Source organism: Pelobates fuscus, chromosome 3, assembly GCF_036172605.1.
Source record: "Pelobates fuscus isolate aPelFus1 chromosome 3, aPelFus1.pri, whole genome shotgun sequence".
In the NCBI taxonomy this organism is placed as follows: Eukaryota; Metazoa; Chordata; class Amphibia; order Anura; family Pelobatidae; genus Pelobates; species Pelobates fuscus.
The window spans coordinates 382,012,304-382,084,392 of NC_086319.1; the positions used below are offsets into that span (position 1 = coordinate 382,012,304).

Sequence of the window (72,089 nt, forward strand, 5' to 3'; positions counted from 1 at the left end):
GTCTGTGAGTGACAGCGTCTGTGAGTGACTGAGTGTGTGTATGTGAGTGAGTGCGTCTGTGTGTGTCTGCGAGTGATTGTATGAGTGTGTGTGCATGTGAGTCTATGAGTGTGTCTGTCAGTGTATGATGAGTGTGTGTCTGTCAAATCAGTGAGAGTATGTTTGTCATTGAGTCTGTGTGTGATTATCAGTGTGTCTGTCAATGAGTGTCAATCAGTGTGGGTCTGTCAGTGTCAATGAATGAGTGTGTGTCAGATCAATGAGTCTGTGTCTGTCAGTGACGTCTGTGTGTTGGTCATTGTAGTGTATTTTGAGTGTAGCGGAGGGGAGCGCGGTACAGGAGATTCTGTTTCCTGTACCTGGCCAGACTGACAGGAGGTGCTCACAGAGAGCACTCCCTGTCAGTCCGGCCGGGTACAGAAAACTGAAGCTCCTTTAGGGGATCTGCTCCGCTCGGCAATGCAACAATAGAGGTAGGAGGCACACCAGGAAGGGGAGTGTGACCACTAAAGGGGTGTGGGGTGCACCAAGGGACAGGGAGGGAATGGGAGAGAAACCAAGAGACAGGGAAAAGAGGGGGGAGGGGAGAAGAACACTAAGGGACAGGGAAGGGACCACTAATGGTCGGGGAGGGGAGAGGGGCTGGTTAAGAGGCACATAGGTGAAGATTTTATTTTGGGGGGGGGGAATGCAGAAACATATTAGTAATATATGTATTTCGGGTTTATGCAAAGAGGGTGAAAAGGTATTAAAGAAAAACACACTTATTGCATCAAATTTACAAAGCCAAACTTTTAAAAGCTTTCCTCATTTCTTTCTCGGGATGAGGAATATATCGGTTGTAGACTGAGGATTTCCATCTGCCCAATCTTTTAATAATATGCAGTGGAGTGTCAGTGTTGAAGGAGACCGAAGCTGCCCCTATTCTAAATGAAAGACCCGAGACATGGATACAACCCAATCTTAGGAGTAGTGTTCTGATGTAGAAGATTAATTTAGCCGTAGTCAGAGGGATTCAGTGAGAGTAGTGGTGAAATGTGTGTGGCATGACTGAGTGTGGGTAAGTAAGAGTCAAGTATTTTAACTGGGCACTAGTTCTAGGTGGGATAAAGTGGTATAGCGGATGGATGAGTAGTTTGGTTCATTTTAGAGGTTTGTAGAGAAAGTATATAGTGATCATGATTTTTAGCGATATCCAATATTTTTAAGGTGGTCCCAGTGCCACCACTCATATCTGGTGTCACAATAGCTTGCATTTAAAAAAAAAAAAAAAAAAAACTTTTTTGACTTTAATATAATAGCAGTCAGTTTCCTTCACACGTGTGCGTTTCAGGGCCTGCCAGGGCACAGTGTCACACCAGTGCAACTCATATCTGGTGTAACAGTAGTGTACATTTAAAAATAAAATACAGGGGGCTTGTTGTCACCTTTCGGGGACCCTTGGTATTGTACGTGGCTGGGTGGAGGAAGAGACCTTCAATGACATCAGTGAGGACAAGGAATGGGACATGGCTAGCTTGGTATCCAACCTTGTGCAAATGGGGAGTTTGCGGTTCTGCAAATGGACTGTTTTGCCTCGTTTCCACTGAGCGGATCGGTTCGGTTCAGTTCGGTACGGTTCGCTATTTTGGGTGTTTCCATTATGAAAGTAGTCCATACAAGCGAACCGTACCGCACCATTCAGGGTCCTGCTTCAGATGTGGGCCATAGAAAATGGAACGGTTCGGTTAGGGCGGAACTACTATACAATCCATTGATTGGTGGACAGGAAGAGCATTTTTTCTAAACCCTGCATGGTCCTGAAGGTCTGACTTGCAGTGGAAACGCTCACCAGAATGGGCTGGCCCATTCTAAACCTTCCAAACTGTACCAACCCGAACCGATCCGCTCAGTGGAAACGAGGCATAAGTGGTGCGTTAAACGGGGAGTTTGGTCTGTCACTGTGAAGCGGGTGTAACCCTTACACTACCTGATCGATACAACATCATATCTGATGTTTTAAAGCACGTTATTCAAAACAATTTAGGAATGTTAGGTGATTTATGCCCTTTATGGATTAAAACCAGACTCTGCATAAACTATGTAATTTTCCATGGGAGTTTTGCCATGGATCCGCCTCCGGCATGCCACAGTCCAGGTGTTAGTCCCCTTGAAACAACTTTTCCTTCACTCTTGTGGCCAGAAAGAGTCCCTGTGGGTTTTAAAATTTGCCTGCCTATTGAAGTCTATGGTGGTTCGCGAACATTTGCGGAAATTCGCGTTCGCTGTCCGCGAACGGAAAATTTTATGTTCGCGACATCACTATTTATCACCAGTCGTTAATCCCCGCAGTCTGTTGCTGCTCGAATAGCATCTTTAAGTGGTAGATCTTAAATTTCCTTATCTATGAGACTAGCGCTGTCCCTTCACCAACCGAGAATGTAGGGGAAATTTGTGTAGGGGAAATTTGTGTAGCGAAGGGGAGATAAATTCTATTCTACAACTGCAGTCTGAAGGATCCAGGTATTTGTTGAGACTTCTTCCCATTTCTTGAAAAAAATGGAAAATACAGATGGCAGTATGATATGGCATATTGGATATCGCGCAGATGACTTACATAGGGAACTTTGCTAGTCTGTGACTATGGGATCCTCTGCCTATGTCAGCTCCCCACTAATACTGGAAGCCCAACATGTCCCGACACCTCCGGGTAGAACGTTTGAAAGGAGATGCAAGGGCCCATGGGCCAGAAACAGCTAGTGGCATGGCCCCTCTGCCAACAACACCCTTCATAGGGGTATGTTTGAACACTTTCTTTACTGAGGTCTTTGTTTTATTTAGGGACATAAAAATATTCACATGTGCTTGTAGCTCCATGATAAACTGGTCACCAAAAAGCATGGCTTGAGCATAAGGGCCTAGCTCTTTAGATATTTCACACAGGACAAGTTTGTTAATCCGCACTCATAGGGAATCCCCAAAAATACACCAGGAAGAAATCATAGGAAAAAATGCACATTTATTGAAGTAAAAAAGAAAATACATATGGCAAGATACTAGACCAGCAGTCCTCATGTATGCTGTATTGGTCCAAGCATGTGATAAAACGAAAAGGTTATGAGTGAACAAGGTATAAAAAAAAGACCAAAACCTGAGCATAGGACCACCCGCAGCTGCTGTACAGGGGGGGGAGACCACCAAGGAAGCCGACCATTTGTATTCCTGGCACTTATAGTATCCCTTTAAGAGATCCCTGTCAACATATCTCAGTACAGAATGCAGATGCAATCATAGTTGATTATATTTTACTTGTTCTGTTTTAAAGGACCACTATAGTGCCAGGAAAACATACTCGTTTTCCTGGCACTATAGTGCCCCGAGGGTGCCCCCACCCTCAGGGACACCCTCCCGCCCGACTCTGGGGAGAGGAAAGGGTTAAAAATTACCTTTATTCCAGTGCCGGGTGGGGAGCTCTCCTCCTCCTCTCCGCCCTTTCGGCTGAATGCGCATGCGCGGCAAGAGCTGCACGCGCATTCAGCCGGTCGCATAGGAAAGTATTTACAATGCTTTCCTATGGACGCTTGAGTGCTCTCACTGTGATTTTCACAGTGAAAATCACGCAAGCGCCTCTAGCGGCTGTCAATGAGACAGCCACTAGAGGCTGGCTTAACCCTTATATAAACATAGCAGTTTCTCTGAAACTGCTATGTTTATATAAAAAAGGGTTAAACCTAGCTGGACCAGGCACCCAGACCACTTCATTAAGCTGAAGTGGTCTGGGTGCCTAGAGTGGTCCTTTAAATTATATGTATATGTGAAGATTACTTTTTTACTTTTAACATTATACTGTGCCTTATTGTAACATTATTTGTCGGCCCAGGACATACTTGAATACACTCTCAATGTTTCCTTCCTGGTAAAATATTTTATAAATAAATAAATAATTAACACTCATGCCACCGCAACACAATAGGAGTAGTTATACTCTGACCTGTATCCTGCTGGAGCAGAAAAGAAACAAAATTGGTTTTCTGTATCCTAACCTTATATACAGTACCCTTTTATCTGTTCTGATTGGTTACTTGTTTTCTATATTTGTCTTTGCTGCTGTTGATGCTAGTAAAGGAATATAAGGAAATATTCACCTCCTGACATGTAATACAATGAAGTAATTTTGGTGCTTATGTGGTGGAATCTCGGTAAAAATAAATTTAGTAGGCCGAGATTACCACGTGGCATGTGTACGTGCATATGCTGACGTATCGATCAGTTGGTTGCACGAGGCAAGATACGATCAGTAGTGTACGGAGCATGTGCAAGAATACAGGATATAGTATTCCCCCTCCTCCATTGTGCTGGACAAGCCATGCGGTCAAACAGGAAGTTAATTCTTATTTGTATTGATTGGTTAAGAGAATGTGCGGGTGGAGCTTAATATGGGAGGAGTTATATGCCTATATAAGGAGCCTGCACTATTGTCCGGGGCTCAGAATTTGCTGTATTTTGGTGACGCTAGTCCCTCTGAGTCCCGATCGGTGATCCAATAAAGAATCTCTTCCTTCCTGAAGAAACCTGTGTCCATCTCTCTGTGCTTGGCTTCCGTCAGTTTCTCCGGTATCATTTGGTGCATTGGCCGGGAAGCTCATCGTTCAACGGTAGCTGAGAGGCAGAGGCGTGAGACGGTCTATCTTTGCCCACGTTCTCTACGGCTGCACCCCTGAACTTCTGCGTGGACCTCCCTTCGTCTCGGCGCCACTGGTCTGTTGTCCAGGAGATCATCGGCCTCTACGTGAGAAGTGCTGGGGTGTCCCCGTCGATGAGTGTGAACTCAGGTTCAGGAACGAGGAGGTAAGACAACTGCTGTTTTAGACGGCAGGACCCGCTAGGGGTATACCGATTGTGCGGTAGGCCCAAAGGGGTTTTTGAATCTGTATCTGCCCCCTCTGTCGGAGGGAAGGAGCGAAGGCGCACCGCTCGATCGAACGCTCTTTAGTCAGACCGTTTGATTCTGTTAGTCAGGCAGGGCGCTCTGGTGTAAAATAAGCCCTAGCCGGACACCGGTGTCTTGTCTAGACTAGCGTTCTAGGGTGTATATTTTGTTCGCTAGGTCGGAGGGACCGGGAGACTAAGCGGCGTCTGTGTAAATTCGGTTCGCTAGTTCTCATCCTATCTGGGCTAAGTGGGAAGGCGTGTAAATTTGGAACCCACTAGACTTTTGATAGTACGACTAAGAGGCGTCTGTGTAAATTCGGTCCTCTAGCTCGTTGTATAGTGCGACTAAGAGGCGTCTGTGTAAATTCGGTCCTCTAGCTCGCTATATATGTGGTGATTGGGCAGTGTGGCTAACCAAAACGTATGTAGATTGTTTTTAGGTAGTCCATTCAAGGTACTGGCCAATAGTTTAGTTGGGAATTGTAAATGTGTTAACGATTGTTTTAGTAAAGTGTATATCTTGTTAGATAGCGCAAGCTCAGCCGTCTAGCGAGAGTGTTAATAGTGTGTTGCTGTATCATAGTGCACGGTACCATAACCCTGTATATTTACTGACATTGCATAATAAGTACTAATCATTGTCGTCCATTGCATGTTTAACACCATAACCACTAATAATTGTATTGTGACCTTAACTTGTGCTTTGACCTATGCTAACCGTACTGTAACCGCTATTTGTAAAAGACGATGTTACTGGGGTGTGTTATAGACGGGTAATTCGTATATAGAGAATTATAGCGTGGGTGACTGTATAGTTACGCCAAAGGGCATAATATTGATTATATAGTGACTGGTGTAGCAGCTGTGTGTGTACGGGAATTCCCTGAGTGTTTATTGTGTTATTGTGTACGTTTCACTTGGTAACCGTACCACGTGGTGCTGTTGCCAAAGGAAACGGGTGTGACTGTTGAATAGTACGCGTGTATAGTAATCGTTGTCGACGACGTTCCATTGTTAAAAATGGGTGCGTCGCAGTCAACGATTCCGGATCCCTTAGGATGTATGGTTAAGAATTTTAAAAAGGGATTCAAAACCTGTGATTTTGGGGTTAAGATGTCTTCTGTGCGTTTAGTTACTTTGTGCACTAGGGAGTGGCCTACTTTGGTTGCGGCATGGCCGCCACGTGGCAGTTTGGATCTAACTCTGGTACAGCGCTTACACGTGGCTGTATCAGGTAGGCCTGAACTTTACGGCCAGTTTCCTTATATTGACTGTTGGAGACAGGCCGTAAATGACTCGCCAAAATGGCTCCAGACATGCCACGAGGAGCAGTGTCGCCTCATGGTAGCTAGGACTTGTTCGTCCACTAGGACTGGTGTTAGGCCCATTTTGGACACGCCCCCTGAGTCCGAGATCCCTTTGCCGCCCCCTTACTTTCCGTTAAGAGGAAGTGACGCAAACGCAGGAAGTCCTGCACCCCTCCCCTCATTACCCTCATCCACTTCCGCTTCCTCCTCCAGTACAGGATCCACCCCCCCTCGTACTAAATCTCCCCTTCCGGAACCAGAACCCACCCCCATTAGAAACGAATATCCTGATTTGGCGCCACTTCAGACTTCCGGTCAAGCTTCATCTAGCTCGGCTCGAAGTGTTCTATTTACGACCTTTTCCCAAAACCAACCTCCCACATCCCCATACCCTATCTCTCCCCGACCGGAAACCATGACTGACGCTTCCCTACGTAGCCCCATCCAAACCCGACAGTTGACTGGTGCCCAACAATTAAAGCATTATCAGATGCCTCTTCGCCTAAATCCCGGGTCAGCTTATATCGATGCCGCAGGTCAAATGGCACACGCTGACCCAGTCTTCGTATATGTCCCATTTACCACTACCGACCTTTTAAACTGGAAGACCCATAATTCCTCGTATACTGAGAAACCACAAGCCATGACTGATCTGTTCACCTCAATAGTACAGACGCATAATCCGACATGGGCTGATTGCCAGCAGTTACTAATGACTTTATTTAACAATGAGGAAAGGACAAGAATAAATCAAGCAGCCATTAAAGCATTAGAAGATAGAGCCCGTGCTTTGAACCAAGCTAATCCAGCAGCATGGGCCGCAACACACTATCCCAATACCGATCCCGATTGGAACGTAAATGGTGCTGATATGGTTCAACTCAGAGCCTATAGAGACGCTATAATTGCTGGCATGAAAGCAGGAGGAAAGAAAGCCATTAACATGTCGAAGACAGTTGAGGTGATTCAGAAAAGCGATGAAGCACCCAGTGTCTTTTATGACCGATTATTGGAGGCATACCGCTTGTATACCCCCTTTAATCCGGAAGACGCAGACAATTCCCGAATGGTTAACTCCGCCTTTGTCAGCCAAGCATACGGAGATATTAAGCGCAAGCTACAAAAGTTAGAAGGGTTTGCAGGTATGTCCATCACCCAACTAATGGAGGTAGCAAATAAGGTCTATATGAACAGGGATACAGAAAGTAAGAAAGAGGAGGAGCGCAAGATGCGTAAAAAGGCTGATATGCTAGCGGTAGCGATCGCAGGCGTAGATAGACGGGGCCCAGATAGAGGCGATAGTAAGTGGAATGAGGAACCTCTAAGTAGAAATCAGTGCGCTTACTGTAGGGAAGAAGGGCATTGGAGAAATGAGTGTCCGCGAAGAGAACAGTCTGAGAAAGACAGACCTAGGACAGGTTATGGAAATTTTAGAGGCAGAGCGAGAGGTAGAGGAGGCCCCGGAGGGAGTAATGGTTATAGAGGGAGTAATGGGAACAGAGGAAGTGTTAGGGAAGATAGATATATTCCAGCAGCGCAAAGGTCCCGCGATAGAGAAGGTAGGGACTTCGTAGGATTGGCTGACACGGTCATGGAGGACTATTGATACCGACCGGGCTCCATCCCCCTTGGTCGAGCGGAGCCTATGGTCGATGTATCAATAGGGGGGAAAAGGAGTGCGTTCATGATCGACACTGGTGCCGAACATTCAGTGGTGACTAATCTAGTTGCTCCTCCATCTGGAAGGACTATTACTGTGATAGGAGCAACTGGAAGAAGTGCTGAAAAACCGGTTCTTAAAAGTCGACTCTGTACATTGGGAGGCCACGTAGTAAAACACCAATTCCTTTATATGCCTGAATGTCCAGTCCAATTGCTGGGACGTGATATGCTATCAAAATTACAAGCGCAGATTACGTTCCTACCAAATGGAACAACATCTTTAAAGTTTAATGGACCTTCAGGTATTATGACTTTATCCGTACCAAAGGAAGAAGAGTGGCGACTTTATACAGTGTTGACTAGCCAAAACCCTAGGAGTGATGAGACATTGTTTAACATACCAGGAGTTTGGGCAGAGAACAACCCACCAGGACTGGCCCGCAATATTCCACCTATAAAAATTGAACTGAAACTTGGGGTTTATCCAGTAAGCCTAAGACAATACCACATCCCACAGAAGGCTAAGAAGAACATCCAATCCTATCTGGATAAGTTCATACGGTATGGTATCCTAAAATTCTGTACTTCCCCCTGGAACACCCCATTGCTGCCTGTTCAAAAGCCCGGTACAGATGAGTATCGACCTGTACAGGACTTAAGAGCAGTCAATGATGCGGTTGTTAGTATACATCCAGTTGTACCCAATCCATATAACCTGCTTGCTTTAATTCCGGGCGGGGCTACTTACTTCACAGTCTTAGATCTCAAAGATGCCTTCTTTTGCCTCCGAATTGCCGCAGAAAGTCAATGTATTTTCGCTTTCCAATGGGAGAACGCTGTAACGGGCTCAAAACGCCAAATGACTTGGACAAGACTGCCCCAAGGGTTTAAAAATTCACCTACCCTATTTGGTTCAGCCCTAAGTCAAGATTTATTGGATTTCGAGTCTATCCCAGGAGAATGTGTATTGTTACAATATGTAGATGACTTGTTGATAGCAGCAGTTACAAAAGAAAAATGTCAGCAAGCAACGCACGATCTACTACATATTCTCTGGAAGGCAGGATACAAGGTGTCTAGAAAGAAGGCTCAGTTGTGTTTGCCAACTGTCAAGTATCTGGGATTCCATATCTCTGAAGGTCAAAGGATTATGGGGCCAGAGAGAAAAGAAGCTGTCTGCCAAATACCAATACCCAAGAATAGAAGACAAGTGCGAGAATTCTTGGGGGCAGCGGGCTTCTGTAGGATATGGATTCCCAGCTATGCGATACTAGCAAAACCTCTGTACGCAGCCATCAAAGGTACAGAGCACGACCCCTTCTTATGGACCCAAGAACAGCAAACGGCATTTGAAGATGTGAAGAAGGCTTTGATGAGTGCCCCAGCATTAGGTCTACCTGATCACACACGACCATTCTACTTATATGTACACGAGCAAAGAAGAATGGCTGTGGGAGTATTGACACAGTACTTGGGATCATGGCAAAGACCTGTTGCCTACATGTCTAAGCAATTGGATGCAGTGGCCAGCGGACTTCCACCTTGTCTAAGAGCCGTAGCTGCAGCCGCCCTGCTAGTAGCTGAAGCCGATAAACTCACTCTGGGTCAAGAACTTTATGTACGAGTTCCACATGCAGTACAGACGTTGTTGGATTACAAAGGAAATCATTGGTTTAGTAACAGCCGTATGACCAAGTATCAAGCAATGTTGTGTGAAAACCCAAGAGTGCATTTAGAGACTGTAAACACCTTAAATCCAGCTACCCTTTTGCCACAACCTACTGAAAGTCAACATGATTGTTTGGAAGTAATGGATGAAGTATTCTCAAGTAGACCAGATCTTCGTGATTTTCCCATCCAGAACCCCGATGTTCAATATTATACCGACGGCAGTAGTTATGTGAAAGAAGGGATCCGCTATGCAGGATATGCAGTAACAACAATAGACAAGGTGATAGAAGCCCGGCCACTGGCGAAAGGAACATCAGCACAAAAGGCAGAATTAATAGCACTAACACGAGCGTTACAATTGGCTGAAGGTTTAAGAGTAAATATCTATACGGACTCTAAGTATGCGTTTTTAACCACTCATGCCCACGGAGCTCTGTATAAAGAAAGAGGACTACTGAATTCAGAAGGCAAAGAAATCAAGTACGCAGCTGAAATCGTACAACTATTGGAAGCAGTGTGGGAGCCGAAAGAAGTCGGTATTATACATTGTCGAGCGCATCTGAGAGGAGATGGTGATGTAACTAAGGGAAATCGGATGGCAGATAGTGCAGCTAAGCGTGCTGCTGAATCAGGAAGACAGGAGTATGTGGGGCATATAGCTGCTCTAATACCAACCCCACTGTCTCAATGGACTCCAGTTTATACAACTCAAGAAGAGGAGTGGTTAAAGACTGAACCGGGAAAGTATTTGGAGAACAAGTGGTATCAGCTAGAAGATGGGAGAATAGTTATACCAGCATCGCTAGCGGTAGAAATTGTCCAAAATTATCATAACGGGACACATTCTGGGAGAGACAGTACTGAAGAATCTCTCCGGAAACATTTCTACATACCAAGATTGTCCAACTTGACTCAGGCCATTGTACGCAGATGTGTAACGTGTGCTAAGAATAATGCAAGACAAGGACCAGTAAAGCCACCAGGAGTCCAGTTTATGGGGGGACTCCCCATGTCCGATCTACAAATAGACTTTACAGTGATGCCTAAATCGGGTGGACATCGTTACCTGCTGGTAATTGTGTGCACCTATTCAGGCTGGGTAGAAGCATGTCCTACTCGTACAGAGAAAGCAGGAGAAGTTGTGAGATTCCTGCTACGAGAAATAATACCCCGATATGGACTACCCTGTTCTATAGGATCGGACAATGGTCCAGCTTTTGTTCACCAGTGCCTACAACAACTGACTCATATGCTTGGTATAAAGTGGAGGCTTCATACTGCATATAGACCCCAGAGTTCTGGTAAGGTAGAGAGAATGAATAGAACTATTAAGAACCAGTTGGCTAAAATGTGTCAGGAAACCCAACTTAAGTGGAACGTTCTCTTACCTATAGCTCTATTGCGAATCCGCAGTACCCCTACCAGAAGGATGGGCCTCTCTCCTTTTGAAATTATGTATGGGCGACCACCTCCCGTACTTGGTAACTTAAGGGGGGATTTGAGTCAGTTGGGAGAAGGAATTACCCGGCAGCAGGTTGTAGAGTTGGGTAAGACTATGGAGGAGGTACAGAAATGGGTACAAGATAGATTACCTGTGAATATTTATCCCCCTGTTCATAATTATCATCCAGGAGACCAAGTGTGGATTAAAGAGTGGAATAATGTACCGTTAGGGCCCAAGTGGAGAGGTCCTTATGTTGTTCTTTTGTCTACCCCTACAGCGATAAAAGTAGCAGAAGTGACTCCGTGGATACATCACTCCAGGGTTAAACCAGCAGCAGTCGATTCTTGGCAAGTTACAGCAGATCCAGAGAATCCCTGCAAGATCCGGTTGAAACGCACTACTCAGTCGGAGTAACGAGGAATTATTGTGGATTACAAATTTTATTGTTACAGGTGTAAGTGAGAAGGCCATAATAAAGCCTGTCCTCTTACCATCACATAGTGTATAAGCCAGGAAAGTCCCGAAGGGACACCTGTGAAGACGAGCAGAACTCCATTCCCTGCAGCCCTCACATCCTGGAAGCTGAGGTTCCATCGCACGGACGGAGACTGAGGATGACGGCGAAAGATGTGCTTTTGATTGTGTTTATTTACATGTGTTTTTATATTCAGGAAGGTAGAGGTACCGACACTCCTAGCTGTGAGGTATGCATTAAGACTACGAGAACAGGTAACCATATTTCCCAAACCCTAATTTGGCATTCACAATACGAATGTAAAGGAGATGTATCAAGATGTAGATACTTAAATATAGACTATAGTGTATGCCATTTAGGAGTAGGAGAACCTAAGTGCTTCAGTCCGGAGTATCAGCCTCGTACAATTTGGTTGACTCTCAGGAATGGAGATCCTCAGGGGACCCTAATTAATAAGACGGTGTTAGAATCCGTATATTCTTCGGGTGTTCTGCTATTTGATGCATGTAAGGCGATATCAAGTGGTAGAAAGCCGTGGAATGTATGTGGGGATCTTAGATGGGAGAGGACGTATGGATCTAACGATAAATATATTTGTCCCAGTAGTAAAAATAAATATGTGAGTCCTAGATGCCCAAATAAAGACTATAACTTTTGCCCATATTGGTCTTGTGTGGGGTGGGCGACTTGGGGACAGACAGTAGATAAAGACATGATAGTGACTAAGTTGCCGACTAGCCCATATTGTAAGTCTATGGAATGCAACCCAGTCCATATACTTATTAATAACCCCGACAAGTTCCTAGATAAGTATGGCAATTTATTTGGGTTTCAGATATACGGGACGGGTTTAGATCCTGGGACATTATTGTTTATAGGGATAGAGACTGATACGGTATCCTCCCAGACTCATCAAGTATACCACTCCTTTTATGAAGAGATGAGTATAGATAATAAGATCCCCCATAGCGCTAAGAACCTGTTCATTGACCTAGCTGAAAGTATTGCCGGTAGTCTTAATGTTACCAACTGCTATGTGTGTGGAGGTACTAACATGGGAGACCAATGGCCTTGGGAAGCAAAGGAGGTAATGTCCGGTTCTGAGGCAGTTGACCAACTAATATCTGCACCAGCCGATTATCATTTGAGTGTTAGAGGTAAATCTGAGTGGAGATTAAAGACCTCCATCATAGGTTATGTTTGCATAGCAAGGAAAGGAATAATGTATAATACTTCTGTAGGAGAATTAACTTGTCTAGGGCAAAAAGCTTATGATGATGATACAAAGAATACAACTTGGTGGTCGGCTTCAAATGTCTCAGAACCATCTAACCCGTTTGCTAGATACGCCAATTTAAAGGATGTGTGGTTTGATTTATCCATCACATCTACCTGGAGAGCCCCAGCAAATTTGTACTGGATCTGTGGTAAGAAAGCCTATTCGGAGCTGCCACAGGACTGGGAAGGGGCATGTGTGTTGGGTATGCTCAAACCATCCTTCTTCTTGTTACCGATTGAAACAGGTGAGACTTTAGGTGTTAAAGTGTATGATGTGAATCATAGGAAGAAAAGGGGGCCCTTAGAGATAGGTACCTGGGAAGATAATGAATGGCCTCCCCAGCGTATCATAGATTATTATGGGCCAGCCACGTGGGCTGAGGATGGTACCTTTGGTTATAGAACCCCTATTTATATGCTCAACCGTATTATAAGATTACAGGCGGTGGTTGAGATTATCACAAATGAGACATCACAAGCGCTCAATCTTCTAGTGAAACATAATACCAGGATGAGGACAGCAGTATACCAGAATAGATTAGCCTTGGATTACCTTTTGGCAGTAGAGGGAGGTGTATGTGGGAAGTTTAACCTAAGCAATTGCTGTCTTCAAATAGATGATGAAGGGCAAGCAATAGCTGAGCTTACTAGCCATATGGTTAAACTAGCGCATGTGCCTACTCAGGTATGGAAAGGGTACAATCCAAGTAGTTGGTTTGGTAGCTGGTATGAGTGGTTTGGAGGGCTTAAGGCAGTGGTAGGTGGAGTCCTACTGATTTTACTGTTGTGTCTACTCCTGCCGTGTCTTATACCCTTAGTAGTTAGGTCTGTGCAAAGCCTGATAGGAAGTATAGCAGAGAGGAAGGCTGCTGCACAGATAATGGCGATATATAAATATAAGGCTCTAGATCAGGGAGAACCAATGCAAGAAGATGAATGTTGAAGATTCACATCATAAGATAAGTCTGGTCTGGTTCAAGGTAACTTGCGGTGTAAGCAAACTAAGGTTATGTGATGCCTCAAGTAATTGTAAAATATCAAGAGGCATCAAAGGGGGGAATGTGGTGGAATCTCGGTAAAAATAAATTTAGTAGGCCGAGATTACCACGTGGCATGTGTACGTGCATATGCTGACGTATCGATCAGTTGGTTGCACGAGGCAAGATACGATCAGTAGTGTACGGAGCATGTGCAAGAATACAGGATATAGTATTCCCCCTCCTCCATTGTGCTGGACAAGCCATGCGGTCAAACAGGAAGTTAATTCTTATTTGTATTGATTGGTTAAGAGAATGTGCGGGTGGAGCTTAATATGGGAGGAGTTATATGCCTATATAAGGAGCCTGCACTATTGTCCGGGGCTCAGAATTTGCTGTATTTTGGTGACGCTAGTCCCTCTGAGTCCCGATCGGTGATCCAATAAAGAATCTCTTCCTTCCTGAAGAAACCTGTGTCCATCTCTCTGTGCTTGGCTTCCGTCAGTTTCTCCGGTATCACTTAGAGTGTCCCTTTAATTGCAGAGACTAATTTCAAATCAGCTTTCATGTAGTGCCCATCAGTATGCACAAGTGATATGTGTCCCGGAAAAAATGGTGGATCTGGTAAACTAATTATTTATTTGTTTTTTAGGAAGAATTATTTTTTTAATTAGATTTTACATTGTTTATCCTGTATTCTAACACCTATGTTCGATAATTATATAAACAGTCGTGCTTTCTGTATATAAAATTTCCCTGTCTCACATTTATACGTATAAACCCCCAGCGTCTGCGTATACAGCCCATCCCCCCATTAATAATAATAATAAGCCCCCAGCGTCTGCGTATACAGCCCATCCCCCCATTAATAATAATAATAAGCCCCCAGTGTCTGAGTATACAGCCCATTCTCCCCATTTATAATTATAATAAAAGCCCCCAGTGTCTGAGTATACAGCCCATTCTCCCCATTTATAATAAAAGCCCCCAGTGTCTGAGTATACAGCCCATTCTCCCCATTTATAATAATAATAATAATAAAAAAGCCCAGTGTCTGTATATACAGTCTATTCTCCCCATTTATAATAATAAGCCCCCAGTGTCTGTATATACAGCCCATTCTCCCCATTTATAATAATAATAAAAGCCCCCAGTGTCTGAGTATACAGCCCATTCTCCCCATTTATAATAATAATATAATAATTATGAAAGCTCAGTGTCTCTGGCTCCCATTTATAAGAATAATATGTTAATAATAATAATAATAATAAAAGCCCAGTGTCTGAGTATACAGCCCATTCTCCCCATTTATAATAATAAGCCCCCAGTGTCTGTATATACAGCCCATTCTCCCCATTTATAATAATAAGCCCCCAGTGTCTGTATATACAGCCCATTCTCCCCATTTATAATAATAATAATAAGCCCCCAGTGTCTGTATATACAGCCCATTCTCCCCATTTATAATAATAAGCCCCCAGTGTCTGTATATACAGCCCATTCTCCCCAGTTATAATAATAATAATAAGCCCTCAGTGTCTGTATATACAGCCCATTCTCCCCATTTATAATAATAATAATAAGCCCTCAGTGTCTGTATATACAGCCCATTCTCCCCAGTTAGAATAATAATAATAAGCCCCCAGTGTCTGTATATACAGCCCATTCTCCCCAGTTATGATAATAATAATAATAAGCCCCCAGTGTCTGTATATACAGCCCATTCTCCCCAGTTATGATAATAATAATAATAATAAGCCCCCAGTGTCTGTATATACAGCCCATTCTCCCCATTTATAATAATAATAAAAGCCCCCAGTGTCTGTATATACAGCCCATTCTCCCCAGTTATAATAATAATAAGCCCCCAGTGTCTGTATATACAGCCCATTCTCCCCAGTTATAATAATAATAATAATAATAATAATAAGCCCCAGTGTCTGTATATACAGCCCATTCTCCCCAGTTATAATAATAATAAAAGCCCCCAGTGTCTGTATATACAGCCCATTCTCCCCATTTATAATAATAAGCCCTCAGTGTCTGTATATACAGCCCATTCTCCCCAGTTATAATAATAATAATAAGCCCTCAGTGTCTGTATATACAGCCCATTCTCCCCATTTATAATAATAATAATAAGCCCTCAGTGTCTGTATATACAGCCCATTCTCCCCAGTTAGAATAATAATAATAAGCCCCCAGTGTCTGTATATACAGCCCATTCTCCCCAGTTATGATAATAATAATAATAAGCCCCCAGTGTCTGTATATACAGCCCATTCTCCCCAGTTATGATAATAATAATAATAATAAGCCCCCAGTGTCTGTATATACAGCCCATTCTCCCCATTTATAATAATAATAAAAGCCCCCAGTGTCTGTATATACAGCCCATTCTCCCCAGTTATAATAATAATAAGCCCCCAGTGTCTGTATATACAGCCCATTCTCCCCAGTTATAATAATAATAATAATAATAATCCCCAGTGTCTGTATATACAGCCCATTCTCCCCAGTTATAATAATAATAAAAGCCCCCAGTGTCTGTATATACAGCCCATTCTCCCCATTTATAATAATAATAAAAGCCCCCAGTGTCTGTATATACAGCCCATTCTCCCCAGTTATAATAATAATAATAAGCCCCCAGTGTCTGTATATACAGCCCATTCTCCCCATTTATAATAATAAGCCCCCAGTGTCTGTATATACAGCCCATTCTCCCCATTTATAATAATATAATAATAATAAAAGCTCAGTGTCTCTGGTTATAAACATAGAATGTGAGAACTTATCGGCGATCCGTTGCTCATGCCTCTGTTTGGTTTTCTCGCCCCTCCTCCACCCGTCTCCTTTCTGTCTATTCTTGGCCGCTCGATGCTCTACTCGTCCCCCCTGAGTGTCTGCTCCATCGCTCGGCGGTGCTCCCCCTCCCCTGCCTATCTCTGTCATCGTCTGCTCCATCGCTCGGCGAGCGACTGCTGCGCCTAATGCGTGGTGTCTGCTCCATTGTCTCGGCGCTCGATTATGTTCCAGGGAGCCCAAGTCCTGATCTGACTCGCAGCTCGGGGCTCGAGTCGTTGAGTCTGGCCGTCTGTCTGCTCGGTTGTATCGGCGCTGGATCGCTCTCCCCTGGGTATCTCAGCCCATGGTCTGGGTTCGGTGCGCTCGGTGCTCGGCTCGTGTCGCCTGGCTACCTGCTCCGCTGGCTGGCTCGGTGTGAGCGGCTCGTGACTGGGATTTACCGGCTCGGTAGGTGGCTCTCCTTCACCCCCCGCTCCCCTGCCGGTATACGCTGCCCCGGCCCGGCTCGCTCTCTTATTTACCATCCCCCCTCCCCCAGTCATGGCGGTCTCCCCCCCATTCCCCGCCAGCCCCCCCCCGCTCCCCTCCGGCCCCGCTCGGTGCTCGATTAACCGCTCCTGTGTGCCGCAGCCCGTCGCCGCCCGCGCTCGGCGCTCCATTAATCATGTCTGCCTCTCTCCCCCCACAGTCTGGCTCGGCTGGCTCCGGACTCCGTGCTATCGGCGCTCGCTTGCTCTCCCCTGCCTGGGCGATGAATGGCCGCCGCTGCTCCCGGAGCCGCTGAGAGCCGAGGACCGGAAACGGCAGCCGGGGGGAGCGGACCGCGGTGAGAGCAGGAGGACCGACCACCGGGTGAGTTCACAGCCTACCCGGCCCCGCCGCCATGGGACACCCCCCGGGCTGGGGCCTTCCCTGGGACCCCGGGGGGGGGGATGGGGGCTGGCTGAGCGTGGGTTACCCTATATCACACATCACTGAGCGAGGGGGGAGACCTCCATAGTGATGCAGGACTACAACTCCCATCATCCTCTGCCAGGCTGAATGCTGGCTAAGCATTGTGGGGGTTGCAGTCTCCCCAGGGATCTTGATTAGTCCACTCACTCCCCCAGTAATACGCTGTAGGACTGCGCTGTCTCCTTTGGCAGACTGAGAGAGCATCATGGGAAATGTAGTCTGGGGTGCCTAATGGCTTCCCATACATGCAGATATGCTGGGGTGTTAATATTACATGGGTCAGTCCCCCAACACTGGGTGTTAATATTACATGGGTCAGCCCTCCCCACCATCACTGGGCATACTATGTGTTTAGTCCACCTTCCCCAGAAGCTCCCTCTATCTGTGCTACCTGAACATGCTCTGTATAGAATATATATATATTTTTATGTTGTCTAGACTGGGCAGGCCAAAAGGTAGATTCAGGTTGTGTTTATCTTCAGGGTATATAGATCTTTGCTGTAGACCAGGGCTCTCCAAATTCTGCACTCCCCAGATGTTGCTCCCATGACTGAAATAGCCAGGGAATCATGGGAGTTATAGTTCAGCAACATCTGGAGTGCCAGTGATTGGTGAACCCTGGTGTAGTCTATAGACAGGCATTCAGAGCTTGTGGTAGCAGTTTGTGTTTAGTAACTTATTGCAATAGTTATGTTGAAATCCCAGACTTGTGTGAATGCAGCTGTGGATGGCTGGGCAATTATACACACTATGAAAATACAGTGGACCTTTGAAAACAATGTATATTTGTATAGATAACTTTGTCTGTACTAGTTATTTCCTCCTTTCTGATAAGACACATTGTTAAGGTTTTTGATCTGTTTATTTTTGTTTTTTTAACCCGTTTTAAGAAACAAATATCTGTGATATTTACTAAAGTGAGACTTCAAATTGATCAATGATCTGAAGTAGTCATGGTGCCTGTAGTCTGTATGTGCAGAGTTTAACCTCTATACTGTTGGAGATGTAACTCCACCTTCTGCAGCCTCATTTGGGTGTCATCAGCCAGCCTGGAATAGAGTTGCGGACTGGTAAATGTCAATTCTGTGCAAATTTTATTTGACAGAATGTCATTCATGAGGCTGAGAGCAGTCAGATGACTCAATCAGCCAGTGAATAGCGATGGCGTCAGTTTCCGCCTTCTGCAGAATCTGGAAGCGCATCGCCAAACCAGCAGGGAGCCTCAGAGCTCGGCAGAGACCCAGGTAAGAGGGCAAACCAAGGCTTAACAGAACTGGACCAGGTTACTCCTCAGATTATAACCACTACAGCAGGCTGTAGTGGTTATGATTCCTGGAGTATCCCTTTAAGGCCACAGTAGCCGATATGGAAACATAGCTGACTTAGAGAATTTTTCGAGGTCAGCTACATTGACCTGAAATTTAATGTTCACTTTGAATTCTTATTTTAGTAAATACATTCTTATATATTGGGGTTTATTAATTAAACTAAATTGTGTGTAATTGGCAATTTCATTTTAAGCAACATTGCTGAGTTGGAGAATTGTAAATTAACATTTTTTGTCTTAAATATGCCACTTGCTGAATTTTTTACATAATTGAACGATCTTTACATTAACATTGAAGTGTTGGAATGATGGGGGATAGAAGGTGTTAACACCGCAAATACTTTTGCTTGCTATATATTGAGACTCAAATAGGTCTCTGGAAGGTGCCTTAAGTCAGAGTATTAAGGACATTTATATCAAGATTGATATAGAAATGCCATAGATTGACATGGGGCATTTGTTGTGCATCTTAAAAACCAATGACAGTAGTGTAAACCCGTGTGATTGATGTTTGAAGCCAATGGGTTGGGGATTATTAGCGGTTATTCGTGGCTGTATTTTTCTATAACAAACTCATCCTGCATTTTCTTCATTACTATCATAAATGTAAATTTGAAAACACACTTTTATTGCAGAATTAAAGGGACTATCTAAAACTCTCCAAGCACCATGACTACTCCAACACAGTGTAGCAGTTATGTGTGCCCTTGTACCGACCGACTCATTGTGGGTAGCTAGACCATTTTAGAACAGTTTGACTTCTTACATAGGGTCCTATGGCAGCTGCTTCCTGCCACCACTACTTCAGGCAGTGCAGGGCTAAGCTCGTCGGTGCAGGGTTTAGCTCATTGGCTAAGAGTGATCAGCTTCTCTCTATCGTAGTGGAATTCGGGAGTAGCACCCATTGGATATCTGGTTAGAAGTCAAACCATTCTAAAACGGTTTGACTACAATGGGGATTGTCAAAGCACGTCTGGTACCATAACCACAACAGTGTGCTGTAGTGGTTCTGGTACCTAAAGTTTTCCTTTAGTTGACATTACAATCAGTCATAAGTCCCTTCCACATTGTAATTAAGTGAGAATATAAACCGTGGCATTCTAAGGGGGGGGGGGGGGAGGAGGGGGAGGGAACTATCCCACTGAAGAGTCCTCTTATCAGTGTGCAATATGAACCTGCCTACAATTACTGTGAGTTTGTTTTGGAATTGCTTCACGAATAGGCTTAATTTGAGCCAGAGGATTAGCACATCAATTCAGCGATTGGAGTAAAACCCAATAAGAAATGAGCAGCATTGGTTTAAAGAGACATGCATCACTTTGAGACAACTCAATCATTCAAAAGCTTTCACTTTGAATGAGACAGTTACCTCACTCTGCAGGCTGTAAACAGCAGGTAAATATGACTTGTTTTTTCATATTTGCCAGCTTGTCCTTTCTCATGCTTTGCACACCCACTCCAGGGTTCAGTGATCTAACCAATCAGTGTCCTATTCCTAGGAATCCTGAAAACGTGCATTAGGCATGCGCGACAGACTTAGACGTGTTAGAGAAGAGAGCGAGTCTGATCAATGTGATTCATGCAGTGCAGGCGCTGTGGTTGAGTTTCTCTCCCTTCTCTGTTGCTTTTGCACAATGATATCTTGTTTCTGTCCTTAGTGAACTGGTCTGAAACTGAGATAGGTAGGTAAGGGTTGGGGGAAGTTGAGAGGTGTGATCAAGCTTACTGTAAGTTTATAAATGTTTATTACATACCGTTTTACTTGCTTTATTATTATTATTATTATTATTATCATTATTTATAAAGTGCCAACAAATTCTGCGCTACAATAGGTGGAGACAAGTATTTATAACTAGACTAGTTGGACGCACAGGAACTGAGGGTATAGAGGACCCTGCTCAAACAAGGCTATATTCTAGAGGCAGTGGGATAAAGTGGCACAAGAGGTAAGAGTAGCATGTATTTCATGTAGGCCACATAGAAGGGTGGTGTGGCTAGGGCTGCATAAATGTGATTTTACTTCTAAACAACAGAGAATTTAGCAATGAGACTGCAGGCCATGATCTATACACCAAAACTGCTTTATTAAGCTAAAATTGTTTCGGTGCTTATAGAATCCCTATAAACCTTCCCAGCACTCATCGCTGCCGAAATCTATATAATATGTAGGTGAGAGACTGTTATTACAGAGGCAGCAAACAAGCTGAACTTTGGGTCCTGCTAGAGCCCAGTTTTAATTTATTATTTAACTATTTGATATAATCTAGCTAGGTGGATTTCTATTAAATGTTGGGCAGACAGGAAGATCTGTAATCTGTCTATTCATCATAGTGAGAACTCACTCAAGTCTGTGCTGGAGCTGTGATTTGGTATTCACAATCTCCCCATGCTTTGCTCTGCTTAGAAAGGCAAATCTAAATAAACGTGTGGTGTTGGAATGCTGGGGGCTGTATGCTTTGGGGGAAGAGTTCCTTTTGTATAAAGACAGGAGGAATACAAATAAGGTAGATAAGCATGCGTGTCATATTTTGCATTATAGGGTCTGTATTGATACATGAACCCTCTGTCATTGACTGCAAAGTGAAATGTGATACTAACAGGCTCCAATTAAAGGACCACTCTAGTGCCAGGAAAGCATACTCGTTTTCCTGGCACTAGAGTGCCCTGAGGGTGCCCCCACCCTCAGGGACCCCCTCCCGCCCGGCTCTGGAAAGGGGAAAGGGGTTAAATCTTACCTTTTTCCAGCGCTGGGCGGAGAGATCTCCTTCTGCTCTCCTCCTCCGATCCTCCTCTTCTCCTCCCCGTCGGCTGAATGCGCACGCGCAGCAAGAGCTGCGCGCGCATTCAGCCGGTCACATAGGAAAGCATTCATAATGCTTTCCTATGGACGCTGGCATGCTCTCACTGTGAAAATCACAGTGAGAAGCACGCAAGCGCCTCTAGCGGCTGTCAATGAGACAGCCACTAGAGGACATAGGGGGAAGGCTTAACCCATTCATAAACATAGCAGTTTCTCTGAAACTGCTATGTTTATGAAAAAAATGGGTTAACCCTAGAAGGACCTGGCACACAGACCACCTCATTAAGCTGAAGTGGTCTGGGTGCCTAGAGTGGTCCTTTAAACAATGCACACTATGAAATTAAATAAATGAAGTTGGAAACAGACACCAGTCCAACAATGGAGGTCTGTTGCTTGCCTGATTTTTACTGTTCTGCATGCTTACCCCTATATTTAACATATGTGTTAGTGAATTATGAGAGATGAAGGGATATTTGTAAATCCACATTGCTTTATTTACCTCTATTCTAGAACTGAAACTCCACAACCTCAAGCACTAAAGGTTTCTTTTTCATTTTACAATAAGTGCAGATTTCAGTAGAATCTGGCTTTTTTTTTTTTATAAATTAACCTTGTCACACTCCCCTGGCTGTCACATAAACGTTCCTGTTACTTCCTGGTTTCGTTAGCTCAGCGGAGCTAAACACAAGAGGCAGCAATTGCTCAGAGCACCTGCCTTGAAAAGACTTCTCAATGAGCTGCATTGGGAAGTCTGTGATTGGACAGCCACAGAATGTCTGGGCGGGGTTAGAAGTGGAGGGCTTACAAAGGCTGCAGACAAGAGATCTGTAGCTTTTGTAAGCTATTTTTAGGTATACTCCAATTATAAGACGTCAGTGATTTGAAGTGGTCATGGTGCCTGGAGTCTATGTGAAGCGTTCCGCCTCCACTTGACTTTTCTTTACATAAGGCAGGGCCTGTGTGTCAATCTCTGCAGCCATCACCATCTATCTGCAGGGAATTGGCTGTGTCTATGGAGGGTCTCGCGGGATTCCCCATGGACTTCAATGCTGTACTCCTGCGCATGCACACTTACAGTAGTGGCGTCGGCTCCTGGCAATGTTGAATAGGAGTAGTAATCTCACACTTACCTGCCACCGCACTATCAGTGGCAATGTCACAGTCAGGGAACTTTCCAGACGGTGGCAGTGCCGCTTTAATGTCCATTCTGTGCAAATTCCAATTCAGAGACACTATTTATTTATATCATTTGTTGAGCGAATAAAGCTGCCGCTTCCAGCCAGTGAATGAGTCGCTGTATCGACAGGCTCTGCTGGAGCCATATGTTGTAAACATACCGACAGGACCAGGTAAGAGTAGAACAAATACCCCCATTACTGGGGACAGCTCCAGAGTACTCCTACTATCATAACCACTACAGCGGGCTGTCTTGGTTATGATGGTGTATAACTGTGTTCAATGTTGAATGTTTAATACTGTACGTTTTTATAGTCTTCACCTGGAAGTGCTCCTAATGGCTGTTTAACAGTAACTCGAGGCACACTGACTGAAATATAAACATTGCCGGTAATACACAAACTGCAATTCTTACATTTGTCACAGTGCAAGGTTAGCACTACATTAAGCTGTAGTGGCTTTGGTGCTTAGTGACCTTTTAAAGTCATATTGGCCATCTAGTGTATTCACAATCTCGTATAGCACAGAATATTGACAACCAGCAATGAAAGTCACAGTACATGAAATGCGGAATCCTTGAATATATGCAGGCATTTAATAGTGCATGTTTACAATCAGAATACACACAATTCTCTTCTTTTTTTTTTTTTTCTTCGTTTGCTAACCAGGGTGCCACTTTATTCTTCTTCTGTGGTATATGGTAAACCATCTATTTTGTTTATCATATAGTTAATCCGTAGAATTAGTGCCTTTGTTTTGCCCACATTTAGTCTCACGGTGGTTTCCTTGCCCACAGTCTTCTCCTTTGTGGCCAGTCCTGTGTCTTCTGGGTTTCCCCTCTAGTCTTTGTTTCCTCCTGCCTGTCTTGTATAAAAAAATAATAATAAAAAGCTTAAAAAGAAGGAAATACTTTTTGTAGAAATAGAGAGAAGACCATGTTATATTCATTGCTCTTTCTTTAGACATGGGTTGGGGGTGGCCAATCCACTTTGTGACTATTGGCATCCCTTCTGGAGACTCCCTGGCATCTTCACATTCAAGGGACATTCTTTTAATGGGGTACTCTGCACCAAAACAACTTTAGCTATATGAAGTGGTTTTCATGTCCCTGTTAGTCTTACTGCTCAATTCTCTGCCATTTAGGAGTTCAATCACTTTGGTTTCTGTTTATGCAGCCCTAGTGACACCTCCCCTGGCTGTGACTGACACGGCCTATATGAAAAATGTGGTTTCATTTTCAGTCAGACGTGTCAACACATTGTGTTTACTTTAGAAGTTATTTATATATGGCTCTGTTAAATGAACTTTAATCCAACAGGCTACTAAACATAGAAACATAGAAAGTGACGGCAGATAAAAACCATTTGGCCCATCTAGTCTGCCCAATATTTCTAAATACTTTCATTAGTCCCTGGCCTTATCTTATAGTTAGGATAGCCTTATGCCTATCCCACGCATGCTTAAACTCCTTTACTGTGTTAACCTCTACCACTTCAGCTGGAAGGATATTCCATGCATAAACTACCCTCTCAGTAAAGTAATACTTCCTGATATTATGTTTAAACCTTTGCCCCTCTAATTTAAGACTGTGTCCTCTTGTTGTGGTAGTTTTTCTTCTTTTAAATATGGTGTTAATTCCCTTTATGTATTTAAATGTTTCTATCATATTCCCCCTTCTCGTCTTTCCTCCAAGCTATACATGTTAAGATCCTTTAACCTTTCCTGGTAAGTTTTATCCTGCAATCCATGAACCAGTTTAGTAGCCCTTTGATCTCTCTCTAAAGTATCAATATCCTTCTGGAGATACGGTCTCCAGTATTGCGTACAATACTCCAAGTGAGGTCTCACCAGTGTTCTGTACAATGGCATGAGCACTTCCCTCTTTCTACTGCTAATACCTCTACCTACACAACCAAGCATTCTGCTAGCATTTCCTGATGCTCTATTACATTGTCTGCCTACCTTTAAGTCATCAGATGTAATCATCCCTAAATCCCTTTCCTCAGATGTTGAGGTTAGGACTCTATCAAATATTACATAGTTACATATAGTTACATAGTTAGATAGCTGAAAAGAGACTTGCGTCCATCAAGTTCAGCCTTCCTCACACCTGTTTTTTGCTGTTGATCCAAAAGGCAAAAAAAAAAAAACCCAGTTTGAAGCACAATTTTGCAACAAGCTAGGACAAAAAATTCCTTCTTGACCCCAGAATGGCAGTCAGATTTATCCTTGAATCAAGCAGTTATTACCCTACATTGAAAGATTATATCCTTGAATATTCTGTCTTTGCAAGTATGCATCTAGTAGCTGTTTGAACATCTGTATGGACTCTGATAAAACGACTTCTTCAGGCAGAGAATTCCACATCCTGATTGTTCTTACAGTAAAAAAACCTTTCCTTTGCCTTAGACGAAATCTTCTTTCTTCCAGTCTAAACGCATGGCCTCGTGTCCTATGTAAAGTCCGGTTTGTGAATAGATTTCCACACAATGGTTTGTATTGGCCCCGAATATATTTGTATAATGTATAATATATAATATATTTGTATAATGTATAATATTCTGTACTCTGCCCTTGGGTTTTTACATCCAAGATGCATTATCTTGCACTTATCCACATTAAATGTCAGTTGCCACAACTCTGACCATTTTTCTAGTTTACCTAAATCATTAGCCATTTGACTTATCCCTCCTGGAACATCAACCCAGTCACATATCTTAGTATCATCTGCAAAAAGACAAGTTAAACTTTTTCCAGCATCATGGAACCCTGGTGATGCTTACCTGTCTGTCTCCCGTGAAGTGGTCTCTTCTGCAATGGTCCAATCCAATGCTCCTTAGTGAATGCACATATCATTGCCAGAGTATGACAACCACTAGTGATGAACTAAACCTTGCAATGTAAAATTGCAGTTTAAAAAAACAAAAACAAACCTGTAATGTTTTCCATCTAGACAACTTTATTTAAATCAAATGTCCTGGGTGGCTTTAGTGGTCCTTTAACAGAGCAGGAGGAAATAAATTCTAAATTAAACAGACTGTGCAGGAAAGGAAGTTTAAACATTAGATCTCTCTTTACAGGAAGTGTGTAAGAAAGATTGTTAGTAGTGCTGAATAAACAAAGTGATTTAACTCCTAAATGGTAGGGAATTGAGCAATGAGATTGCACGGGCACGATCTATACACCAAAACCACTTCACTAAGCTAAAGTTTTTATATATTTCCTTTTAATATTTATAACATCAAAGGATGTGTATTATACTTGTGCAAAAAAATTGTTTTAGCCTGAAACAAATTTAGGATTTACCGTTAGTCTTATGCAAATTATACGTAACTAAGGCATATAGAGACAGGGAGGTAACTGGGACACCCTTGGTTTGAGTCAAAGCACTCAAATAGTTTGACATAAAACCAGGAGGCACCATAACCACTACAAAGATTATTTAGACTGCCACTTTCATATATTGCAGCCTAATATTTCTATGTAATATAAATATTATAATTATAATATTTATATAAGTCAGCCTGATATTTATTTAGTTTCTCCAAGCCTTTTTTGTTTAAAGGATCACTATAGGGTCAGGAACACAAACATGTATTCCTGACATTATAGTGTTAAAACCACCATCTAGCCCCCCTGAATCCCTCATGCCTCCATAAATATAGCAAAATCTTACTGTATTCAAGCTTGAAGTTGTAACTCTGCATGCTGTTTGCCTCAGATAAACCAGCAGTCTGCTGACATCATCAGAAGTGGTAGCCTGATCCAATCACAGTGCTTCTCCATAGTATTGGCTGAGACTGAAAAAAGAGGCAGATCAGGGGCAGAGCCAGCACAATTCAAACACAGCCCTGGCCAATCAGCATCTCCTCATAGAGATGAATTGAATCAGTAAATCTCTATGAGGAAAGTTCAGTGTCTGCATGCAGAGGGAGGAGACACTGAATGTTTGGATGCATTTTAGGCAGCCATGACCCAGGAAGGATCCCTAACAGCCATCTGAGGAGTGGCCAGTGAAGTTATCACTAGGCTGTAATGTAAAGACTGCATTTTCTCTGAAAAGACAGTGTTTACAGCAAAAAGCCTGAAGGTAATGATTCTACTCACCAGAACACATTCAATAAGCTGTAGTTGTTCTGGTGACTGTAGTGTCCCTTTAAGATAGAATAATGCCCTATTGACATTATTCTGTCAGTTCCCCCCACCAAATATGCTTAAAGGGCAATTTTAAAATAAATGTAACTCTTAATCCAGCGCCGTGCAGAGTTCTCGGCGCACTCCTGTCTGATGTCACGGGAGCCATGCGAGGTCTGATCAAAGGCTTCTCATACAGAATTTAGTTCACTTTCCTGGTTTATACTACTAATTTGCTAAACATTTGTACTAATAAATGATGCATTGCTTATTGATTGTGATAAGTTCATAGTCTGATTTAGGGAACATGACTTCCCTAGGTGCCTTTTATTTTTTTTCTTAAGAGTTTTAAAGGGACACTCAAAACACCATACAATATTATGGGTCAATGCGCCCCTGTCTCCAGCTCTGTACAAAGTTACTTTGAACTTCAGTACCAGATCTCAGAGAAGGAAGCTATATATCTCCCTCTTTCTGTCCAAACATGTAATTTGTGTGCTTGCTTTACAGACCCCCACAACCCCTAACAGACTTCTTCATAGCCTACTTTAAAGGATCCTGAGGTACGATTATGTGATCGCATCTAATGGATCCTTTCTTAAAACTCTGCATGAAGCGTTCTGTAAACTGCTAGAAAACTTAGGCATCAATTCCATTTGTCCCGTGTGATGAATGGAAATTCTGCGAAATGCTTCACTGGGCAGAGGTTTATGGCATATGGCCAGACTGCTTTGAAAACTAATGATGGCCTTCTCATTGACTGAGCCACTTCCTGGTCTATCTGTATAACGCATTAAAAGGGGGCCATGTCCATTGAGGGTTGTCCCTTTAAACACTTTACTGATGATGTGGAAGATAAACTGTAACCATTTAGTGTGACTAAACATGCAACACTGTCATGGTTAATCACTGAACACGTGAGTTATTATTATTGCCATTCATATAGTGCCAACAGATTCCGTAACGCTGTACAATATACCCGAATGGAAATTATTGCCAAGTTGGAGAATTTTTCCAGAAGAACAATTTTTGCCTTGGTTTTTCTATACATATATAATTCGCAGAAATTCAGACTTTAGTGTATGTCCATTTTTATTACAAAAATCCATTTGTAAACTTGCAATCGGTATAATTCCCGTGCTGTGTTTCAGGGCAACTGAGATGCTTCTGACTTCTCCTCCTGGGTCTGCCCCTTGCACAATGAACGGCAATACAATACTAATAATAATACGAATGTGACAGACTATGAACAGACCTCTTAGGGGCAATTAAATATTGAAAAGCTTAGTTTTTACATACTACATAATGCAGGGTATATACAACTCAAGAACACCAGCCCTTAACAACAAATATGTTGCATATTACGGAATATAGTACGGATGCATCCATCCAGATTATCTCATGTGAGAGAGTGGGTGCCCAGATTTATTATCTGACAAGTGACGGTGTTTAAGCAATACGTAGGTGTAATTTAATCCTTTTTATTTTTTTTTGTGTGTGTGTTCTCTTTTTTTAATTGTTTTTCCCTAAGGTATTTTACAGCACAAGATATATATTGACATTTTATCATCAATTTCCAGAACTGTATAGTATATTATTATTATTATTGCACACAGATGCAAACTGCTGTTTATTTCTCTGTACATGTTTATACACTTTCCTCCTTGTTGGAAGTACCCCTGAGGAAGCAGTAGGACAATGGTTTACTAGGGTTTCTTCTTTTTATTATGACAGGAATCCTATAACCAATGAAGTGTCTGAATCTGGGCTATTGTTTCCTTGCTGTTTGGTTTTGTCCTGTAGAGTGCAAATGGCTAAACGGGGCTCTCTAGGCATTTATGAACTACATTAACCATGATGCATAGCCCCCTTTCAGCATTGCACAAACCGTGAAGCGTTTATACAGTGGACTAGAAAGCTAATTGTTAATCAAATCAATTTTTTAAAAAATAAATATATATATATATCTTATGTCTATCCCATAAATTAACCATGTTACTTGTCTTTCTTCCACAGACCCTGCAGCCTCCCCACTGCCCGCATTCCTCTCTCCTCTCTTCGGATTCTCGTCCTACCTCTCTCTTTTCGCCATGTCGCAGACCTTGCAGATGGAGATCCCAAACTTTGGGAACAGTATCCTGGAGTGTTTGAATGAGCAGCGGCTGCAGGGACTGTATTGTGATGTCTTTGTTGTGGTTCGCGGCCACCAATTCCGAGCACACCGGGCTGTCCTGGCAGCCAGCAGCTCCTACTTTAGAGACCTGTTTCACAACAGCAAGAACCTAGTGGTGGAGCTGCCTGGATCTGTCCAACCCCAGTCCTTCCAGCAGATTCTGAGCTTCTGCTACACAGGAAGGCTTAGCATGAATGTGGGAGACCAGTTTCTACTCATGTACACTGCTGGCTTCTTGCAGATTCAGGAGATAATGGAGAAGGGGACAGAGTTCTTCCTGAAGGTCAGCTCTCCAAGTTGCGACTCCCAGGGCCTCCACCCAGAAGAAACCCCAAACTCTGAACCACCAAGTCCTGCCGCAGCAACAGTGGCAACAACCCCAGCAGCATCAGCAGCTGCCGCTGCCACTCTCTCATCATCTACTTCAACCACCTCTTCCCGAGCTCCACGTGTGAAGACTGAGAGCCAGGAGTCCGAGGCAGTGCAGTGCACTCCTGTGGCTAAGAGACTCTGGGATGGTGGACAGAAAGAGGCTGGAGGAGGGGTTAGGAAGGTGCCCCGCTTCTCTCAGAATGCAGGTGGTGGTGGTGGTGGTGGTGGCGGTGGTGGTGGCACTCCAGCACCAGTAGCACCACCAGGATCAGAGAGGACAAGCCCTGGCACTTCCAGTGCCTATACAAGTGACAGCCCTGGCTCATTCCACAACGAGGAGGATGAAGAGGAGGAGGTGGGAGAGGATGGAACAGAGGAACAATACAGACAAATCTGTAATATGTATGCTATGTACAGCATGATGAACGTCAACCAGGCTGCTGAGACCCCATGTATGTATGTCTCTGAATCTTCTTATTACTTCTTGTGTAACAATTTTCATGCTCATAGAATTTTAAGCACAATGGAACATTCTGTCCCAGAATCATCTGTAAAGAACATTTGTGCCCCCTTTTGACATGACTGAAAAAACAGTTCTATCTTGTCACTATACATCGCTAATCGCAGTGCTCGTTAGGGGCTGTGTACGCCTTGCTTTGTTGAAATGATTGTATGCGTTGTGGCACCGTTAGGCGAACTTGCTGTGTTTGGTGCATTTTGCATGGCCCATGTCGTTTTACCTAGTGTTAGCTGATTATCATGTCTTTGAAATCTTCTTGCTCTCCAGCTGTTGAAAAGGTGGAGGCTCTTCCTGATCCCGTGGTCTCCGAGTCGAGAAACCGTGTTCGTGTCAGGCAGGACTTAGCCACTCTTCCTGCCGAGCTGATCAGTCAAATTGGGAATCGCTGCCACCCTAAGCTGTATGAAGAGGGGGATCCTGCCGAGAAGATTGAGCTGGTTACAGGTATGTTGGATAAAGTTAATCTATGGAAGACGTAGAGCAATTATGAAGTAATGGGAGTTGGTGACTTCTGTGAAAAAACAATTGCATCACAACCAGTAAGATTTTTGCTCTTAATAACTTGATTTAAGAACAGTTTAGCCATAGAAAATGTGTGAACAGATTGTCTGAAAGGGAAACTATGCACATTTTTCCTCCCTCAATATCCATATAATGTTAGAAATCTACACTAGATAAATAAAGTTTATTTATTTACATATTCATTTTAAATTATTTATGCAGATTATACAACAGAATAAATAAGGTTGTATAACCTTATAGATGTCCTATTGTTTCACTCTGTCTGACTGCTGTTTTAGTTAACGCTGGCATCCTTTAGGCCGGTAGAGCATCATAGAAAAAATAGTGTTAAAAGTGTTGAGTTTCCCAGGTTAGCTGTCACTGTCTCATAGACACGCATTGCTAGAACAGTGTTTTTTTCTTTTCTTCACATGGTTACTAGGTACCAATGTGTTTATTACCCGGGCTCAACTGATGAACTGTCATATCAGCGCTGGGACCAGACATAAAGTGCTTCTCCGCAGGCTGCTGGCATCTTTCTTTGACAGGTGAGATATTCCATGGTGAGGGGACAGGCCTTGGTGATAGGGTTTGACATATGTGAATAATAGAAGGAAAGTGGGTGTATTTACTAACGGCAGGACTTATACCTGTTTATTACATCTTGGTGTTTACAGCCGGACTACAGAGCTGGCTTTATATCTAGATTCGAAAACAAAGTGTCAGCGCTATATATGAAAGCCTTACATTTGGGCAATCTATATAAGTTTGGAAAATCAACAACTTTTCTCTGTGGGTAAATGGTATATATGAAAAACACCTATATAGCACAATAAGTTGGATCATACACGCAAGAAGTAATAAGACTTGCACAAGAGTCCAAAAGTTCTGAGTGAAAATCTTTGGAGGGTTAATCTTATGTTGCAGTACAAAATGTAGCATCCATGGATACACTTTAGTTCTATGTAGATTGTACCTTAATAGGATACAGAAAAGCTTTGCATAGTGTAAAACTGCTTTTAATAGTAAAAAAGATTCCCTTCCTCCAAATATAAACTCTTACATTAGCAAGTGGTGATATTTGTCTCCAAGATATCACAAACAAATTTTCAGAATCAGAGGCTGAGCAGCCGTTTACCGTCCACTGGTTGTAGTAGTTCAAAACTCCCGCCCGATCTCAGCGCTGGTGGGGGGGGAGGGGGGAAGAGTATAGCATACAAGCTGAACGTGTGTGTGGTCGGTTCAAAGCAGGATGTTGTCATCAATCCTCTGCGTCCTGAATGCCGATAGCACTTCAACGCGTTTCGCCCGCTCTGTCGGGCTTTTTCAAGATAGTGTAACGGCTGTAGATAGCGGTCTTAAATACATTTCTGTCTAATCAGTTAATAATAGATCGCTAGAGGGCATCATGTTTTCAAACGTTAAATACAGAAAACATCTTCTATTTGAAATTAAATGCATTCTGATATTATCTTATCGGTATATTCTTAAAACAATTATAAAATACATAACATAAAAAGTTTCTAATATGGAAATAAAAATAAACATGATTAGATAAAATTAGCAATCGGCAAGAAATAAATCAGAATGCAAACACAGAAATGTACTGTTGTTATAAATAAAAAGGATAGACGAGATGTTAAATATATAGATTAAATCAGATGTCTCATATTAACCCTTATATTACTTAAATTCATACATATCTGTAATGGAGAAAGCATGTTTACACATCGAAAGAGATGAGAAAACGAATTGCCAAAAGAGCAGCAACAAACAAATGGCACAGTTAATGTGCATATTGGGACAGGTTACCCACATTAACTCCTGGGTTCATTCACAATAGCGAAGTAAAAAACAAACAAATCAATGCATCCAAAAATAGTGGATGTAAAGTGCTTGATGTAAATCAAGAATTGAGTGATGTAATCAATATGCAAATTAGGGCAAACCCCCATATTAGCACTTCTCCTTCCAAGATTTCCTTATGAGGAAAAAACACAGATATCAAGCTATAAAATATATATGCTCTTAAACCATAAACTGCTACCATAGGAAAATTTTTACATGGCTTGCCATATGTCTGAAGGGTTTAGGTCTGGGCACCATATATAGAGGTTAGTCATAGAATATTCACAAGTTCCAGATCTACATTTATGTGAATAATATAGTTGATATGCACACCAGGGCGAATCCCTCATACTAACACCTCTCACTCAAAAAAGCCTAGATCTAAATACCCTATACAGAAGCTAGTTATAGAATATTCGCAAGTTCCAAATCTACATTCATCCCCTAAGGAGCCAGAGTCTTTAAGCCGAATATCCAAGACATTTCTTGGTAGATTAATCTTTTCGCCAGTTCTCCCAACAAGACTTTCAGGAAAATAGGGTAAGAAATTACCATAGAAAGGAAGGTAAACGCAATAACCAATTCTCAACCCTTTATAACAGACGTATAAATAATGGAAGTAGGGGTATGCGTAACTTTAATTGGACAGATAATGGATCGGATAAGGATCATTATCATTATGAGAGAATTCAACCTAAGTCATCTAACCCCACCCCTAAAACACAGAGGGAGAAAGGTTGGATGATGGTGACTAACAAGAAGCGTAGGAACTCATCTAACTTTGACCTTAGGGCACCACAACAACAACAGAAACAAATCCCCAAATTAGGACGAGTATCAAACAGATTTGAAGCTTTGGCACAAATAGAGGATGCTGTACAGGACAAGTCCGAGAATCAGTCTAACCATAATGGGGAAAGATTTTAGGACCCCGCCAAATGTTTACAAATCATCGTCTCCACAGCACAAAACCAAAAGAACGGTTCAAAAGACCGTTCAGAGAGGAGGCAGAGGAGTACAGAGAAGAAAAGAGAACAAAATGGTAGAACCTGTGGGCATTTTTAATTTATCAAATATTTCATTGTCATCAAGCCAAATTAGACTTTTAAATAAAGGATTGAAATATGCCCCTGCTGTAAAGTCCGACCCTTTTCTGAATTTTTTAGATGTCTAGAAATTTATGAGGACATTGAATCTGAAACACTTCTTTTTGAACAATCCCTTCGGTATTGCCAATAGCGGACAAGATAACCACTTTCTTCACACAGCTCTCAAGCATAAATCTAAATTCTGTCCCCCAAACCCATTGAGTGCACATATGAATGCGTTCAATTGGGAGACTTGGAAAGAATTCCCAATGAGATCTCTAATAGACATCACAATCTCACAGTGGAAGAGAGAAAAGCCTTAAAAGAGCTGAGAGACAATAAAGAATTAATAATTAAACCCGCCGATAAGGGTGGGGGGATTGTCCTAATGAGTGTAGACTATTATGAAAAGGAATGTCTTAGATTGTTAAGAGATGAACATACATATAAATCACTTAATAGAGATCCTAGTATGGAATTTCAGAAAGATTTAAACTCACTTTTAGATAGGGGAAAGCAGGTGGGAATCTTGACCAAAAAAAGAATATGATTTTGTTTTTAACCTACACCCCAGAAGGGCTGTTTTTTATTTTCTCCCCAAGATTCATAAGCATATGACTGAACCACCGGGTAGACCAATCATTTCAGGGATTGGGTCCTTGACCTCTAATTTATCTCAGTATATTGATATATTATTACAACCCTCAGTCAAAAGTACAAAATCATACTTAAGGGATAGTAGTGAATTACTTCGACAATTGGAGGACATAACCTGGAAAAAAACCTATTGGCTAGTGACATGCGACGTAACATCACTACACAGTCATCAAACACGAATTAGGATTAAAAGCTGTTAGAAACACTCTGTATAAAACTTCAGAACTGCAGATGGAGCAGATTGAATTTTTGGTGGAGTGCATTAATTTCATTCTTACACATAATTTTTTGGGGCACAATGATGAAGTTTTTTTTTACAGGTCACAGGGACCACTATGGTGACCAGGTTCGCACCCAGTTACTCCAATATATTTATGGCACACTGGAAAGACATACATGTATGGAGTGGCCATCCATGGGTTGCAAACCTGGTCCTATATAGAAGGTAAATCGATGACTGTTTTTTATTTGGGATGGGGAGGAAAAAGAACTCTCCATGTTTTTAGAACACATGAATAATAATGTGTACAACTTATCTTTCACTTCTAAGTACAGTACAAGCAGTGTTGATTTTCTTGATTTAGTTCTTTATGTAGAAGAACAAAATTTGAAGTCCAAAACTTTTTTTTAAAGTAGTTGATGTCAAAAGCTTTATTTTAAGGACAAGCTGCCACCATCCACCATGGCTGACAAATGTCCCGTATGGACAGTTTCAGCGAATAAAAAAGAATTGTACAGATCCCATTATATGTGAACAACAGCTAGAGAGGGTCAAAATTCAATTCCTAGAAAAAGCATACAAGCCTGAACTTCTAGAATTGGCACTTGATAAAGTTAAGAACTTGTAAAGAAATACACTTCTAAATCCATCTAAGAAGGATAAGATAAATGTACAGGATTTTAAGTGCCCTATTATCTTTAATTATAGTAGCCATGCACAATTTTTAAGAAGAAGTATTAAAAAGCACTGGCATCTTCTGCAGAAAGACCCAACCTTAGTCACTGTCTTACCCCAATGTCCAAGAATTATTTTTAGGGGTGCACCGACAATCAAGAATCAGTTGGTGCACAGCTTTAGACAGCCGAAACCTTATTTCACACGTTCTAAATACAGAAAAAGTTTTTTTTTAAATGTGGGAGCTGCAGTGTGTGTAAGACTACAGGCTCTCCCTTTAGAAAAATTTCTAGTTTTGAGTCTATAGTCACGAAAAAATCCTATAATATAAAGGAGTGCATTACGTGTCACTCTAAGCAAGTTATCTACCTTTTAGGATGTCCCTGTGGACTACAATATGTAGGACAGACTAAAAGAATGTTGAAGACAAGACTTAATGAACGCATATATAATATAAAAAGAAAATTTGATAAGCACTCCGTATCCAAACATTTCACGGAGCACCATGGAAGTGATCCGGGCTGCTTAACTTTTTGTGGAATAGAAAAGGTTAATGTTCCATGGAGAAGGGGAGAACTGGCGAAAAGATTAATCTACCAAGAAATGTCTTGGATATTCGGCTTAAAGACTCTGGCTCCTTAGGGGATGAATGTAGATTTGGAACTTGCGAATATTCTATAACTAGCTTCTGTATAGGGTATTTAGATCTAGGCTTTTTTGAGTGAGAGGTGTTAGTATGAGGGATTCGCCCTGGTGTGCATATCAACTATATTATTCACATAAATGTAGATCTGGAACTTGTGAATATTCTATGACTAACCTCTATATATGGTGCCCAGACCTAAACCCTTCAGACATATGGCAAGCCATGTAAAAATGTTCCTATGGTAGCAGTTTATGGTTTAAGAGCATATATATTTTATAGCTTGATATGTATGTTTTTTCCTCATAAGGAAATCTTGGAAGGAGAAGTGCTAATATGGGGGTTTGCCCTAATTTGCATATTGATTACATCACTCAATTCTTGATTTACATCAAGCACTTTACATCCACTATTTTTGGATGCATTGATTTGTTTGTTTTTTACTTCGCTATTGTGAATGAACCCAGGAGTTAATGTGGGTAACCTGTCCCAATATGCACATTAACTGTGCCATTTGTTTGTTGCTGCTCTTTTGGCAATTCGTTTTCTCATCTCTTTTGATGTGTAAACATGCTTTCTCCATTACAGATATGTATGAATTTAAGTAATATAAGGGTTAATATGAGACATCTGATTTAATCTATATATTTAACATCTCGTCTATCCTTTTTATTCATAACAACTTGAACAACAGTACATTTCTGTGTTTGCATTCTGATTTATTTCTTGCTGATTGCTAATTTTATATAATCATGTTAATTTTTATTTCCATATTAGAAACTTTTTATGTTATGTATTTTATAATTGTTTTAAGAATATACCGATAAGATAATATCAGAATGCATTTAATTTCAAATAGAAGATGTTTTCTGTATTTAACATGTTTGAAAACATGATACCATCTAGCGATCTATTATTAACTGATTAGACAGAAATGTATTTAAGACCGCTATCTTGAAAAAGCCCGACAGAGCGGGCGAAACGCGTTGAAGTGCTATCGACATTCAGGACGCAGAGGATTGATGACAACAGCCTGCTTTGAACCGACCACACACACACGTTCAGCGTGTATACTATACTCTTCCCCCCCCCCACCAGCGCTGAGATCGGGCGGGAGTTTTGAACTACTACAACCAGTGGACGGTAAACGGCTGCTCAGCCTCTGATTCTGAAAATTTGTTTGTGATATCTTGGAGACAAATATCACCACTTGCTAATGTAAGAGTTTATATTTGGGGGAAGGGAATCTTTTTTACTATTAAAAGCAGTTTTACACTATGCAAAGCTTTTCTGTATCCTTTTAAGGTACAATCTACATAGAACTAAAGTGTATCCATGGATGCTACATTTTGTACTGCAACATAAGATTAACCCTCCAAAGATTTTCACTCAGAACTTTTGGACTCTTGTGCAAGTCTTAATACTTCTTGCGTGTATGATCCAACTTATTGTGCTATATAGGTGTTTTTCATATATACCATTTACCCACAGAGAAAAGTTGCTGATTTTCCACATTTATATAGATTGCCCAAATGGAAGGCTTTCATATATAGCGCTGACACTTTGTTTTCGAATGTTATTTAGGTAAGATTTTTGAAGGAATTTTATTTTGTGTTTAGCTGCTTGAATATATCATTATTTAATTTTATATTTTATTTTACTACGATTGCGCTCTCCTGCTTAAATAAATTTGTATCTAGATTACTTGTTACTGGTGGCCATGATGTATGTGTATGATACTGAGTGATTAGTGTTAATGGAAGGACGCTATATTACTGATAGGGTTGCAGTGGCGGGATATGTGTGTTGATTACGGATTGATTGGGGTAAAGGTAGCAGTGTGTGTATTATGGATTGAATGGTGGTGAAGGTAAATGTGTATTACGGATTGATTGGGGATGAAGGTAAATGTGTGTATTATGGATTGATTGGGGATGAAGGTAAATGTGTGTATTATCGATTGATTAGGGGTAAAGGTAAATGTGTGTGTATTACGGATTGATTGGGGGTAAAGGTAAATGTGTGTGTATTACGGATTGATTGGTGGTGAAGGTAAATGTGTGTGTGTATTACGGATTGATTGGTGGTGAAGGTAAATGTGTGTGTGTATTACGGATTGATTGGTGGTGAAGGTAAATGTGTGTGTATTACGGATTGATTGGTGGTGAAGGTAAATGTGTGTGTATTACGGATTGATTGGTGGTGAAGGTAAATGTGTGTATTACGGATTGATTCGTGGTAAAGGTAAATGTGTGTACCATGGATTGATTGGTGGTGAAGGTAAATGTGTGTGTGTGTATTACGGATTGATTGGGGGTAAAGGTGTGTGTGTGTGTATTACGGATTGATTGGGGGTAAAGGTAAATGTGTGTGTATTACGGATTGGTTGGGGTAAAGGTAAATGTGTGTATTACGGATTGATTGGTGGTGAAGGTAAATGTGTGTATTATGGATTGATTGGGGATGAAGGTAAATGTGTGTGTGTGTGTGTGTATTACAGATTGATTGGTGGTGAAGGTAAAGGTGTGTATTATGTATTGATTGGTGGTAAAGGTAAATGTGTGTATCATGGATTGATTGGGGGTGAAGGTTAATGGGTGTGTATTACAGATTTATTAGGGGTAAAGGTAAATGTGTGTGTATTACAGATTGATTGGGGTGAAGGTAAATGTGTGTGTATTACGGATTGATTGGTAGTGAAGGTAAATGTGTGTATTATGGATTGATTGGGGGTGAAGGTAAATGGGTGTGTATTACGGATTGATTGGGGTAAAGGTAAATGTGTGTGTATTACGGATTGGTTGGGGTAAAGGTAAATGTGTGTGTATTACGGATTGATTGGGGTGAAGGTTAAATGTGTGTGTATTACAGATTGATTGGTGGTAAAGGTAAATGTGAGTGTATTACGGATTGATTGGTGGTAAAGGTAAGTGTGTGTGTGTGTATTACGGATTGATTGGTGGTGAAGGTAAATGTGTGTGTATTATGGATTGATTGGGGATGAAGGTAAATGTGTGTGTATTACAGATTGATTGGTGGTGAAGGTAAATGTGTGTATTATGGATTGATTGGGATGAAGGTAAGTGTGTGTGTGTGTATTACGGATTGATTGGTGGTAAAGGTAAATGTGTGTATTACAGATTGATTGGTGGTAAAGGTAAATGTGTGTGTGTATTACGGATTGATTGGGGGGTGAAGGTAAATGTGTGTATTATGGATTGATTGGGGATGAAGGTAAATGTGTGTGTGTATTATAGATTGATTGGGGATGAAGGTAAGTGTGTGTGTGTGTATTACGGATTGATTGGTGGTAAAGGTAAATGTGTGTATCATGGATTGATTGGTGTTGAAGGTAAATGGGTGTGTATTACAGATTTATTAGGGGTAAAGGTGTGTGTGTGTGTGTGTGTGTGTATATTACGGATTGATTGGTGAAGGTAAATGTGTGTGTATTACGGATTGATTGGGGTAAAGGTAAATGTGTGTGTATTACGGATTGATTGGTGGTGAAGATAAATGTGTGTGTATCACGGATTGATTGGTGGTGAAGGTAAATGTGTATCATGGATTGATTGGGGGTGAAGGTAAATGTGTGTGTATTACGGATTGATTGGTGAAGGTAAATGTGGGTGTATTACGGATTGATTGGTCATGAAGGTAGCAGTGTGTGTATTATGGATTGAATGGTGGTGAAGGTAAATGTGTATTACGGATTGATTTGGGGTAAAAGTAAGTGTGTGTGTGTATTACGGATTGATTGGGGGTTAAGATAAATGTGTGTGTATTACTGATTGGTGGTAAAGGTAAATGTGTGTATCTTGGATTGATTGGGGGTGAAAGTAAATGGGTGTGTATTACAGATTGATTAGGGGTAAAGGTAAATGTGTGTGTATTATAGATTGGGGATGAAGGTAAGTGTGTGTGTATTACAGATTGATTGGTGGTGAAGGTAAATGGGTGTGTATTACGGATTGATTGGGGTAAAGGTAAGTGTGTGTGTATTACGGATTGATTGGGGTAAAGGTAAATGTGTGTGTGTATTACAGATTGATTGGTTGGGAAGGTAAAGGTGTGTATTACGGATTGATTGGTGGTGAAGGTAAGTGTGTGTGTGTGTATTACGGATTGATTGGTGGTGAAGGTAAATGTGTGTGTGTGTGTGTGTGTGTATTACAGATTGATTGGTTGGGAAGGTAAAGGTGTGTATTACGGATTGATTGGTGGTAAAGGTAAATGTGTGTATCATGGATTGATTGGGAGTGAAGGTAAATGGGTGTGTATTACGGATTGATTGGTGGTGAAGGTAAATGTGTGTGTGTGTGTGTGTGTGTGTGTGTTTATTATGGATTGATTGGGGATGAAGGTAAGTGTGTGTGTGTGTGTGTGTGTGTGTATTATGGATTGATTGGGGATGAAGGTAAATCTGTGTGTGTGTTACAGATTGATTGGTGGTGAAGGTAAATGTGTGTATTATGGATTGATTGGGGATGAAGGTAAGTGTGTGTGTGTGTATTACGGATTGATTGGTGGTAAAGGTAAATGTGTGTATTACGGATTGATTGGTGGTAAAGGTAAGTGTGTGTGTATTACGGATTGATTGGGGGTAAAGGTAAATCTGTGTATTATGGATTGATTGGGGATGAAGGTAAATGTGTGTGTATTATAGATTGATTGGGGATGAAGGTAAATGTGTGTGTGTGTGTGTATTACAGATTGATTGGTGGTGAAGGTAAATGTGTGTATTACGGATTGATTGGTGTTGAAGGTAAATGGGTGTGTATTACAGATTTATTAGGGGTAAAGGTGTGTGTGTGTGTATATTACGGATTGATTGGTGAAGGTAAATGTGTGTGTGTATTACGGATTGATTGGGGTAAAGGTAAATGTGTGTGTATTACGGATTGATTGGTGGTGAAGATAAATGTGTGTGTATTACGGATTGATTGGTGGTGAAGGTAAATGTGTATCATGGATTGATTGGGGGTGAAGGTAAATGTGTGTGTATTACGGATTGATTGGTGAAGGTAAATGTGGGTGTATTACGGATTGATTGGTCATGAAGGTAGCAGTGTGTGTATTATGGATTGAATGGTGGTGAAGGTAAATGTGTATTACGGATTGATTTGGGGTAAAAGTAAGTGTGTGTGTGTGTGTGTGTGTGTGTGTGTATTACGGATTGATTGGGGGTTAAGATAAATGTGTGTGTATTACGGATTGATTGGGGGTAAAGGTAAATGTGTGTGTATTACGGATTGATTGGTGGTAAAGGTGAATGTGTGTATCTTGGATTGATTGGGGGTGAAGGTAAATGGGTGTGTATTACGGATTTATTGGGGGTAAAGGTGTGTGTGTGTGTGTGTATTACGGATTGATTGGTGGTGAAGGTAAATGTGTGTATTATGGATTGATTGGGGTTGAAGGTAAATGTGTGTGTATTACAGATTGATTGGTGGTGAAGGTAAATGTGTGTATTATGGATTGATTGGGGATGAAGGTAAATGTGTGTGTATTACAGATTGGTGGTGAAGGTAAATGTGTGTATCATGGATTGATTGGTGGTGAAGGTAAATGGGTGTGTATTACAGATTTATTAGGGGTAAAGGTAAGTGTGTGTGTGTGTGTGTGTATTACGGATTGATTGGGGTAAAGGTAAATGTGTGTATCATGGATTGATTGGTGGTGAAGGTAAATGTGTGTATCATGGATTGATTGGTGGTGAAGGTAAATGGGTGTGTATTACAGATTTATTAGGGGTAAAGGTAAATGTGTGTGTGTGTGTGTGTGTGTGTGTGTATGTATTACGGATTGATTGGTGGTGAAGGTAAATGTGCGTGTATTACGGATTGGTTGGGGTAAAGGTAAATGTGTGTGTATTACAGATTAATTGGTCATGAAGGTAGCAGTGTGTGTATTATGGATTGAATGGTGGTGAAGGTAAATGTGTATTACGGATTGATTTGGAGTAAAAGTAAGTGTGTGTGTGTGTATTACGGATTGATTGGGGGTTAAGATAAATGTGTGTGTATTACTGATTGATTGGTGGTAAAGGTAAATGTGTGTATCTTGGATTGATTGGGGGTGAAAGTAAATGGGTGTGTATTACGGATTGATTGGGGGTGAAAGTAAATGGGTGTGTATTACGGATTGATTGGTGGTGAAGATAAATGTGTGTGTATTACGGATTGATTGGTGGTGAAGGTAAATGTGTATCATGGATTGATTGGGGGTGAAGGTAAATGTGTGTGTATTACGGATTGATTGGTGAAGGTAAATGTGGGTGTATTACGGATTGATTGGTGAAGGTAAATGTGGGTGTATTACGGATTGATTGGTCATGAAGGTAGCAGTGTGTGTATTATGGATTGAATGGTGGTGAAGGTAAATGTGTATTACGGATTGATTTGGGGTAAAAGTAAGTGTGTGTGTGTGTGTGTGTGTATTACGGATTGATTGGGGGTAAAGGTAAATGTGTGTGTGTATTACGGATTGATTGGTGGTAAAGGTAAATGTGTGTATCTTGGATTGATTGGGGGTGAAGGTAAATGGGTGTGTATTACGGATTGATTGGGGGTAAAGGTGTGTGTGTGTGTATTACGGATTGATTGGTGGTGAAGGTAAATGTGTGTATTATGGATTGATTGGGGATGAAGGTAAATGTGTGTGTATTACAGATTGATTGGTGGTGAAGGTAAATGTGTGTATCATGGATTGATTGGTGGTGAAGGTAAATGGGTGTGTATTACAGATTTATTAGGGGTAAAGGTAAATGTGTGTGTGTGTGTGTGTGTGTGTGTGTGTATTACGGATTGATTGGTGGTGAAGGTAAATGTGTGTGTATTACAGATTGATTGGGGTAAAGGTAAATGTGTGTATCATGGATTGATTGGTGGTAAAGGTAAATGTGTGTATCATGGATTGATTGGGGGTGAAGGTAAATGGGTGTGTATTACAGATTTATTAGGGGTAAAGGTAAGTGTGTGTGTGTATTATGGATTGATTGGTGGTGAAGGTAAATGTGTGTGTATTACGGATTGATTGGGGTAAAGATAAATGTGTGTGTATTACGGATTGATTGGTGGTGAAGATAAATGTGTATCACGGATTGATTGGGGGTGAAGGTAAATGTGTGTATTATGGATTGATTGGGGATGAAGGTAAATGTGTGTGTATTACAGATTGATTGGTGGTGAAGGTAAATGTGTGTATCATGGATTGATTGGTGGTGAAGGTAAATGGGTGTGTATTACAGATTTATTAGGGGTAAAGGTAAATGTGTGTGTGTGTGTGTGTGTGTGTATTACGGATTGATTGGTGGTGAAGGTAAATGTGTGTGTATTACAGATTGATTGGGGTAAAGGTAAATGTGTGTATCATGGATTGATTGGTGGTAAAGGTAAATGTGTGTATCATGGATTGATTGGGGGTGAAGGTAAATGGGTGTGTATTACAGATTTATTAGGGGTAAAGGTAAGTGTGTGTGTGTATTATGGATTGATTGGTGGTGAAGGTAAATGTGTGTGTATTACGGATTGATTGGGGTAAAGATAAATGTGTGTGTATTACGGATTGATTGGTGGTGAAGATAAATGTGTATCACGGATTGATTGGGGGTGAAGGTAAATGAGTGTGTGTGTGTGTGTGTGTATTACGGATTGATTGGGGTAAAGGTAAATGTGTGTGTATTACGGATTTATTGGGGTAAAGGTAAATGTGTGTGTGTATTACGGATTGATTGGGGTGAAGGTTAAATGTGTGTGTATTACAGATTGATTGGTGGTAAAGGTAAATGTGTGTGTGTGTGTATTACGGATTGATTGGTGGTGAAGGTAAATGTGTGTATTATGGATTGATTGGGGATGAAGGTAAGTGTGTGTGTGTATTACAGATTGATTGGTGGTGAAGGTAAATGTGTGTATCATGGATTGATTGGTGGTGAAGGTAAATGTGTGTGTATTACGGATTGATTGGGGTAAAGGTAAGTGTGTATGTGTGTGTGTGTATTACGGATTGATTGGTGGTGAAGATAAATGTGTGTGTATTACGGATTGATTGGTGGTGAAGGTAAATGTGTGTATTATGGATTGATTGGTGGTGAAGGTAAATGTGGGTGTATTACAGATTAATTGGTCATGAAGGTAGCAGTGTGTGTATTATGGATGTAATGGTGGTGAAGGTAAATGTGTATTACGGATTGATTGGGGGTAAAGGTAAATGTGTGTGTGTGTATTACGGATTGATTGGGGCTAAAGGTAAATGTGTGTGTGTGTGTGTGTATTATAGGATTGATTGGTGGTGAAAGTACGTGTGTGTATAATGGATTGATTGGCCGTAAAGGTAGATAGGTGTGTATTACGGATTGATTGATTGGTGGCTAAGGTAGATGTGTGTGTCTTACTGATTTGTGTTCTGGTGTCAGGTCACATTTATGTGTCTTTTTTAAATTCTAATTACTTTTTCTGAAATCTCAGGAATACGTTGGCAAATAGCTGTGGGACAGGAATTCGCTCATCTACGAACGACCCCAGCAGGAAACCACTGGACAGTAGAGTGCTGCATGCAGTAAAATGTGAGACCCAAATCCATATATTTTTATCCTAGATGAGCATGCTAAGAGGGGTAGAGCATCCTAATCGTACTACGCTCTCTGTGTTTTAGGGTATTTCTATAAACTGCCAAGGACACATACATAGTAAGCATTGTCTACTAGGTTCAGACCTGATCTCTGTATCCCTGGTGGTGTTTAGAATTTGCCTGGAGGTAATATTCTTTAAGGCCTTTTTCAGAAGGTCTATGCCCTTCTGGCCTCATGGCAACATGTACCCAAGCCAGATGTACTGGTCAAGTTGAAATATAAGCTTGCTCTGATACTTGTGTCACTTTATGGACTATAATGACCTATATTTTCTCTTTTCCACCCACAGTTTACTGCCAGAACTTTGCCCCTAATTTCAAAGAGAGTGAAATGAATGCCATAGCCGCTGACATGTGCACAAATGCCCGGCGCGTGGTGCGCAAGAGCTGGATCCCCAAATTAAAGCTACTGATGGCTGAAGGAGACGCTTACACATCGTTCATCAATGACACTGGCAAGATGGAGCCTGACCTGGTAGGAGGTCCTGCTGGTGGAGATCAGGGGGCAGGATATGACGCGGGCCTGGTGAAGGAGTGCCCTGACCCCTTCCCTACACACCAGTGAAATGTAGAAATGCCCTCGCCATGAGGCGAAGGATGGACATTAAGGTACTCAGGAGATGGGCTGTCACCGCCGCTCGAGGAATTGCCAGCATGGCTGTGCGCTGCTACACAACCATGAGACTAATCTTGATGCTCTCAGTATCACTATACACTGCTGCATGAGGTACTCCGTATCATTAATACAGCGTCACGTGTCCATTTTCAATATACAGTTATACGCAGTGTCATTATATAGCCCAGCGTGTTCATTCAGTGTATAGGGATACTCCGCAGCATTTTCCGGCGCACCATGATCCTATTGCTGGTATGGAGATACTCCGTACCATTTAACGAGATTGAGTTGTATATAGATTCTCTGCATCGTTTTATAGTGCAGTTTGGGGTAGATACTCTATATCACTGGCCCTTTGATAACCCAACTCCTGCATTCCTCATGCCTGGGAGATAGAGAGAACTTTATTTTTTAATAATTCTTGTGTCCTTTTTCCTGTCTGCAGCCTGTATAATCCCCTTTGCTTCCGGCGAGTGGTTTTCACTACAGGATACGCAACCACGCCGTCAGAGGGGGGCTATGTATGTGTATATATGTGTAGACACACTGATAGCGGGAGGGTGGGCTGTGTATGTGTAAAGTCTGTGTGGTTTATTTACCTTAAGGGATATACAAGGTATTTACATGTTATTCCGTGGGCTGATCCATTAATTTGCACAGGTTGATGCCTACAGTGTTAAGCAACATGGATAAATGTTACCTTTCATTACTGGGGGGGTCCAACTGCAGTCTTTGAAGGTTACTTATTAATGCTATTTGATTGCATGTGAAATATCTTCTAGGATATTTACCTTTGAGCACCCCATCTTAGAACATCAGTTCCTATGGTGACTAAGCCTTCTTGATTGTAAGGTCGTTGTCTGTGAGTGTGTACGTATAGGCGCACACAAATTCTTATGCACACAGTTTCTGGAAATGGGTTTGTCGCTTCTAAATGAAATACTTGAGCAGCCTTGGGGTTTATTAACTAAAGTGATAAGTTGAAAAGATTAGTTCAAAAAAAAATAAATATGACTGCAATGCAGCCAATCAGGGAAGGGAGAGGCCTACTCTCCGCTCTGATTGGATGCAAGGACAGGGGACCACTTCCTGATCTCTCCAGCAACCTAGACCGCTGAGATGGCTATACAGTGCAAGAACATACAACCAATCTATAACTTGGGGGGCCTGTGCCAGTAACCACTTTGGCTCCATTAGTCCAACCTTGGCCCTAATTAAGAAAGTGAACTCTGGATATATTGGCTTTATGGAACGAGAATCCAAAGATTGAACAGGTCCACAGAGAACAAAATAATATCGCTGTGTAGGCCACCGCTCTTTTTAATTTACTTCCTGTTCTAGTGACCAACTTTGGGCCCAAAAGGCTAGCTGAGCCTCATGGGCATTGTAGCCCAAAACAGCTGGGCTGCAAAAGGTTATTTGCATTTATAAAGAGGCGGTGACTAGAAGGTAATTCTAATTGCCTTACACATACATACACTCACTTTGCTGAGTTGGTATCCAACTATTGAGCATACAGTTCAATGTTTACAGTGTGCTAGGAAGTGTATAGATGGATTTGGCTTTCCCAGGCTTTCTATGCTGATGGTAGAGCCGTAAATACTGCATGGAGCAGCCCCTGCTCCCGAATGGCAAGGTTACAAATTTACTAGAAACTGTAGGTAGCAGTGAAAGGCTTCTGCTTGTGCAGCCTCTCCATCCAATCAAACGTGTCACGCTCTGTGTAGAGGAAAACTGCAGAGATCTTTGTGTTCATATATGTTTTGTACTTCAATTATATCTATGGCTTCCTGGAAGTTCACAAAGTATTTTTTTTGGGGGGGGGGGGGGGGTGAGGGTGGAGGGTGTATCTTTTTCTTGTAACTGTGTGTATATAATTTGTCAGTGCCCATGCACTATGCGTGTTTGGGATTTTTTATTTTTTTTTAAATATATTTTTTGAGGGGGGGTTGTTAAATTGTGTGTTACAATTGGGAGATGCTGCTGTTGACCTGTGAAATGCGTGGGGGATATGGATTGTGTAGGGCACGACAATTTAATATGTACTTCTAAAGGGCTGTAGCTAGTCTCTTGAGACACACTATATGATGCGCACACCAATAGATGTAGATTGCGTGGATCTATGAGTTTATGCTCCCTTCCCTCCTCCATCCATTTCTGGAAAATAAAAATCGTTCCATACAGTATATGAAACCCTTCCAGTCTGGTCCTGAGCACTATGCTCTCAGCGGTTAATGAAGATACATGTAGAAACTGATCACTAAAACAGCACGTTTGTAAATATTTGACTTAATTACACTTTTTTTTTTTTCTGATGATGTTATACACTCTCTGTGCCGGTCCCCTGCTGGTTGATGTGTGTGATTGTAGGATCCTGTACATATTGCAGTTGCTGTGGCTCCCACGTTGCCTTGTAGCCGACTTGACATGATGATAGCTGTAATCCGCAGCAGGCTGCATGTGTGTGATTGGCAGTTACTTTGTGTTTTAATATCTAGCATAGCCTGGTTTAGACTACAAGTCCCAATATTCACTGCAAGTGGTTTAAAATGATGTTTCAACATCTTGCTGCCAGCTGTTTGTAACAGATGGAGAGCCCCAAACACAGTACTTCCCTGTCTCTGATGTCTCTCATTACACCTGTCAATTCTGCCTCTTTAGGGTCTCCAATACCCACGTAAACTGGTGATGTCCATTTTTAATCTGTGCAGTGGGGCTAAGCTACGATCATTGTCTCCCTATATAAACGGATGTGAGAGGGGTCATGTAGTTGTCTTATAACACAATCTAACCAGGCAAATAAAATGTATGGAGGGCTATAATCTCTTCCTTTCAAGTTTTTTCTACAAAGGGTCTCTGTCATATGCAGAATATCTTCCAGCTGTTAGAAATGCTATTTTAAGGTATCCTATATAAATTTTTTAAGAACACTTGTAGTTCTTAAATATAAAAAATAACAGCATTTTCTTCCCTTCGACTTGACAATAGAATCTGCAGATTTCATATATCCTCCGCCAGTCTGTTTAATGCCATGACCTAAAACTGACATTTTGACGTCCTTACGCACTCAAGTCACTTTACTAGTTATTGAGATTCTGTCGGTGATGTGCATGTGGTGACAATTATTTTGCTTGCACATGCCCAGTTCTGCTGATCAGTCAACAAAATCTAATTTGTTTTGCTTTGCCTGCAGTCGGGAGGGGAGTGTTACCGAGCAAACACTTTCTGGGTAAGAACATAACAGGCTCACAATACGGCAGCTTCCGCAGGCTCTCTATTCCGCATAACTAAAATAAGGTACAATGCAATTACATTTTTAGAACACTACTTAGTGATTCCACATCAATACTTTGTAATTTATTTCAAGATTTTATACAGACGGTTCTTGTGACAGTCCTTTTTAGTCCTACAATTTTATGAAGAACCGTATGTTTGTTGCAGAGGAAAGGTTTGGCAGCTGCGATCGATTGACATGAGCACAGAGCCTTCTGGCAGAGATGTGTGATTGACATGAGCACAGAGCCCTCTGGCAGAGATGTGTGATTGACAGGAGCACAGAGCATTCTGGCAGATATGTGTGATTGACATGAGCACAGAGCATTCTGGCAGATATGTGTGATTGACATGAGCACAGAGCCCTCTGGCAGAGATGTGTGATTGACAGGAGCACAGAGCATTCTGGCAGATATGTGTGATTGACATGAGCACAGAGCCCTCTGGCAGAGATGTGTGATTGACAGGAGCACAGAGCATTCTGGCAGAGATGTGTGATTGACATGAACACAGAGCCCTCTGGCAGAGATGTGTGATTGACAGGAGCACAGAGCCCTGACAGAGATGTGTGATTGACAGGAGCACTGAGCCCTCTGACAGAGATGTGTGATTGACAGGAGCACAGAGCCCTCTGACTGAGATGTGTGATTGACAGGAGCACAGAGCCCTCTGACAGAGATGTGTGATTGACAGGAGCACAGAGCCCTCTGACAGAGATTTATTTATGATACCTTTACGGACTAACAGCAACCCCTGGCAGAGACCTACCTACATGCATGTATGAATGTATGCAGCCAGTGACATTTTATATATGGGGTGGTGGCTGCCCCAATTTGGGGACAAGGGAGGGCCTACTATCCTTATTTTATGATTTGTTTAAATTTTATTAAATGTTTTTATTGCACTGAAGGCTCACGTTCCCATAGCCAAACCCCATTGGATCTAAAATTTGCCTCTCACCCCATAGAAGCTGTTACCGGGTGGAGGGGATAGCGTTTACACTATTGGGATCCACACAATCCGCTACATGTACGTCTGTATAATCCAGGGGTTCTCAACCCAGTCCTCAGGACCCCCTACCAGTCCAGGGTTAAGGGATTACCTGGGTGTGTGTAAGGTGTTTAGAAAAAGAAAAGAAAACACCTTAGAGTCTAAGGTGTTTATTTTTCCCTTTTTCTAAACACCTTAGACACACCCAGGTAATCCCTAAACCCTGGACTGGTAGGGGGTCCTGAGGACTGGGTTGAGAACCCCTGGTATAATCTATAAGGAACTAGAGAGACAGAACATTTTACTGTTATGGTAGTTTTATATGAACCTTTTTTCGAATGCACCTTTCCCCTTGACTCCAAACAGGCATGCAGGAGATGGGTTATCCTTATTACATAGGGGAACGGTGGTGAACAGAGACTGTAGAGTAGTTGTCTGATTTAACCCTTTGAAAGCTAGAGGGAGGTGAGCTTTGCAGCTTACTTGTGTATAATGATATGCACACATAGAACGCCCCTCTTCGCTTACAGATCCTCAGCAAATAAGGGGCTTACCCTGGGCTCTGAGGCTGAGCGGTATTAGCACTGAAATTCCATCTGTTGCTAAACTACAAATCCAATGAATCTCTTACCTTTCACTTGCTGTGTTTTGGGCGGCAAAGTTTCGCTGTAGCTGTAGCTTGCAATCAGTTTAACATCCAGTGTTTGAATATCCCCAGCTCTAAAGGGTTGTACATATTTCATTTATTAATATTTTTATTTCATTTTTTGCAGGCGGGGGACAGAACAGAGAAAAATCAGGTGCTGCAGATCTTAAGACATACAGTATATAACAGTATATACACAAACCAATATTTACGTTTACATAATATTTTGAAATTTTTTATTTTGCCAAAAATTTACAGTTTAAAAAAAAAAAAAAAATTCACCTAGTAAAAAAATGAATTGGCTAATTTAAAAATAGCCATAAATCTTCTAATTTTCAATCTGACTCAAACAGGAAGATCTGCACACTTTGAATATTTTCTCTCTATCCCCCGGGCCAGTGATGTTATTTTTTATTTTATTTTATTTTTTAACTGTAGAAAAATAAGAATAAAAAAAAAACAAAAAAAAAAAACAAACAACTTCCACTTTTTCCTTCTGCCATAACAAACTCTTCACTAATTGCACACTCTTGATTGTGAATCGCAGATGCTTGCGAGATTCTGCCCTTTCCCACTGCGCTGTGGGTGGGGCTTTATGCAGTTCCCAGACTGCTCACACTCACCCCATACATGTCCCCTTTCTTCTGCTCTCTAAGTGCCAAGATATCGCTGTGTTTTCCCTTAACTGTGAGACAGGAGCATTGCACATTATGAAATAATAAAAGGAAAAAAACAGAAAACAAATCTTAATAAAAGTTTTTAACAAAAATGAAAAAATGTGTTTTTGTGGTTTTTTTTCTTATGTGACCCATGGAACCAAAAAAGTGTGTGTGAGTGAGTTTGTTTATTTTATGTGTGTGTTTCCCTCCTCCAATCTCCCGTTTGGAAGGCTTTTAAGGGAAACACTTCTACTCTCATCCAAAAACAAACTCAGGTTTGCCAGACACTACTGGAACTTCAAATGGGATGGGGTCCTATGGCCAGATTAAACTAAAATAGAGCTTTTTTGCAATAAACACAAGAGGTGTGTTGGAGCTAGTTAATGTTTTGTGGGTTTTTTTTTTTTTTTGTATGATAACCTTTTTTTAGGATACATGGCATGCTAGACTCTATCAAATATGAACTGATATTAAATGAACACCTGACTACCTCTGCCAGAAAGCTTAAAGTGGGCCATGGTGGGCTCTTCCAGCAGAACAATGATCCAAAACATACATCAAATTCAACACAAAATGGTTTACTGGCCACAAAATCAAGGTCCTGCTATGGCCATCCTTGAACCCTATAGAAACCTATGGGGTGAACTGAAAGAGAGAGTCCACCAGTGTCGACCTCGCAATTTGAAGGATCTGGAAAGATTCTGTATAGCGGTTAAACATCAGACATTTTCCACAGCCTTCTTTGCACATAATAACCAAGGCTGTCAATATTAGTGGAGGGCACTGTATGTCTAAAGCATTATTTACTATGGCGACCAGTGACTCCATTACCGCTGCTTGAGCAAATGCTTCCAAAAACTGTTTAACATTTGACTCTGGCACTATAATCACTTAATTGACACGAAGTGGTTTTGGTGTCCAGTGTGCTTTTTAAAGGGACACTGTAGGCACCCAGACCACTTCAGCTCAGTCTGGGTGATGTGACCCTTTTGCACTTAGTGCTGCAATGTAAAATGTTACAGTTCCAAAGAACTGCAATGTTTACATTGCAGCTCTAAGTCTGCCCCCAGTGCCTGTCTACCAGACCGCCACTAGAAGGCTACCGGAATCCAAACTGACTTTTGTTCCGTTATCTGAAAGTGGACGTTGTCACGGACCTCCAGCGTCAGTTTTTCCCCATAGGAAAGCATTGAATAATGCTTTCCTATGGGGAGGTCAAATGCCCACGCCATTGCTGCGCATGAATATTAGATTTCCCCTGCCGGCTGACATCAGCGGGGAGGAGCCAGACCCAGCGGCACTGGATTCAGGTAAGTAGCTGATGGGGTTTTAACCCCTTCAGCACTGCAGGAAAGGGGCACTCCAGGAGTCTATAGTGTCAGGGAAACTGTTTTGTTTTCCTGGCACTATAGGATCCCTTTAAGCATGGTCCTGGCTTTAATACAATATTTACTTATTTCTCTTGGGTATCTAGAGGAGTGGGTACAAGCTCAAATGATCTATTACATTTGCCACTATACCCTGTTTAAATCAACTCAAAATATGCAAAGACCCCCAAGGGTGACATACGCACTTGGTGCTTGGTCGCTGGGAGGGGATGAAACTAAAGCTATTTATTTTGAGGGCACCTCCATGTTCTTTGTTCAGCTCCTGGCACTTCATCCACCTCAAGCAAATTTAATTAGGATGTCGGCGAACGTTCTGTCTTTTGTCAACCTGGACTTTGCATTAGACAGAGTACTGTTTGCTTTTAGGATCTAGTGCAGTCAAGACGATGAATATTTTATCTTGAAATACTCATAAAGTGACCAGGTGTAAACATTTAAAGGGACACTATAGGCATCCAGACCATGTCATTTCATTGAAGTGTTCTGCGTGCACTGTCCCTGCTCCATTAACCCTGCAACCATGAAGTAAATGTTTACAAAAAAAGGGTTAAGACTGCCTCTAATGGCTGTCTACTATATGGGATGAGGAGGAAGCTAGTGGTGGAGACCACGACTCACTTTTCATGTATTTTTAAATCCTGATTCTAAAGTTGTGCTGGTTTAGAATTTACATCCAGAGCTATTAGGGGACAACGTAAATCTTCAATTTAGCAGCTTGTAAATATAGCGAGTTTTGGAACAATGAAACTACTGGTAACCTAAATAAATATTTTTACATATTAAGTAGATAACCTTCACAGCAACAGCACATGCTTCAATTATCCTACAGGAAACAAATCTATCAGCCATGAAGATGTGTTAATTTGAAAGAGGATAATACCGGTCTAATTACATCCTTCTACTGGATCATTGTGTGGTATATCTATACACAATCTGTCCTTAAAGGGGAACGGTCCCAGGATTTTTAATATTGTGTCCATCTATTCCTGTATTTAACAAAAAAAAAATTCTGATGTGTAAAAATTACAATAAGATGTAGAAATCCACACTTATGTGCTGCGTACCAGACAGTCAGCATAGAGAGCAGACTTTGCCTTGTCTAAACTAGATTATGACATCATTTGTTAAATCTTTAACTTTAGAACACAATGCACCATCTCATATTTTTAATATTTTATTGAATGGAGTTCATTCCAGAGAAATGACAGTTCCCCTTTAAATGAAGAATGAAATGGAAGAAAGAGCCAGGGTCGGTGATATCCCTAGCCACAGATTTATTTTATGGTCTAAAAATCAAACTTTTATTATTAACCCAAATGTATATTTTGACATCTTATTGCTACCCACCTTCAACACCGTCCCAAATACAGCTATTATCTGCATTTCAAATAGCTCTGGTCACTTAAAGGGACACTATAGGCACCCAGACCACTTAATCTCGTTGAAGTGGTCTGGGTGCAGTGTCCCAGTCCCCTTAAACCTGGAATTGTAATTACTGTGGTTATTGAGAAACTGCAATTACCACCTTTCAGGGTTAACTCCACCTCTAGTGGCTGTCTACCAAACAGCCACTAGAGGTGCTTTCCTATGGGGAAATCATAATACGATTACGGCGCTTGGTATTCAAGCGCATAAGGTCCCCCTCTAGCTTGGAGGAAAGACGAGACAGGGGCGATATGACAGAAATATTTAAATACATAAAGGGAATCAACACAGTAAAGGAGGAGACTATATTCAAAAGAAGAAAAACTACCACAACAAGAGGACATAGTCTTAAATTAGAGGGGAAAAGGTTTAACAATAATATCAGGGGGGGGCGGAGCTAGCAGCGCAACGGAGCAGACGCATCTCCTGGAGCTCCGACTAAAATAATTCACAATAAGGCTTGCAAGGGGGTTTCCGAACCCAAAAGACCCCACAGAGCACACCACCGGTACATAGCAGACAATGGGCCGGAAGACAAAAAAGGTGAAGGTAGACAAAGGCCCCCAGGGCAGAGACATTGGAGATATGCTGCGGAACACGCAGCAGGCCGCATGGTCCAAAATGGCGCTCACGGATGATTTCTCCTCCTACTCGTCAGAAGATTTTGCTGCAGACCTCATGGAAGGAGCTTCCTTCCGACCCATGCCAGACCGCCACTCTGAACCCAAGAGCACTGGGGACCCAGTGACCGCGGATCAAATAAAAAAAATGCTAGCGGATCTCCGCAAAGACCTGGCGGCAGACATGGAGGCCATAGAAAGGAGGCCATAGAAAGAGCAACAACTAAAATTACCCAGCTGGAGGCCAGCACGAGCACCCATGACTCGAGGCTCACTAAAATAGAACAACGGGTGACTAACCTGGAGGCACAGCAAAACGCCACCACAGACCGGCTGGACGCCATAGAGGACCAGAGGAGACGGCACAACATGAAAATCAGGGGAATCCCGGACACGGTTGTCCTCACTGAATTACCCCACTATGTTCGACGTCTCCTCGGACACCTACTACCTCAGAAACAAGTCAAATCTGTGAAACTGGATGGGCTCTTCCGATTGCCAAAATCGGCCTGACGCGCCGGCAGACCTAATTGTACGTTTCCAGGCACTAACTGATAAGGCCTCCCTCCTAGCCGCGTTAAAAGGAAAAGATCCTCTACAGTTTGAAGGCTCAGAATTAAAATTATTTCCAGACCTCACTAAGAGTACCCTAACTTGGCGGAAATCTTTGCAACCGCTGCTACAAAACCTCCGCAACAGAGAGATTCCATACCGTTGGAGCACGCCACGAGCGGTCTCCTTTACCCACGAAGGGATCACCCACAAGGCCCAAAGTCATCAGGAGCTGGAGTCCATCCTGGTATCGGCAGGTATACTGCGAGCACCGCTGGCGAACAGACCGAGACTGTCCCTGTTAGACCCAGCCAACATACCAGAGTTTATACCAGGAGAACCCCGCAGATCGTCACCTGCCAGAAACACCACCTGAACGGCGGTTCGACACCCAGCTCCAGGGGATAACCTGCTCCACCACCAGCGCAGAACTTCTCTAGTACAGAATAGAGACTGTTGTACTTTATTTTACTTTATCTTAAGGTTCTAGCTTTAATTTTACTTTACTGTTATACCTTACTGTTCCAGTTTAATGGTTTGCTTCATGCGATATTGGACACACACATAATGTGACCCACTCACCTAACGGACGCAAACCTCTCTCTGTAATAACCCTGCAGACAACTGAGGTCAATTTCCCACTCATATAGGCACTTACACATGAAAACGCTAGTGCCATGAACACAAAGCTATCGGCCGCACTCTGCGGGACCTAAGCAGGCAGACACCTTCTTCCTTTTACAAGTAAACCCACCGTGAAACCTCCCCCCCATCCTCCACGCCTGCCCACAGATGAACCTGCCTAAAAACATATACACATAGTGGACCGACAAAGAGGGACATGCTACGCGGGCACGACGCACACGTTACCCACATAGAACACAAGCGTTGACCACCACAATTGTTAAACGTACCAAAATATACACATATACTCACAACGTGGTTCACTCAGACATAAAATCAGGAGCGCAATGTGATCTGTAAAACAATTAACCCAACACAACCGTTGCTCTAATAGTAACTAATAGGTGCACCATAGCGGTGAATCACACACTAACTGCACTCACCTTTATTAGCGTATGATATTGTTTTGTCCATACAACTACTCTCAAAAAAAAACAAAAAGTGCAATGTCATCAATGCCATGTGATTAAGAATGTATGCGAAAATGATGGTACCTGCTGTTGTGGCAACACCAATCTACTTGTTAACCTTATGCACGAACAAAAATAAAGAATTGAAAAAAAATAAAATAATATCAGGAAGTATTACTTTACTGAGAGGGTAGTGGATGCATGGAATAGCCTTCCAGCTGAAGTGGTAGAGGTTAACACAGTAAAGGAGTTTAAGCATGCGTGGGATCGGCATAAGGCTATCCTAACTATAAGGTAAGGCCAGGGACTAATGAAAGTATTTAGAAAATTGGGCAGACTAGATGGGCCGAATGGTTCTTATCTGACGTCACATTCTATGTTTCTATGGTTTTCCTTTAAATACATGCTTAGCCTGTCTGCTGCTCTCATTTACTGCTTCTCGCACAGCGATTCTAGAATTATTATTATTTTATTATTTATATAGCGCCATCAGAGTCCGAGAATGAAAGCATTTGATAGTTCAGCCATATTTGAGATACTGTGCGTAGGTTATTTACATTTAGACTATATCAATATAATATATAACAGTGCTGTATAAATGTGTGTTCGAAATGACAGGTGAGAGGGAGCTGGGCAAATGTTTACCCAGTGTAGATCGATTTCGTTTGTTGCAATTTAACAGTTTATGCCATGTAGCAGCCTGTAGGGGGCTGAGCTTGCAACAGCTGCCCCTCTTAAATTAAACCAGAGTTCACACAGACTTGAGAAAATGGAGTCAGATTTGCATAAAAAAACAAAACAAAAAACGAACAATAGAAACAACAACAAAAATTACTTGTGCATGTGGTTTCAGATGAAATCACAATTTGTACGAATTCCACAACTCCTAAATGCCATATGACCAAACCAAACCTGCAATTTAATTTGTTTTGAGTTCTGTCCATGGAAAAGGGAGAGCGAATGGAAAAAACAAACAAAAACGACTGGGGTTGGGAGCGTGCGGGAAATAAGCAGTTTAGGCAGCCATGATGGTTAGGGATCTGCGACTAAATGATGATTATATTTACTCCGTGACCAACAGAGGGAAGGACAGTTAAAGTTTCCACGTTGCATTACACGAACAACATTTTCAATCCATTTTAGTTCGACCAAATCGTTTGCATGGATGAAATTCATTCAAACCTAAACCCCACAAGGACGAAACTTGGTTCATACGAAGGGGGGGAAAGATTTTTTTGAGAGAATCAAATATTATTTTTTTGCTGTGCACAAGTCGAATATACATCATACTGGAATACAACACATTCGTGAACGTTTTGAAGCTTGATCAGTCAAATTAATGCGTTTCCCTTCTCAGGTACTTTTCCCTTTCTACACAGGGTTTTCCCTACTTTGTCTGCACCCTTCCTCAGCGCCACTAACATGCACAGTGTGCGTTATCAACATGTCGGCTGGTGATGTTATAGTGCATCAAACTCAGCTGAATTCTCCAGAGTTATTGGCAGCGGCCTTTGAGGAACAATATACTTAAAAATAAAAAACGAACAGTTCCTCTAAGCGCATGCCACCGATATTGTGTTTTATTATTTAACGCTGCTTTTAATGTGATAATCAATATGTATTATAATATTAATTTGTATCACACGTTTAATATGTGTCGTCCCCTCGCAAAATTGTACACAGACATAACATACACACAGCAGTACCAGACAATACAAAAATATTTTATTTTGGCTTGCACAGTATGTTTAGTAGGTAAATGGCAGTTTTGTGTTGCAGTCCTGCAGACTAATGTCATCATAGACTGCGTGTTCCTCTGCAATGACACGAATGACCTTTAATAATAATAAAAAAAATCCACATCCACGTTTGCTACGTTATAGCGTCACCCAAAGCGACACGCTCTCTGGATACAGCGTTCAAAGCACCAACAACAGGATCAGCACAATTATGAGAGCGATCACCAATGCAATGATCATACACCACTGCCGGCGGTCTGCAGACACAGAGAAAGAGAGAAGGGGTTATGGCTGCCACCTTTTTAATGGCTGCATAGCAACGTCTGGCACTCCTAAAATGACTAGGGGTAGATGATCATCACTGCTACATAGATACTATGGGACGGGGTGGTGCGGAGACGGGGCGGGGGTCTACAATATACAATTCACTTTCTAAATTTGAGTTTGTTTTTTTGTTACACAGCAGTACATTTCTGAAATGGAAAAGTTTGAAAGTTTCAGGTATGCTCCTATAGAGTGCATGAAAATTATCTTGGCAATTCTCACACTCACATGCATCCTGGAAATTTCAGGGAAAAACCTTCAAGCATGCTCTAATAGAGAGTGTATGGAAGATGGAGATTTGTTGCTATTTTGTTCTTTAAGGTTTGCTATCCTGAGTCAGAACCGAGATGGCTTAAAATACAGCTTTGGAGCAGGTGAGATAGCTTAGTGTGTAATGATCTAATGGCAGAATCTAGAATACTTTACATCCATGCCAATGTTATATTGATGAAATAATTACATTTTTTAAATCTTTACGATCATGTATTCACTATGCACTCAGAGGGTTTAGCTGTATATAAGTTCATTTATAGTGTTAATCAGCCCTCACCGGTTGTCATGTGAGAAACTTTGGCCAGTCTCTTGAGCACCGAGTCCATTCGCGTCTGAGTATTATCCATCTCGTGCGAGAAATCCTCCAACATCCTGCGAGAAGCAATACGAGTTACAGGCGGTAATAAGGGCCACAGCATCATGGAAGGGACACACGATGTAACCCGCAGAATATGGAACTATACATGCAATCATAGAATAGCCTCACAACAACATGTAACCCCAGACTCACACAGCTTGCTCATCCAACTCATCTCCTATCCGTCCAGACATGTTTTTCAGGACCCGGATGCTGCCGGTTACCAGCTCGAGCTCCGCGTCCTGCTCATCTATAATCAGCTGTTGGAACACAGAGTATGCATTTCAATATACTTATTCCACAGTCCTGCACACATAGAGCGGTTTATCAGTCTGTGTTATGGTAACCATATACCAGAGACGGACAAACCCACAGAGAGACTCTCTCCAAATAACATTCTGCTATCTACCTACCTACACGTTGGCTGCAGTTTATGTTGTTATGGTAAGTGAGAGACTTGTAAAGCTTAGATCTAAATATCCAAGATGGATAAATAGAATCTCACACATCATTCTAGCGGTTGCAGCTGAGTGGCCGCCGGGAAGGCTCTTTGTGTTAACAGTCTGGGATTTCTGCCAAGGTAAATATGTTGAGATTTAGTGTGAAACGCCACACAAGGCAGCCTGCCACAATATCAATGTAGTGTTAGGAAGTGTAAACACTGGCCCACATCTCCAGGTCAAAGTCCACTGAGCACTCATTATTTGTTAGTGTTTTGTAGCAGGGGTATCCGACAATGTTGGACTACATTTCCCATAATACTCTGCCAGCTGATAGGAATTATCTGCCAGAATTCTAGGAAATATATTCCAAAAAGTGCCAAACTTGGGCAGGATTGGAGGTTGATATCATGACAGGTGACTTTTTTTCTATGCATTGTGCTCCTTTAAAACCAAATGCTGCTCTTAGACCTTGTCCTACAGAGTAAGATGTTCAGCAATCTATCAAAATGCCGAAAATACCTTATACTGACCGTCAACTGTTTTATGTGAACTGATATTTATATTTACTGAATCTACTACCGATCTAAAGGTGAACTTGTAATCTGTGCAGTTTGTGGATGCTCAGCTCAATAGACACACAGAATATCCCGATTAGTTAGTATCGAGACATTCTGCGGAGCTTAAACAGTTCATATCCGTGGATAGTAAAAATCAGCTGAACCTTCCTTCTGCATCCTGTGTGCTGCATGTTACAAAAGTTACCAACCTGTTGCTGAGCCTGCTGATCTTCAACGTAACGAGAGTTCCCGGCGACCATTTCATCGTCCATACGAGTAAAGCGGTCAGAAGGTTGCTTAGCGGTAACTCCCAATGCCTGTGATAGGGGAGAGAAAGTGGAGTGGTGGGAAAGGACACGGGACAGGCCAGCAGGGGGCACAAGAGTTAAATTAGAATTATATTACCTCTCTATTCTTCCGTTCGGTGAAAGCCACAACTCTGGGGCTCGATATATGATCTCTCATTTCCTAAACAACCAGAGAGAATAATGATAAATGGGGCAGGAGAACCACGAGGCATGCGTATCGATGCACAGAGATGAAAACATCAATAGGATTGGCGCAGGACAATAGGATTTAAAAAAAAAAACAAATAACGTACCTTTACTGAGCTCCGTGTCTGATCCACAAAGCTCCTTCTTTCACTCAGTTCTGTCCCAGAGATTTTAAACTTCCTTGGGTTCGATTCCACAATGCCCAAGATACGAGTAAAAGAGAATACGGAACAACAGAAAAGTGATATAATGAAAGCACAATGCTTCATGTTGTAAGGTACAATGTAAGGGTGATTGCCCGGGTTTATCCATGACAACCAGACTAGGTGAGAACTGACAAGGTGAAGTGCACCGAAACTGCCAAAACTCCAACTCAGCTATTCTCCTAGATCAGCTACTTTGTCTATTCCCTTCTCAGTTCTCTAACTCCCGGTTTAGTAAACAGACTCCACAATGAGAGTCCCATTGTTTTGTATGCCTTGTATGGATACCGATCTTAAAAAGCAAAGATCCATCTCCCTTATATACCAGGAGCTGCTCGGTTCTCTTGGAAAAGTGCCTTTCCCATACATGGCGAGGTGGCATGAAACTATAGGGGAGGAACTCTCCCAACGAGCACTGGCAGCACATCCGGGAGGCTAATGCCAAGCTGTCTCTATGTGTCTCCCATAAAGAACAGGAATATAAAACCCTATTCCAATGGTACCTTACGCCTGTACGCCTACATCAAATGCAAGATACCAAATCAAACCGGTGTTGGAGGGGATACGGCAAGACTGGGATATATGGGAATTAATGGTGGGAATGCCCATGCCTAAAACCACACTAGATACAAGTGGCTTCATGGCTATTCCAAGCCTTAGATAAACCTGTACACCCAAACCCACGGGCCTTCTCTCCAGATCAAAATCACAATGTACTATACCATTACTATTTTTGAAGCAAAAAGGGAAACACTGCAGGTTCAGAGAGGTGAGGAAAGGGTGAGCTTGTGACAAAACAAGCAACAAAAACATAAAGCATTTAACAAAACAAACCCACCCAGTATAACTAACTGTAACCTAACATACACAGTGCACCTAATGTGTGTGGGAGCCTGGATTGTCCTCTTAATAATATAAACCCACCCAGTATAACTAACTGTAACCTAACCTACACAGTGCATCTAACGTGTGTGGGAGCCTGGAGTGTCCCTTTAATAATATAAACCCACCCAGTATAACTAACTGTAACCTAACCTACACAGTGCACCTAATGTGTGTGGGAGCCTGGATTGTCCTCTTAATAATATAAACCCACCCAGTATAACTAACTGTAACCTAACCTACACAGTGCATCTAACGTGTGTGGGAGCCTGGAGTGTCCCTTTAATAATATAAACCCACCCAGTATAACTAACTGTAACCAAACCTACACAGCGCACCTAACGTGTGTTGGAGCCTGGAGAGTCTCTTTAATAATATAAACCCACCCAGTATAACTAACTGTAACCTAACCTACACAGTGCACCTAACGTGTGTGGTAGCCTGGAGTGTCCCTTTAATAATATAAACCCACCCAGTATAACTAACTGTAACCTAACCTACACAGTGCACCTAACGTGTGTGTGAACCTGGAGTGTCCCTTTAATAATATAAACCCACCCAGTATAACTAACTGTAACCTAACCTACACAGTGCACCTAACATGTGGCAGCCTGGAGTGTCCCTTCAAGGATACTGATTGTTTCTTCCAGGTCCTCAAGATCCCATTCAATGCTCCTCAATGAATTCCTAAGTTCATTGGTTGTCCAATCAAACTCCTCCACACTGGTCACATGACTCTCCTGAAGTAGCTCGCACCAGCGCTGGTACAGACCCCGACTGGTGTTCAGTGCTTTCTGCACCTCACTGCGTGGGTGGAAAATAGATAGTGCATAAAAAAATGAAAAAAAAGAAGCCTTAAAAGGTGCACTTAAGAATTAACAATTACTCCAAAATATTTAAAAGGACACTATAGAGTCAGGAAAACAAACATGTATTTCTGACACTATACTTGCGTAATACATCATTAGGCCCCCGGCCCAGCTTTTCTCCAACACCATGCTGGCTCAACCTCCATGGCTGAGATCATCAATCTTGATCAGCATCTCCTCATAGAAATGCATTCAATCAATACATCTCTATGAGGAACGTTTAGCATTTCTGCATTCTGCATAGAGACGCTGAACACCAGTACTGCACACCGTGCAGCACTGAGATAGGAAGCACCTCTAGTGGCCGTCTGAGTGACGGCCACAAAAGTTGTTACTAGGCAGCAATGTAAACACTGCCTTCTCTCTGAAATGTCAGTGTTCACAGTGCTAAGACAGCAGTAACAGTCTATAGACACCAGAACTAAAACAGCTGTAGTGGTTCTGGTGAATATAGTGTCCCTTTAATTAGTCTTTTTTCCCATCTATTAAAGGATTTATGCTTGAAATATTGCACATATATTAGCTATTTGCTCTGTGTTCTGAGGCTAATTAAAATATCGACACACGAGACTTTGGCAGCCTGTAAACCAAATGTCAGTTCTGTGCAAAAATAAGGCATTAATCATTAAAAAATAAAACGGTCAGAAAAGGGTTGCAGTAAACCTTTAAGAATAGAAATCAAATATTTCAGAAAATTTAATTACAAATTTTAGACTCTGCGACTCTTCCAAATTTGGCTAATATGGTAAATGTGCGTACCCTCTTCCATTCCCAGTCACTCACTATTTAGTGAATTATCCGTAGGATATCGTGAATGATTTAAAAATTCATCTCAACTGTTTCTGCAATACTTCGAAAATACATTGAAAAAAGTAAAATGAATAAATGTATCACATTTATGGAGCGAGTTATTGCAAACAGAAGACGGAACACAGATTTTACACAACATTAGCCAAACTGGAAGATGTTTTTTTCAAGCTTTTTTATCTAATTTTTTTAAATGATTTTGTCATTTCTTCATGATTCTTTGCATACACCCATACAGCCATGTGAAAGCAGGTACGGTGAAGGCTGTTATTACATATTTTACAAACTGCTGATCTGTTCTTGAAAAAGATATAAAGTAGCCTTTCGTAGTCAGGCAAAGAAGAGGTGTCTGTATCAATCAACAGAGACCCTTACTACAACTCCCAGGATCACCAGCCAGCAAGACATACAAACATACTCACCTTCTGACCACAGAGAAAGGATCCTCCAGGGACATTTTGAGAAGTTGTTCTCCTCTGTATCCCTGTAACTTGGCTCACACTCCCTTGTCCCTGGAGCTTACAATCTATATAACTCTCCAATGCTTCCAGAGCACCATAGCTTGGCAGTGGACCCTATACAGCCCTGTACTATCTGTATATCTCTGTTTTATGACTGACAGCTCTCTCACAGCCCTGTGCTGTCTGTATATCTCTGTTTTATGACTGACAGCTCTCTCACAGCCCTGTGCTGTCTGTATATCTCTGTTTTATTACTGACAGCTCTCTCACAGCCCTGTGCTGTCTGTATATCTCTGTTTTATTACTGACAGCTCTCTCACAGCCCTGTGCTGTCTGTATATCTCTGTTTTATTACTGACAGCTCTCTCACAGCCCTGTACTACCTGTATATATATATTTATTGACGCATTACTAGATAGTCCATACACCTTAGCTGACCTTTCATGCAGGGTGTCTGTGATAGGGTTTCTATGGCTGTTTACAGATATGATTATATTTAATATTTTATAGTAAGAGCTGCTATACCCAGCCCTGGGGTCTCAGTGCCTGCAGGCTGCCCAGACCCTGGTTATTATGGGATATTTTAATTATACCCTGGCTGGGCTTCCTATTACTTTCTGTTACCCCCTTTCCAATCACTGATCCACACTCTCCTCTTCTCCCAGTTGTCAATTCTATTTCCGCCCCTCCTGTTCGCAAACACCCACATGCTTCCTGTCTGGCGCGCAGTGCATCACGGGAGTTGTAGTTGCTGGGGAAGGTGAAAGAAATCACTTCCGGCGGCTGCCTGTCCAGTCTGATACAGCAGCCAGTGAGCAGAGTATCAGTCTGGTACTCCCCCCCCAGCATGCAGCCAGGGAGATACAGGTTATCAGTCTGGTACTTCCCCCAGCCAGGGAGATACAGGTTATCAGTCTGGTACTCCCCCCAGCATGCAGCCAGGTAGATACAGGTTATCAGTCTGGTACTCCCCCCAGCATGCAGCCGGTGAGATACAGGTTATCAGTCTGGTACTCCCCACAGCATGCAGCCAGGGAGATACAGGTTATCAGTCTGGTACTCCCCCCAGCGTGCAGCCAGGGAGATACAGGTTAGCAGTCTGGTACTCACCCCAGCATGCAGCCAGGGAGATACAGGTTATCAGTCTGGTACTCCCCCCCCAGCATGCAGCCAGGGAGATACAGGTTATCAGTCTGGTACTTCCCCCAGCCAGGGAGATACAGGTTATCAGTCTGGTACTCCCCCCAGCATGCAGCCAGGTAGATACAGGTTATCAGTCTGGTACTCCCCCCAGCATGCAGCCGGTGAGATACAGGTTATCAGTCTGGTACTCCCCACAGCATGCAGCCAGGGAGATACAGGTTATCAGTCTGGTACTCCCCCCAGCGTGCAGCCAGGGAGATACAGGTTAGCAGTCTGGTACTCACCCCAGCATGCAGCCAGGGAGATACAGGTTATCAGTCTGGTACTCCCCACAGCATGCAGCCAGGGAGATACAGGTTATCAGTCTGGTACTCCCCCCAGCGTGCAGCCAGGGACATACAGGTTAGCAGTCTGGTACTCACCCCAGCATGCAGCCAGGGAGATACAGGTTATCAGTCTGGTACTCCCCCCAGCATGCAGCCAGGGAGATACAGGTTATCAGTCTGGTACTCCCCACAGCATGCAGCCAGGGAGATACAGGTTATCAGTCTGGTACTCCCCCCAGCATGCAGCCAGGGAGATACAGGTTATCAGTCTGGTACTCCCCCCAGCATTCAGCCATGGAGATACAGGTTATCAGTCTGGTACTCCCCCCAGCATGCAGCCAGGGAGATACAGGTTATCAGTCTGGTACTCCCCCCAGCATGCAGCCAGGGAGATACAGGTTATCAGTCTGGTACTCCCTTCAGCGTGCAGCCAGGGAGATACAGGTTATCAGTCTGGTACTCCCTTCAGCGTGCAGCCAGGGAGATACAGGTTATCAGTCTGGTACTCCCTCCAGCGTGCAGCCAGGGAGATACAGGTTATCAGTCTGGTACTCCCTCCAGCGTGCAGCCAGGGAGATACAGGTTATCAGTCTGGTACTCCCTCCAGCGTGCAGCCAGGGAGATACAGGTTATCAGTCTGGTACTCCCTTCAGCGTGCAGCCAGGGAGATACAGGTTATCAGTCTGGTACTCCCCCCAGCATGCAGCCAGGGAGATACAGGTTATCAGTCTGGTACTCCCTTCAGTGTGCAGCCAGGGAGATACAGGTGTGGCGAAACCGACCTCGCCACGTGTACTTGGAGGGGGCTGCTTGCCTGCCTCTTGCCTTTGGACTATGGACCAGACTTTATGGGAATGTGATACCCCCAGATAGCTATACCATGGAGCCTATTCATATAATGAAAGACTATGGGAAAGACTTTAGCTCCATGGCAATTGTACTGTGTGAATAGGATCTGCGCGCTATTCGGTAGTTTTGTGCGCTCAGATCCCAGCTATCTGGGGATATGTGAAATGTCTGTGTGTTATGGATAAAAAGTAACTTTCTGTATTTTAAAGTGTTGTATGTCTTTCTGTAACCATGTGGTTAATGGAGTCTGTCTCTGTGCTGGAGATAATTTAATTACTTCTCCAGCACAGAGAAGGCTCTGTAAAAAACAGTCTGAGCTGGAAAGCTAGGGGTTTTAAAAGATACTTTACTAACTTTTGAACCCCTGGTCTGATCCATGGCATTTTTTAATATGTTGTTCCCCTGAATGCATTGATTGTGGATATGTATTTTTATGTGAATGTGATGTATGGTTTTAGAGTTAGGAAAGTTGTGTAAAAGTATATTTTAAACTGTATGCATAATGGGATTATGTGTCACACTAAGGGGAGGGGATGTATCTGAGGTAACATCTATGTCATTGGTTCTTTTATGCCTCCCCCTGGGTGTGGCCTGTATGTGTGAGTTGGAAATAAAAGCCAGGCTAGATGAGCCAGTCCTCAGGTCCTGTTTAACCCTCAAAATGAAGTGTCGTCTCGTTCTTGGGGGGAATTGGATTGTAAGCTGACTGCCAGGAGTGTAAGCGGATTGTATGCTTTTCTTGTTCAGCTGTTCCAGTTCGGAGTGTTATCTTGTATCCAGTTCGGGAGTTTGGTGTTCTGCAGTAGCTGTGCCTGTCTCTCAAAAAGGGGATTATCGCCTAAACGGATTTTATCCTCTTGTAAGTGAAACGGTCCGTTACAATTGGTGGCAAGCGGCGGGATCGTTCCTACAGCCAGAAGGACAGCTACAGGAAACACCATTTCTGTGGATTACAAATTGAGGGCAACGCTAGTACCCGTACAGCGACCCTATCTACAAAAGAATCAACTTCAGCAGAGCAAGCATGGCATATGACTACACTCAGGAGGAGTCTGACAGAGAGGTCAATGAGGTGCTGTCTGGCTATGGACCCAACCCCCCGGAGAGAGCCGTGCAGCTCGCCAGGAAACTAGTAGGAGAGTACCTGCAATCCCTAGTAGATTTGGCCAAAAAGGAATCCCAGGGAGCTGAAGGTGTCGTCCTTCCTCCCCAGCGGCAGAGTAAGTCCCAGGGAGCTGAAGGCGCAGCCCTTCCTCCCCAGCGGCAGTGTGTACCCCAGGGAGCTGATGGTGTCGTCCATCCTCCCCAGCGGCAGTGTGTGTCCCAGGGAGCAGAAGGTGTAGTCCTTCCTCCCCAGCGGCAGTGTGTACCCCAGGGAGCTGATGGTGTCGTCCTTCCTCCCCAGTGGCAGTGTGTACCCCAGGGAGCTGATGGTGTCGTCCGTCCTCCCCAACGGCAGTGTGTGTCCCAGGGAGCAGAAGGTGCAGTCCTTCCTCCCCAGCGGCAGTGTGTAACCCAGGGAGCAGAAGGTGCCGTCCTTCCTCCCAAGCGGCAGTGTGTACCCCAGGGAGCTGATAGTGCCGTTCTTCCTCCCAAGCGGCAGTGTGTACCCCAGGAAGCTGATGGTGCCGTCCTTCCTCCCCAGCGGCAGTGTGTACCCCAGGGAGCTGATGGTGTCGTCCATCCTCCACAGCGGCAGTGTGTCCTGCAGGGAGCAGAGACAGTCAGTCTCGCACCCCAGCAGCAGGACAAGAGAATGAAAGGGGAGACAGCTGGTCTCCCTTTCCACCAGCAGAGAGAGTGGCAGGGAGAGGAGCCTGCTAACTCCTCTCCCCAGCGGCAGTTCACCGTCCAGAGAGAGGAGCTTGTTACACCCTCTCTCCAACGGCAGCCTAACCCACCAAGGGGAGATGTTAAGCCCCACAGCTGTGCAGATGGGACCGTAGTCTCTGCACTTACAGCACAAGGGGTAGGGACGGTCGGTCCTGTACCCCAGCCACAGAGCGGTGTATCCAAAGGGGAGACAGTCGGTCTCTCCCTCCTGCAGCCGAGCTATGCACCTAAAGGGGAGACAGTCAGTCAGCAACCAGGCTCCAACCAGACTACTCCCGTGGTAGTGCGGGCACCAGGACAGAGTACCGCTGGTCTCTGCCCCCTCAGCAACCCACCAAGGCAGCCTACCAGTCCCCCACACAGCCGTGGTAAGGCACCTGGACATGGACCAGATTCTCCCTTACCCAGGTGTAGTAACCGTTTATTGTGGGTGGGCTGTACTGCTGTTTCTGTTTTGTGGGTGGGCTGCTGGACTAACCAGGGCACTGACCGGCAGGAGGTCAGATACCCTGTTAGTCTATTTGGAGAAGGGGAGAAGTGTGGCGAAACCGACCTCGCCACGTGTCCTTGGAGGGGGCTGCTTGCCTGCCTCTTGCCTTTGGACTATGGACCAGACTTTATGGGAATGTGATACCCCCAGATAGCTATACCATGGAGCCTATTCATATAATGAAAGACTATGGGAAAGACTTTAGCTCCATGGCAATTGTACTGTGTGAATAGGATCTGCGCGCTATTCGGTAGTTTTGTGCGCTCAGATCCCAGCTATCTGGGGATATGTGAAATGTCTGTGTGTTATGGATAAAAAGTAACTTTCTGTATTTTAAAGTGTTTTGTCTTTCTGTAACCATGTGGTTAATGGAGTCTGTCTCTGTGCTGGAGATAATTAAATTACTTCTCCAGCACAGAGAAGGCTCTGTAAAAAACAGTCTGAGCTGGAAAGCTAGGGGTTTTAAAAGATACTTTACTAACTTTTGAACCCCTGGTCTGATCCATGGCATTTTTTAATATGTTGTTCCCCTGAATGGATTGATTGTGGATATGTATTTTTATGTGAATGTGATGTATGGTTTTAGAGTTAGGAAAGTTGTGTAAAAGTATATTTTAAACTGTATGCATAATGGGATTATGTGTCACACTAAGGGGAGGGGATGTGTGGGAGGTAACATCTATGTCATTGGTTCTTTTATGCCTCCCCCTGGGTGTGGCCTGTATGTGTGAGTTGGAAATAAAAGCCAGGCTGGATGAGCCAGTCCTCAGTTCCTGTTTAACCCTCAAAATGAAGTGTCGTCTCGTTCTTGGGGGGAATTGGATTGTAAGCTGACTGCCAGGAGTGTAAGCGGATTGTATGCTTTTCTTGTTCAGCTGTTCCAGTTCGGAGTGTTATCTTGTATCCAGTTCGGGAGTTTGGTGTTCTGCAGTAGCTGTGCCTGACTCTCAAAAAGGGGATTATCGCCTAAACGGATTTTATCCTCTTGTAAGTGAAACGGTCCGTTACAACAGGTTATCAGTCTGGTACTCCCTCCAGCGTGCAGCCAGGGAGATACAGGTTATCATTCTGGTACTCCCCCCAGCATGCAGCCAGGGAGATACAGGTTATCATTCTGGTACTCCCTCCAGCGTGCAGCCAGGGAGATACAGGTTATCATTCTGGTACTCCCTCCAGCGTGCAGCCAGGGAGATACAGGTTATCAGTCTGGTACTCCCTCCAGCGTGCAGCCAGGGAGATACAGGTTATCAGTCTGGTACTCCCTCCAGCGTGCAGCCAGGGAGATACAGGTTATCAGTCTGGTACTCCCTCCAGCGTGCAGCCAGGGAGATACAGGTTATCAGTCTGGTACTCCCTCCAGCGTGCAGGCAGGGAGATACAGGTTATCAGTCTGGTACTCCCTCCAGCGTGCAGCCAGGGAGATACAGGTTATCAGTCTGGTACTCCCTCCAGAGTGCAGCCAGGGAGATACAGGTTAGCAGTCTGGTACTCCCCCCAGCATGCAGCCAGGGAGATACAGGTTAGCAGTCTGGTACTCCCCCCAGCATGCAGCCAGGGAGATACAGGTTATCAGTCTGGTACTCCCTTCAGCATGCTGCCAGGGAGATACAGGTTATCAGTCTGGTACTCCCCCCAGCATTCAGCCATGGAGATACAGGTTATCAGTCTGGTACTCCCTCCAGATGCATGTTTAAAGGAATATTGTGTGTATATACAGTGATCAGCCACTTGTGAAGTGAATAGGATTGATTATTTCATTATAATGGCTCCTGTCAAGGGTGGGATATATTGGGCAGCGAGTGAACAGTCAGTTATTGTATTTCATGTGTAGGAAGCAAGGAGAATGGGAAATGAAAAGATCAAAGTAACTGACAACTGGGTCAGAGCATCTCTGGAACGGCGAGTGCTGTGGGGTGTTCCTGGTTCCTGCAGTGGTTAGTTCCTACCAAAAGTGGTGCAAGGGCTATGGGATATTCACTTCCGCTGTCAGTGGGTTTAATGTTGTGGCTGATCAGTGTGTGCTGTCCTACATTAAACTAACCTGATGCTAGGTTTGTAGATCTTTACTGAAATATCATCCAATTAAATTACTCCTGATGGACAAGTGATCTATTAGGTCCAGATTATCCTACTATAAGTTTACATTTTTCCATAAAAGTTATTTTTCTAACATTCGGGAAAGTTCGACTGTTTTAACCTAAATTTTACAATTCCGTTTTCAATTCACTAGACGTCAGTGTTGTCACTGATTCTTATAAAATGGGAAGTGACACCCGAATCGTCTCATAATGTATCCTGTGTCTGATGGAAGACGCCTGTAACCACCTGTTCTATAAATACACCATTATGTTTCACTGGAAATTCTTACAGACCTGCAATGAACACTACAGCTCCCATGATGCTTTGCTAGCCAGGGGAACCGTGGGGAATTCCTCCTTCCCAATGCTGCATGTGCACCCTATTGCCATGATAGAGACAATGCCGGCTCCAAACCTCATTACATACCTAATTCTGGATAAACATTTCCACAGCTACAAAGTAATATTTTGTTGAGATACTCTGCTCTGAGTTACCCAGTTTCAGTAAGTTACCCCGTAGAAGGTATGCTCCTGAATCTGCCCTCTAATTAAAAATCTACAGATAAAATGAAATTACTATGTGTAACATTACCTGCTAAGAACCACAGACTTCATATAAACTCCTTTCTCTTGGGAAAAATCTTGATTATAATTGTGTCATTTTTATGTTCCTCAGTGATCTTTGCACCATTTAGGGGGTATGCCCTTCTACTATCATCAATTTTGCCCCCGGGGTCTGTTCTGACAAACCAACTTTCTTGAGTCATTCTGAGGACGACTGGACAGCAATGTCTCGTTCAACTCACTTGTATGTTTTGGAGACGCAGAAATTCTGACACTTAAACCACCTATATAAACCCTATCCTTGCGTGGTTGACCCCTGTAGTGGATTTCATTTGGTCGATATAATTTACAATGTTTGCTGTTTTCTCTGGTTTTGACATTGGGTGGTCCACGTTTTTGCACCTTTATGTAATCCTGAGCCAGTGCACTTATCCAACTCTAGGCTTGTCTCCGTGTATGAGTTTCTCTTTCCTCTTTGAAGGTCCTTTTGGTTAAAGGATCACTGTAGGCACCCAGACCAATTCAGCTCATTGAAGTAGTCTGGGTGATGTGACCCTTTTGCACTTAGTGCTGCAATGTAAAACAACAGACAGCCACTAGAGGGCTTCCGGAATCCAAACAGACTTTTGGTCCGTTATCTGATGCTGGACGTCCTGACGGACCTGCAGCGTCAGATTTTCCCCGTATGAAAGCATTGAATAATGCTTTCCTATGGGGAGGTCTAATGCGCGCGACTATTGCCGCGCATGAGCATTAGGTCTCCCCCACCGGCTGACGTCAGCGGGGGAGGAGCGTGGGCGGAGCCTGGCGCTGTATCCACGTAAGTAGCAGAAAGGGTGTTAACCCCTTCAGCCCTCTGGGAGGGGGGTGCGAGGGAGGGGGGAACAAACGGGTTTGTTTTCCTGGCACTATAGGATCCCTTTAAGTCTGAATCACTGAGGCTCTGCAATATGCCTCTGTCATATCCTTCTACTAGTGGATCCATATCTAGGGTTTTAAATCTTATTGATTTCCTCAAACGCTGCCCCCGTACATGTGGGCAGTCCAAGTCCTTTGCTCCCAAAATATAGCTTGGGGTTTAGTGAGTTGTTTTCAAACTTGTTAGGGAGCACGTCACCTAACCATTATGCTCAGTGGACAAAGATTTTGAGAAGTCCTTCAGACACATAAAAGTTCAGAAAATAGATTTCTATTTTGGCAAGGTCTTGAGAAAGGACCAGGGATAGGTCTGAAACGTTGACGGTACATAAATAAAAGGCTTTTGTGTTTTGCACCAAACAAGACCTGTGAGTGCCCACTTCTTCTGGATATATTTGAAGATTATATGTGTGTTACTATGTATCCTTCACCAAGGCATTGAAGGATTTATTTATTTGAACATTTACATTTTAAAGACATAAAGTCACGCAAAGTCACTGGCACACAAGCAAACATACTGACAAGCACTCACTAAAATTAAATCTTGCCTTGGTGTCCCTGGTTTGGCACTTTCCCTTCTTTGGAACTGAACCGAACGCTAGCTCTTTGGTGGCCGTTCGCATGAAGAAACCCATGAATGGTTCTCAGCGGTACTCAGCTGCGACCGCTATGGAACAAATTTCGGCATCAGGGCTTCGTGGGTCCTCGGTCACCTCAGGGGTACTTAGCCTCAATTGTTGTGGAACTCATTTTGGCATGAGGTGATGGTGGGTTCCCGGACAACTTGGTCAGGGGTTTTGAACCAACCAGTTTGCAACCTGCCAGGAGAGCACTTTTTGACGGGAAAGGTGCCTGAGACTAAGTGAAACAAACGTTACCTGAGAGCAAGGCAGAGCAGCCCATATTTTGGGTACAGGAGCTCCCGAAAGTTGACCAGCAAAAGCACATAACTCCCTGGAACTA

At 42.7% G+C, this 72,089-nt stretch overlaps 2 protein-coding genes across 4 annotated transcripts; one reads left to right on the top strand and one right to left on the bottom strand.

The window, feature by feature from the left end:
- The first annotated feature begins 16,830 nt into the window (after window positions 1-16,830).
- On the top strand, window positions 16,831-46,576 carry NACC1 (nucleus accumbens associated 1). 2 transcript variants are annotated; one of them, XM_063449600.1, is made up of 7 exons: window positions 16,831-16,980; window positions 17,222-17,385; window positions 28,941-29,921; window positions 30,257-30,433; window positions 30,933-31,038; window positions 44,090-44,187; window positions 44,543-46,576. In XM_063449600.1, exons 3-7 carry the CDS (start codon window positions 29,015-29,017, stop codon window positions 44,815-44,817), a joined length of 1,563 nt encoding a protein of 520 aa, XP_063305670.1. In that variant the 5' UTR covers window positions 16,831-16,980; window positions 17,222-17,385; window positions 28,941-29,014; the 3' UTR covers window positions 44,818-46,576. The 2 variants fall into 2 exon arrangements, with proteins under 2 accessions (XP_063305670.1, XP_063305671.1); XM_063449601.1 differs by lacking the exon at window positions 17,222-17,385.
- Window positions 46,577-57,218: 10,642 nt separating this feature from the next.
- STX10 (syntaxin 10) lies at window positions 57,219-63,603 on the bottom strand. Of its 2 annotated transcripts, none has more exons than XM_063445964.1 (8): window positions 62,887-63,603; window positions 61,422-61,592; window positions 59,811-59,904; window positions 59,615-59,677; window positions 59,419-59,526; window positions 58,363-58,469; window positions 58,129-58,223; window positions 57,219-57,511 (listed from the first exon to the last, which is right to left on the bottom strand). In XM_063445964.1, the coding sequence occupies exons 1-8, from the start codon at window positions 62,919-62,921 to the stop codon at window positions 57,435-57,437; spliced, it is 750 nt and encodes a 249-aa protein (XP_063302034.1). In that variant the 5' UTR covers window positions 62,922-63,603; the 3' UTR covers window positions 57,219-57,434. The 2 variants fall into 2 exon arrangements, with proteins under 2 accessions (XP_063302034.1, XP_063302033.1); XM_063445963.1 differs by having other exon boundaries at window positions 59,811-59,888; window positions 61,406-61,592.
- Between the last annotated feature and the right edge of the window lie 8,486 nt (window positions 63,604-72,089).

Bases quoted from the DNA above. Each gene is read 5' to 3' on its own strand.
- STX10 (XM_063445964.1), bottom strand. From the start codon at position 62,921: ATGTCCCTGGAGGATCCTTTCTCTGTGGTCAGAAG. The intron at 61,593-62,886 runs GTGAGTATGTTT...CCACCCACGCAG, and splicing joins CCTTTCTCTGTGGTCAGAAG to TGAGGTGCAGAAAGCACTGA. The intron at 59,905-61,421 runs TATCCTTGAAGG...TCGTATCTTGGG, and splicing joins GACCTGGAAGAAACAATCAG to CATTGTGGAATCGAACCCAA.
- NACC1 (XM_063449600.1), top strand. From the start codon at position 29,015: ATGTCGCAGACCTTGCAGATGGAGATCCCAAACTTTGGGAACAGTATC. The intron at 30,434-30,932 runs GTATGTTGGATA...CATGGTTACTAG, and splicing joins GAAGATTGAGCTGGTTACAG to GTACCAATGTGTTTATTACC. The intron at 31,039-44,089 runs GTGAGATATTCC...CTGAAATCTCAG, and splicing joins CTGGCATCTTTCTTTGACAG to GAATACGTTGGCAAATAGCT.